A 71,229-nucleotide genomic window follows, 5' to 3' on the forward strand; every position below is an offset into this window, starting at 1 on the left:
TGTGGGGATTTGTGGTCAGTGTTACGACTCGCTGAAAGCTCAGGTATGGGCAGCATTTTTTAGCAATAAAGTATTTTCAAATTAGGGCATGTACATGTTTTTTCTTTTAGTTTTTAATGCTTATTTATTTTTGAGAGAGAGATACAGACAGAGCGCAAGCGGGGAAGGGGCAGAGAGAAAGGGAGACACAGAATCCAGGCTCTGAGCTGTCAGCCCAGAGCCGGATGCGGGGCTCAAACTCACGAACTATGAGCTCATGGCATGAGCCAAAGTCCGATGCTTACCTGACTGAGCTACCCAGGTGCCCCTGGCTTTTTTTACATGAGCTGCCCACAAGAGTCAGACAGATTTCACAGACACAGAAAGAGGGGTCCTTACCAGGGGCTGGGGGCAGGGAGAAAGGGGAAGGTGGAGTTTAATGGGTAAGAGTTTCCATTTTGCAAGGTGATGACTTTGGGAGATGGATGGTATGTGATTGTTTCACAAAATGTGCGGGTCGCCTGGGGGGCTCAGTCGATTAAGCGACTGACTTCGGCTCAGGTCATGATCTCACAGTTCATGGGTTCGAGCCCCGCGTCGGGCTCTGAGCTGACAGCTCAATGCCTGGAGCCTGCTTGTTATTCTGTCTTCCTCTCTCTATGCCCCTCCCCTGCTCATGCTCTGTCTCTCAGAAATAAATAAACGTTAAAAAATTAAAGAAAAAAAAGACAAAATATGAAGGTGCTTAATGCTGCAGAATTGTACATTAAAAATGGTCAAAATAGGGGCGCCTGTGTGGCTCAGTCGGTTAAGCGTCCGGCTTCGGCTCAGGTCATGATCTCACAGTTCATGGGTTCGAGCCCCGCGTCAGGCTCTGTGCTGACAGCTAGCTCAGAGCCTGGAGCCTGTTTCGGATTCTGTGTCTCCCTCTCTCTCTGATCCTCCCCTGCTCATGCTGTCTCTCTTTCTCTCAGAAATAAATAAAACATTAAAAAATTTTTTTAAAATTATACAATATCTGGGGGCGCCTGGGTGGCTTAGTCGGTTAAGCGTCCGACTTTCGCTTAGGTCATGATCTCGCGGTTTGTGGGTTCGAGCCCCGCGTCGGGCTCTGTGCTGACTGCCAGCTCGGAGCCTGGAGCCTGTTTCAGTCTGTGACTCCCTCTCTCTCTGACCCTCCCCTGCTCACGGTGTCTCTCTCTCTCTCTCCTAGAAATAAATAAAAACATTAAAAAAAATTATACAATATCTGATAAACTGTACAAACAGTTGTTCATTCGGGGGCCAGGGAAGGCTTCCCTGACAAGGTGACTTCTGAGCAAATTCTGAAGGAGAGGAGAGGGTGGGCTATGAGAGTATCTGAGGGAAGGACATTCCAGGTAGAAGAACAGCCAGTGTAAAGGCCCTGAGGTGAGAGAAGACCTGGACTATGCAAGGATAATGAGGAGGCTAAGTGTTCTGGAGTGAGCTAGGAAGAGAGAGTAGGAGATAAGCTCAGAGAGGGGGGTTGGAGGTCATGCAAGGTCATTTGGTTTTTACTCAAAGTGAGATGGGACCCATGGGGGAGTTGTAAGCAGAGGAGGGGTGTGACCTAACAAGTTATATTAGATCACTCCGGCACTGGTATTGACAACAGACATCTGGTTGTAATAATAATCAAAATAGCTAAAAATTTTGAGCATTTACTATGTATCATTAAGTCACTGGATCATGTGTGGTTTATCTATATGATGGAATACTACATGGCAATGAGAAAGAATGAAATCTGGCCATGTGTAGCAACATGGATGGACCTTGAGGGTGTTATGCTGAGCGAAATAAGTCAGGCAGAGAAGGACAAATATCATATGTTTGCACGTATAGGAGGATTAGGAGGAACTTGACGGAGGAACAGGGGGGAGAAGAAGGGCGGAAATGGTGGGGGAAGGGAGAGAGGCAAACCATGAGAGACTCTTGAATGCTGACAAAAACTGAGGACTGATGGATGTGGGGGGGAGGGGGGATGGGCATGGAGGAGGACACTTGTGGGGATGAGCACTGAGTGTTATGTGGAAACTAATTTGACAATAAACTATTTGTTTAAAAAAAAAAAAGTCACTGGATCATGGAAGCAGTACTATTGTACACATTGTATAGAAGAAGAGACTGAGGCTCAGAGAGGTTGAGTCACTTGTCCAGAGTAACAGAGCTGGGAAGTGGAGGTGCAGGGATTCAAAGTGACTCCAGAGCCTTAGTTCTCAACCGTGGCACTTTGGTGCCCCATCAGGGAGCTGGCAATCTCAGTCCCGCTTGGGTTGATGGAGGTGAGGTGGGAATCAGGCTCTGGGAGGACCCAGGAACCAGCACTGCCCGGTCTGGCAGCTCTACCCAGGAGATCTGAAATACCAGCTGAACTCAGAGGAGCCAGACTCAGCCTATACCTTGAGGATGTGGTACCTCCAGTACTGGGTGCCCTGGTGACAGCATGGGGCACACCCAGAGGTATGATGACTGGGAACCTAAGGATCTCCTGGAAGACAACACCCGTGCCTGGCATCCAGGCCCCGTGCCCCAGGCGGGGCGGTCTCTCTGGGCTCACCACTCCCTCAGTCTCTCACTGCATGAGCTCCATTCAGAAAAGGGTGGGGACAAGGTCTGACCACGGGAAGGCTTATTGCCCTGGGCATCACCCTCAGTTTCCCAGTCTTCAATCCCAGGATTGCATTAACGGCAGTCACTCTGCATCCTCTCAAATGATACTCCTCGCTGCCCCCCAGCAATGTGTCGGGAGTCCTAGGTCCTAGGTCCGTGCCATAGCACAAAGCCGGATGCGGGGCTCAAACTTAAGAACTGTGAGATCATGACCTGATCCAAGATCAAGAGTCTGGTGGTTAAGGTGGCTTAACCAACTGTGCCACCCAGGTGCCCCAAATTAACTTGTTTAAAAAATTCAAGTTAGTTAACATACAGTGTAGCCTTGGCTTCAGAAGTAGAACCCAGTAATTCATCTCTTACATATGACATCCAGTGCTCATCCCAGAAAGTGCCCTCCTTTAATGCCCATCACCCATTTAACCATTTAACCCATCTCCCCACACAGTCCCCTCCAAAAACCCTCAGTTTGTTCTCTGTATTTAAGAGTCTCTTATGGTCTGCCTCCCTCTCTGTTTTTTTCTTACTTTTCCTTTCCTTCTCCTATGTTCATTTGTTGTGGTTCTCAAATTCCACATGTGAGGGAAATCATATGGTATCTGTCTTTCTCTGACTTATTTCATTTAGCATAATACACTCTAGTTCCATCCATGTTGTTGACGATGGCAAGATTTCGGTCTTTTTCATTGCTGAGTAGTATTCCATTATATATATATGTATACTACATCTTCTTTATCCATTCATCAGTTGATGGATGTTTGGGGTGTTTCCATAGTTTGGCTATTGTTTAAAGTGCTGCTATAAATATTGGGGGGGGCACATGCCCCCTAATGAATTAAATTTTTAAAGTTTATTTATTTTGAGAAAGAGAGAGAGCACGCATGTGCACAAGCAGGGGAGGGGCAGAGAGGGAGAATCCCAAGCAAGTCCCGCACTGTCAGTGCAGAGTCTGACACAGGGCTCGAACCCATGGACCAAGCTGTGAGATCATGACCTGAGCCGAAGTTGGATGCTTAACCTACTGAGCCACCCAGGTACCCCATGAACTAAATTTTTTAAGTTGTGGTAAAATACACATAAGATTTACCATTTTAACTATTTTAAATTGTATACAGTTCAGTGTATGCATGAATACATGAATACATTAAGTACATGCACAGTATTGTACAACCACACCAGGAGCTAGTTCCAGAACTTTCTCATCACCCTAAAAGGAAAACCCTGTGGCTTTAAGGCCGTCACCCCCCACCTCACGCCTCCCTCAGTTTCTGATAAAGATAGATCTGCTTTCTGTGTCTATGGATTTGCCTCTTCTGGACATTTCATATCAATAGAATCATAGGCAATATGTGACCTTTTATGTCTGGCTTATTTCATGAATTTAATTTTATGCAATTAAAAATATCACCCTAAGAGGCTCACAGTACCATAGTGCATTGTAATGTGTAAATGGGCCAAAGAGGACTTGTAGCAAACTTCCAGTAGCATGAATTGGGTTTTGGCAGAAAAACATGTTCGGTGAGCACATACTATGTGTTAGGGTCTAAGTTCTTTGCACACATAACTGTCTGAAACCTCACAGCATCCCTGGAGATGGGGAGAGAGCATTTTACAGATGAGGAAAGAGGCCCCAAGAGCTTAACTAACCCTCTAGCTGTCATATAGAAAGTGCTGGGGCTGGGACTCAAACCCAAGCCCTCTGGCTCTGGCACCCAGTCGTTAACCACTGGGCCATGATGCACTGGCCTTTCCCTTAGCCTCTCAGCCTAACTCTAAACTCTCACTGCCCCAGCTCCCCACTCATGCCCTGTGCCCCTCACTAATCTCTCACTAGCTCCCCCTGTCCCTCACTAGTCCCTCAGCCCCTCACTAGCTCTCCCTGCCCCTCACTAGTCCCTCAGCCCCTCACTGGCTCCCCCTGCCCCTCACTAGTCCCTCAGCACCACTGTCTTTCCTGTTCTGTCTCTCAGTGAGACTTCACATCTCCATGTGTCTGTCTGTCTGTCTGTCTGTCCTCAGTCTCTGGGCCCCCGCATTTCCCTGGATCCTCCCACCTCTCCACCCGCCTCTGCGCGGGTTTTTACCCTCCAGCCTCAGCTGTCACAGTTCCAGCCTTGTGCCTCCTGCCCTGACAGAGACACATGCCGCTCTCCAGCGCGAGGGCCCCGCTACCTCACACCCAACACGCGCAGCCACTGACGGGCCACAGTGGGCGCTGGGGGGAGGCCCCCAGAAGGACAACCGAGGGCACGACGCCTGAACATTACCCTGTCACTCTGAGTCACTGTGTTGATTTCTGTCTTATTGTCATCTGTCCCTCCACCTAGCATGTTGGCTCTGTGAGAGCGAGGTGTCCAGTTACCTGTCCTCTCCCTGGCTGCCTCCCCTGTGCCTAGAATAGGGCCTGGTCCACAAGCATCCAATAAATGTTTGTTGAATGAATGAATGAATGAATGAATGTTTACCACGTGCCTTGTGTTGTCACGAGAGCAGGTTTCTCCTTCTCTTACCATCTTGTCACAGAACGAGTCTCCTTCAGGGTCTGTCTGATTCTTCACTTCCTTTAGCCTTGGCCTCAGGGTCTCTGGGTCTCTCTTGTGGCCACTGTGCATTCACTGAGCACTTACTGTGTGCCAAGCTGTGCTTGTTGGGTCTCATCTCCATCCTCATGCTGACCGCACAGGGTAGGTACCCACACCTTCCAGAGGGGGAAGCCTGATGCTTGCCTAGGTGTCTTTGACTCGATAGATAATGACAAAGCTGAGGTTTGAGACTTAGTCTGCCTGACTCTCAAAATTAGTGCTTTATTTTGATGTCTGAACACCTCCTAGAATGTTCCCTCAGAGCCTCTAGACTCTCAGGAGTTCCTGTTGACCCACCTGCCCTCTTGCTGTGTTATTAACAGTGCAAATTAGCATCCTAAAGGCTCTGCGAAGTCCTGCAAGAAAGGAACTTGCTTGCCTTTGTTCAATCCAGTCTCTCCCTAGCTTATTTTTCCAAAGAATCTATTTTTCTCCAGAATTTACAGTTCTCTTCTGCCTCTCACCCTCTCTGTCTCTTTTTCTTTTGCTTCTCACTGTCTGCTATCTCTCTCCATATCTCTGTGTCTCTGTATCTCAGAAACGTAGAGAGGGAAGCGGTTGAATAGCACGTTCTGCAACGAGACCAGATTGGACACCGGATTCTATTCCTAGATGGCTGTGTGAGCTTGGGCAAGGCCTTAACGTCTCTGGGTTTCACTCTCCCTGTCTATGGGGATGACAGCAACACCTACCTCAGAGGGTGAGGATAAAGTCAGTTACTCTGTACACAGCACTTCACAGCTCCCTAGCAGTAACTCCTGGGGCTGAAGTGAGGCTCCAGGCTCAGGGCTAGATCACACAGGACAGTGGGAGCCAGGGCCTCGCTCAGGTCAGGAAAAGTCCACAGTGGCACCTCTCCGAGGTCAGGAAAGTACAGGCTTCACCTCTAAAGTCACGGCCTCAGGATTATTAGTCCCCTCCTCCTGGGTTAGAGTTGAGTGGGGTGAAGCTGGGTTTGGCAGTTTTGACTTTCAGATTCAGATAAATCATTGACCTTGCCTCCCCCTCCTGCGGATGGGGTGACTCAGCCACTTCACCTCCCAGATCAGGATGTTTGTTGCTGGCAGGTGGCTTGTTTAGCTTTGTAAGCAAACTGCTGGTTCCCCATTTTAAAGGAGAGAGAAAGAGGGGCTCCTGGGTGGCTCAGTCAGTTAAGTGTCCGACTTTGGCTCAGGTCATGATCTCAGGGTTCGTGAGTTCAAGCCCCGCGTTGGGCTCTGTGCTGACAGCTCAGAGCCTGGAGCCTGCTTCCCATTCTGTGTGTGTCTCTCTCTCTCCCCCTCCACCCCTCACAAAAATAAATCAACATTACAAAAATTTTAAAGGAGAGAGAAAGAAAGGGCCTGATAGCCAGGCAGAGACACAGAGAGAGGTGAGGATAGAAAAAATTTTGAAAAAATAATGGCTGAAAAAAGTTCCAGATTTGGCAAAAATGATGAAAAACACAGATCTAAGAATCTTAACTAAACTCAAGTGCACACGCACACGCACACACACACACACACACAACTTATTATTAAAAAAAAAATACTACACCAAGACACATCATAATCAAATTTCTCAGAACTACTGTTAAAAATAAAGTCTTGAGGCGCCTGGGTGGCTCAGTCAGTTAAGCATCTGACCTTGATCTTAGGGCCATGAGTTCAAACCCCTGCATACGGCTCCATGTTGGGCCTGGAGCCTTCTTAAAAAGAAAAGAAAAGAAAATCTTAAAGCAGACAGAGAAGAAAGACACCTGATGTACACAGCAATAAAGCAGGTATCATATTTCTCATCAGACACAGTACAGCTAAGAAAACAGTGGAGCCACATCTTAAACTACCGACATGACAAATCTCTAAATCTAGAATTCTCCATCCAGCAAAACATCTTCTATAAACAAAGACAAGATGCAGACGTTTTCAGATACACCAACGTTAGGGAATTCCTCACCAACAGACCTGTTCCCCAAGAAATGTGAAAGGGAGTTCCCCCAGGCAGAAGGGAAATGATATCAAATGGAAATAGAGATTTACACAAAAGAATGAAGAACCCTGGAAACGGTAATTGTAGGGGCAATATGTAGGATCCCTCCAATTATTTAAATCTTTTAAAAAGATAATCAAATGGTTAAATAAGATAGTTACGATGTAGTGTGAGGCTTATAGCATATGTAAAAATAATCTATGTGAAAACAGTAGCCCAGAGCTCCAGAATATTTAATGGGCAAGTTCTTATACAATATGTGAAGTGACATGTCACCTGAAGGCAGACTACAACAAGGTAAGGATGTACACCGTGAACACTAAAGCAACCATAAAGATAAACAGTTGAAGCCAGTAAGCCAATGAAGGAGATTAAAGGGATTTGTAACAAAAAAAAAAAAAAACCCAAAACCAAAAACCAGTAAGTTTAAGATGTATGTTGTCAATCACAAAAATAAGCTAGGAGACAGTACAGAATTATGAAAACTATGTGATCCCAAAGAAGGCTGAAAAAGAAGAAAAAGGGAATGAAGAACAAACAGATACCAGACTGAACACCGAGAAACATGTCTAATCATATTCAATGCCAACTGTTGAAATATCCAAATGAAAAGGTCTAGGAGTGGAGGCAAACAAAAGCAAGACCTATCAATATGCTGCCCACAAGAAATATACTTGAGATGCAAAGACACAAGTAAATTAAAAGGAAAGGATGGTGGGGTGGGGGAAGGCACCATACTAAATGCTAATCAGAAGAGATCTCAAAAGGAGCTAATATTAATATCGGGAAAATTCAAATTTCTTAAAATTTTTTTAATGTTTATTTACTTTTGAGACAGAGAGAGACAGAGCATGAGCAAGGGAGGGGCAGAGAGAAAGGGAGACACAGAATCTGAAGCAGGCTCTGAGCTGTCAGCACACAGCCTGACACAGGGCTCGAACCCACAAACCGTGAGATCATGACCTGAGCTGAAGTCAGAACCCTAACCAACTGAGCCACTCAGGCACCCCCAGAAAAATAAAATTTCTGAGAAAAGACTCTTACCAGGGATAGAGAAAGGTATTGCATGATGATAAAAGTCAATTTGTCAAGAAGACATGACCATCACAAAGGTGTATGTTTGAAAACTGAGCTTCAAAATACATTCGGCGAAAACAAATAGAACTGCAAGGGGACGCAGGCAAATCCCAGTCATACTCAGGGATGGGATTACCCCACTTTTAATAACTGATAGAACAAAGGGGGTGGAAAGTCACTAAGGATATAGTGGCAGGGAACAGCACTACCTACCACTTTGACCTGAGTGACATTTATTGCACACGGAACCCTGCAAGGGGAGATACACATTGCTTCCATGTCGTGGCTGTTGTAAATGATGCTGCAATCAATAACGTGTTTGTGTATGTGTGTGTGCGTACGTGGGTGCGGGCAGATATCTTTTTGAGTCAGTGTTTTCTTTAGATAAATACCCAAATACCCAGAATTGCAATTGCTGGACCCTATGGTTTGTTTATTTGTTTATCTATTTATTTATTTGAGAGAGAGAGAGAGAGAGCAGGGGCGAGGGGCAGAGGGAGAGAGAGAATCTCAAGCAAGCTCCACGCCCAGATCAGAGCCCGACACCGGGCTCCATCCCATGACCCTGGGGTCACGACCTGAGACGAAATCAAGAGTTGGATGCTCAACCAACTTAGCCAACTGGGCACCCCGGTATTTCCATTTCTAATATTTGGAGGGACCCACATACTATTTTCCACAGTGGCTGCACCAGCTTACATTGCAGCCAATAGTGCATGAGGGTTCCCTTTTCTCCACATCTTTGCCAACACTTGTTGTTTCTTGTCTTTTTAATAACAGCTTCTAGGGGCGCCTGGGTGGCTTAGTCGGTTGGGCGTCCGACTTTCGCTTAGGTCATGATCTCGCGGTTCGTGGGTTCGGGCCCCGCGTCGGGCTCTGTGCTGACTGCCAGCTCAGAGCCTGGAGCCTGTTTCAGTCTGTGACTCCCTCTCTCTCTGACCCTCCCCTGCTCACGCTGTCTCTCTCTCTCTCTCTCTCCTAGAAATAAATAAAACATTAAAAAAAAAAAACAGCTTCTAACAGGTGTGAGGTGATGTCTCATTGTGGGTTTGATTGGCATTTCCTGACGGTGAATGATGTTGAACGCATTTTCATGTACTTGGTCTCCTTATCATTGGTCAAGTGATTACATCGTTGGCCTATTTATATAGTCCAGGATAATCTCCCCATTTGAAAGCCCTTCATTTAATCCCATCTCCAAAATCTCTTCTACCATATTAGGTAACAAACACAGGTTATGGAGATTAAGACGAGGACCTATTTGAGAGGCCACTATTCCGCTTACCCCAGACTTCAAAATAATGAATACCGAGTGGAAAGAAGGTAGGCAAAAAAGAGTATATACCATACGAGTCCACTTAACAGATAATTTAGAAAGTCCAAGCTAATCTCTAGAGGCAAATGGCAGATCAGTGGTTGCCTGGGAAGGAGATTAAAAATGGGGAAGGGTGGGGCGCCTGGGTGGCTCAGTTAGGTAAGCGTCCAGACTCTTGAACTTGACTCAGATTATGATCTCATAGTTGGTGGGTTTGAGCCCCACATTGGGCTCTGCACTGTGTCAGCATGGAGCCTGCTTGGGATTCTCTCTCTCTCTCTCTCTCTCTCTCTCTCCCCCCCCCCATCCCACTCATGCTTTCTATCTCTCAAAAATAAATAAACTTAAAAAATTTTTAATAAAAATTTTTTAAAATATTTTATTTATTATTGAGAGAGAGATAGAGACAGCATGAGCAGGGAGGGTCAGAGAGAGAGGGAGACACAGAATCTGAAGCAGGCTCCAGGCTCTGAGCTGTCAGCACAGAGCCCGATATGGGGCTCGAACCCACAAACCTCGAGATCATAACCTGAGCTGAAGTCGGACGCCTAACCGACTGAGCCACCCAGGCGCCCCAATAAAAATTTTTTAAAATGGGGAAGGGAGGCATTATAGAAAATCACGAGGAAACTTTTGGGGTGAGGGCTATGTTCATCATCTTGTTTGTGTGGATGATTTCACAGCTGTACAACATTTCAGAATTGATCAAATTGTACTTTACGTGTAGTTCACTGGAGTCACTTATACCTCAGTAAAGCTGTCAAAAAATATAAACACATCTTTATATGTAAAAAACAATTTTGGGGACGCCTGGAGGGCTCAGTCGGTTGATTGTCTGACTCTTGATTTCGGCTCAGGTCACAAATCTCACGGTTTGTGGTGTTACAGAACCAGGCTGGATCGCTGGCAGAAAAACCAAGCGGCACTTGGAGATCTTGGTGGATTGGAGTTTTATTTTATACCGGCGGCGGGCTCAGAGGAGATCCTTCTCCAGAGAGCTAAGCCCCAAGCACAAGCATGGGGGAAATGTATTGTCTGTTACTTCCACATTCTGCATCAGGGCAAGCAGGGCAGGAAGAAGAACCCGGAAGAGGAGTCTCTAGGCTAGGCACTAGAGCCTATGTCAGTCCCGTGGGCCATCTTCGGGTGCATAACTTTGCTTATTTTCCCAACAGTGGGTTCGAGCCCCGCATTGGGCTCTGTGCTGACAGCGTGGAGCCTGCTTGGGATTCTCTCTCTCTCTCTCTCTCTCTCTCTCTCTCCTCCCCTCCCCCACTCGTGTTCTTTCTCTCTCAAAATACATAAATAAACATTAAACAAACAAACAAAAACCCCAACTCTTCCACAGCTGCAGCTCTGCCTGCACGCCTGCAGATCCTGTCCCGTATTTCTGTATCTCTGCCTCTCTCTTGCTCCTCTCTTCTCTGGCAGTTTATTTTGTCCCTTCCCTTTCTTTGCCTCCCTCCCTACATTATATTCCTTGTCTATTTCTTGGCTTCTCCCTGTCTTGCCTCTGACTCTCAGCATATCTTCTTTTCATTATAAGTCTTTGTAATCTGGCGTGTATTTCGCACTTACAGCACACCTTAATGGGGACCTTGACTTTCCTTCAGAAATACTTAATCTGTGTGGAGAGTCCCTGAAATTCGTAACTGAAAAACTAGAGTCACATACCCAAGTTGCTCCAAATGTACTTTGAAGTTTTCTAATCACTGAAGTGACTATCAGTTTCTAATTAAAATTAAGTTTCACAGTTTCTGCTAGCCATATTTCGAGTGCTTAATAGTTGCATGTGGCAAGTGGCTACGCTATCGAATGATGCAGCTCTAACCGCTGTGTGTCTTTTGGTAAAACTGTCCATCTCTCTGTGCCTCATTCTCCCCATTTATAAAATGGGGGTGACAACCGTACCTACCGTAAAGGGTGAGGATTGAGTGAGTTAGTCTGTGTAAAGCACTTCATGGCTCCTCAGTGATCCCCGAGGCTGGAATGAGGCCATAGCTCAGGGATCCTTGGGGGTGGACTGAGGCCATAGCTCAGGGCCAGGTCACATGACAGAGCAGGAGCCAGGAGCTGCTTCAGGAAAGTCCATGATGGCACCTCCCCCAGGTCAGTGAAGTGAAGGTTTCACCCCTGAATTCAAGATATCGGGACTATCAGTCCTTTTCTCCTGGGTCAGAAAGGTATGAGTCGACCTCTGGGGTCAGAGTCCTGGGTCCCAGAAAGCATTTGCCCAACGTTGCAAGATAGATGTTGCCTCATGTCCCCCCACTCCCTTTTGAGGGAGACACACAGGGTGAGGTGGAAATCCAGGCCCAGGGCACGATGGGTGGAGGTGGCTACATTCATTCACATCCTGGGCAAATCGGGACTGAGCCTGCTGGAGCCCGGGAAGGTTGATGGAGACACATGAGCCCAGGGACATCAATCAAAATGCACCCAGTCTCCGGATTCCTGGAGCTCAGAGTCTAAAGGCAGAAACAGAGACACCAAGACAGAGAGAGATAGCAAGAGATAAAGAAATAGTCACCCAAGACTGTCCAAAAGGGTCAGAGAAACGTCCCGAACTGTGAAGGCAGAGCCAGAGGTGGGGACAGAAGTGCCAGGCACTGCTCAGAGCAGAGAGCCAGGGGAGGGGGAGGAAACCTGAGCGCCACACACCCCCAGGCTCGCATGCAGACTCGAGCAGGCGAGCAGGCGTCGGGAGCGCGTCAAGGTGACCGTGCGTTCCCGCTCATACGCTCAAAACAAATAAAACCTGCGAGCACCGGGCTCTGGGTGCTCATGTGGACTTTGGAATCTCTACCACCTGGATGCTGCCAACATGTATAGCGTTGCCGGAGCCAGGAGAATGGATCTTCCCCTACTCCCTACTCGAAAAAGCGCACTCTCTTTCAAGTTCCCACTCCTGGGCGGGATGAGGGGGGAGGCGGGGAGTGAATGCGGTTACATAAGTGGGTGGGGAGGACGCTCGGATAAAAGGCCCAGCCCAATCGAGGCTGCAGTTGGAAGGGAGGCAGTTGGACTGAGCCATGGAGCTCAGCCTCGTTCTCTTCTTTGCTGTCTTGATGGGACTCTTGCTTCTGCTGGCCAGGGCCCATCCTAAGGCCCACGGCCGCCTCCCGCCAGGCCCCCATCCTCTGCCCTTCTTGGGGAATATTCTGCAGATGGACAGAAGAGGCTTACTCAAATCCTTCCTCCAGGTGAGTGAAATGCAGACGGATGGGGTCTGAGGGTGGCCCCCTGCCTCTGGACTTGGGGATCGCTCTCTAATAGGGGTGAAGGCATCCTTTCAGCCTCGCGGGTGGAGTGTATGAAGGTTGGTAAAGAAAGTGAATGGATGGGAAGCATGGTGGGTGGTGTTCAATGATCAGACTGCTCCTTTGAAGCGTGTGGGCACTGGCCGCGGAGTGGGTGGTTGGGCATTCGGAGGCATCTGGGCACAAGCCATGGGTGTAGAATTTCACACTCTTCTGCCACCGTCTGTATAGTCTCTGGGTGCCTGCCCGGCCCTGGAAGAGAGAAAAAGGGGCAGTGTCACCAGTCATACATTTCTCCTCTGCCAACAAAAGAGAGCAGAGATTGGCCTGGGTGGATGCCAGGAGGAAGAGGGAGACGGGAGGAGGAGGGAGATGGGAGGAGGCGCAAGACTGGAGTGTTTACCAGGCTGTGTAACATTGCTTTCCCTCCATAATTTCACATGGGATTATCCATCTATTTGTGAATAATGTAATCTACATCCATGCACCCACTTCCCAGACAGAAGAACTGGGTCATTGGGGCACCTGGGGGCTCAGTCAGTTAATCATCCGACTTCAACTCAGGTCATGATCTCACGGTTCGTGGGTTCGAGCCCCATGTGGGGCTCTGTGCTGACAGCTAGATCAGAGCCTGGAGACTGTTTCAGATTCTGTGTCTCCTTCTCTCTCTGACCCTCCCCTGCTCATACTGTCTCGCTCTCTCAGAAATAAATAACAAACATTAAAAAAAGTTTTTTTTAATAAAAAAGAGAAAGAAGAACTGGATCACCAACAGTAACTGCCAGCTTACATACTCCAAGGCCACTACACTCCTGAATCTTTGGTTTGTCATCCCTTTGCTTTTAAGAGAAAATATTCCCACATGCAGAGGGATGGTTATCGCAGGCCCCGAGTAATTTTCACTTCACTGCATCGCAAGGGCAACATGCTTTCCTGTAAACTCCTGGACTTGATTTCTTTGCTCGGAATTATGTGGCTAGGATTTATCTGTATCACTGTGGGAATTCTTCAGGTCTGGCTTACCACACCCCTGCAGGGGAGGTGAGATGCTGTCCTCATCTTAGAGGTATGGACTGTGAGGCTCAGCCTGGGGAAGACTTGTCGGCAGTCACAATTCTGGGACTTTGTAGAGGGAAAGCTAAGGTCCAGCACGGAGGTGTCTTCATCTCAATACCCTCCTATGCCAAAGGTACCTAACGATTTGGGGATCACAAAATCCTTTGAGAATTTAGTTAAGTGGTGGCCTCTCTCCCCTCCAAATGTCCACAAACATTTGTGCATAAAATTTTGAGAGTTCCAGACATCCTAAAGCTCTTCCATGGAACTTCCAGGATCCTTTAGGGGAACCATGATCCTCCATGTTCATTGCATTTTTGGAGACAGGGAGGGAGAGCAAGGACCAGGGGGTGTCACGATGGGACAGGTCAGAGAGGGTGGCTCTGCTTCTCCTCCATTCCTAGTATGCTCCCAGATCTTTCCAGAGTCAGCAGATGCGTTCTGGATTCAACTCTTGCTCATTGAGTCTCCATTTCCTCTTTTGTTAAAATGAGATGGTGGTAAGAGTGTGTGTCCCATAGCATTGTTGAGGACTGGGTGACATATTCCGTAGAGCCTAATGTATAGTAAGTGCTCATTAAGTGGCAGCTACTTTGATCCATTCATTCAACAGTCATTTATAGGGCACCCTCTGTGTGCCTGGGAATATTCTAGGCATTGATGATGTGGCTTTGGACAGGGCATACATGTTAAGCAAATAAGGAAATACTAGGTAGACAAGAGCTATGATTAAAAGAAAGCCGGGTACTATTTTAGAAAGCGGTGGAGCTACTTTAGAGTGAATGAGGGGAGAAGCTCAGTCTCGCTTTGTCTCTGAGCAGGGACCCTGCAAGATGCAGGAGGAAAGCGCCACAGAGAGGCAAGTGTCAGTGCAAGAACGCTGAAGCAGGAGCAAGCTCAGCATGTTTGGGGGACAGCGTGGAGGCTGGATCCGAGGGAGGGAAGGGGCGAGGGGGAGGGCTAGCAGAGGGGTGACGCAGCCACCTCATGCAGGGGGGTGTGGATCGTGGTGGAGACCTCAGATCTTACTCTCCATGCAGTGGGGGGCACTGGAGGGTTTGGAGCCAGTTAGGGGTATTTTTAAAAAATTTTTAAATGTTTTATTTATTTCTGAGAGAGAGAGAGAGAGAGAGAGAGAGGGAGAGAGACAGCATGAGCCGGGGAGGGTCAGAGAGAGAGGGAAACACAGAATCTGAAGCGGGCTCCAGGGTCTGAGTTACCTGTCAGCACAGAGCCTGATGTGGGGCTCGAACCCACGAACCTGGGTGGTCAACCGATTGTAGGGGGATGGGTATGGCAGTAGGGAGACCAGTAAGGAGGCTTTGCAGTCTACTTCACCCATTTTATGATTTTAAGTCAACTTTTAGTGAGGTTTAACATGATCCCTAAAAGTGCACAAATCATAAACATTCAGCTCAATGGATCCTCTCAAATGAACATACTCATGTAATTGACATCATATAGATAAGTAACAACAGATCTTGTCCCCAGAGATCGCCTTCCTGTCTCGTTCCAGTCATCACCCTCCCACTATCTTGACTTCATATAAGTAGAGTTAGGACATATGGACACTTTTATGTCTGGTTGATTTCACTCCACACTATGCCTGTGAGTTTCATTCGAGTCTTGTCTGTAGAGTCGGTCCTTTCTCATTGCTGTGTAGTTATTCCATGGCATGACTTCAGTGAATCTGCTTTGTTTGTATTTTGGTGAACCGCCATACACATTGTGGTTGGACGTGCATCTGGGAGCGAAGTTAATGAGTCACTGAATATGTATGTGTCGAGCTTCAGTAAATACCACGGAGCAGTTTTGCAAATGCCGGTACTGATGTCATGATCATCCCCGAAGCCATCGTTTTCCCTTCTTGTCTACCAGGTGGTTCGGGTAGTTCCCTGGGGAAACTCAGGAGGCAGACAGCAGGTTAGCGTTGGGTCACAGGAAGGATGACCCTTCAGTTTCAGTGCTGGTGAGATCTGGCTCAACTCAAGGGTCTGGGCAGGAGTAGGAGATATTTAACCATCTGTACTGCTTAGGGCACCATCGTGTGGACTCTGGCTGGGTCATGGGTTAATCCTTTAGTTGCTGGGTCCTGGGACAGGGAAAGGCAGCCTGGAGTGGAGGATCTTGGGGGCAGCAGCTAATTACCAGTCTATACATAAGTGTTTTATGGTTTAACAACTGGGATGGCCACATAGGTGCGTAGGCTAACAGCAACCTTGGACGTGGATATGCTTCACAGCTTCGAGAGAAATATGGGGATGTCTTCATGGTGTACCTGGGGCCAAAGCCCGTGGTCATGCTGTGTGGGACAGAGGCCATACGGGAGGCCCTGGTGGACCAAGCTGAGGTCTTCGCCGGCCGGGGGACAATCTCCAGTGTAGAGCGAGTCTTCCAAGGATACGGTAAGGACCTTGGGGAATGACGGAAGATGGGAATTGAGGAGGGTGAGTCTGAGAAGGGGGGAGGAGGGGCACAGAGGGGCCCGGAGTCCCCTTCCAACCCTCTCGGCAATCCATGCCTTCCCTACACCCCCAGGTGTGATCTTTGCCAACGGGGAACGCTGGAAACTTCTTCGGCGATTCTCTCTGTCCACCATGAGAAACTTCGGGATGGGGAAGCGGAGTATAGAGGAACGGATTCAGGAGGAGTCTCAGTGTCTGGTGGAGGAGCTGCGGAAAACCCAGGGTGAGTCCCGGGGAATGGGTATGCTGGGTGCATGGCAGCAGAAAGACAGAGCGGTGTCCGTGGGCAGAGGAAGAGAGGCAGAGATAGACAACGACCCTGAGAGACCACCCAACAGAGGGACAGAGAGACGTGGGTGGGAATGGAGCAGAGGGAGCCAGAAGAGATGTGGGGTGTATAGTGCCGAGAATAACCCAAGGACATAAACTTAGTTAGGTATTAGCATGCTGTTTACTTGGGTTCAGGGAAACCAACTCATGGATTAATTGTATCTGTCAGGGGCAAAAACAGGATTTCTATAAAAGAAGGCAAAGAGAGAAAGGGAAAACGACAGACACTGAAAATTACCAACTGGGTTTTCTTTCTTCTTGGGTGAACTATTGATGAGCTGGCCGTGAGCAAGGAGGGCAGCGGGGACGTTCTGCCCTCAGGCAGGGGGATGGGCTGTCAAAGAAGCACGTCAAGGGGCGCCTGGGTGGCTCAGTCGGTTAAGCATCTGACTCTTGATTTCAGCTCAGGCCGTGACCTCACGGTTCGTGAGTCTGAGCCCTGTGTCTGGCTCTGTGCTGGCAGTGCAGATTCTCTCTCTCCCCCTCTCTCTGCCTCTCCCCTGCTAGTTCCCTCTCTTTCTCTCTCAAAATAAATAAATAGACTAAAAAAAAAAGAGAGAGAGAAGCACGTCTACTTATTTTTGGTTTCTCCATAAAAGGGTGTTCATGAGACATAAAGATGATAGGTCCTTTCGTAAGGGATTTCGAGATGTAAATGTACAGGCTGGGAGGGAGAGGCAGAGACATAGGGAACAACAGAAGACTGGGGGCAGTGGACCAAGAAGACAGGAGGAAACAAAGCAACTCAGATGGAGAGCGACAGGGAAAGGGAAAGAGACAGAGAGACCAAGACAGAGAGAGAGACTGGAAGAGACCGGGGGAAGCAGAAAGAAACCAAGGCAGAGAGAAACGAAGGTAGAGAAAATGAGACAGACAGACAGGCTCAGGAAAGGGTCTGCACAGGAACGAGAGAAGATGGACAGGTGAGACCTGCAGAGAGAGGCTGATGCCATGACACTTCCGGGTGGCGCAACAGTGTCTACCCCTCCCACCCCCATCCCACCCCCAACCAGGGAGGCCAGGATGTATACAGACATCAACTCTCAAGTGCAGAACAATTCCCTGGAGACCAAAGAGCCCTGGAGGTGGAGAGGAGAGATCAATGGATAAGGGACAGGGAGCAGAGACCTTTTAAACTTGCACTTGTGATTGACTGAGCCTGTCTACCCTGGGACTTAACTACCTGCTCCCGGGGTCAGAGCTGAGGCCCGAGACGGGCCAACCACAAAGCCTCCATAGCCTGGCTACCTTGGAGACAATAACTGAACTGCACTTACCCCCCATGGTTGTGGTGGGAATTTAGTAAAATAATACATGAAGTGCTTAGAACAGGACCTGGCTGGCCCATCATCCAGGCTAGTGAATGTCAGCGCTTCCTGTACCTGCTTCTTTGTCATCACTGAGTGAGGGAGGGCAGTCACGTGGAGATGGGTCAGCAGTGAAATGCTCCCAAGGCCTTTGAGTCTGTGTCCCATGACCTGTGCCTCCTCCTCCTAGGAGCCTTCCGGGACCCCACCATCTTCTTCCACTCCATGACTGCCAACATCATCTGCTCCATTGTCTTTGGAAAACGCTTTAGCTACAAAGATCCAAAGTTCCAGCGGTTGCTGGACTTGTTCTACCAGACCTTCACACTCATCAGCTCCTTCTCCAGCCAGGTCAGGGAGCTGGGGCCAGAGGCTGAGTGTGAGGTGGATATCTAGGGCATGGGGAAAGGGGTGATCTGCTTTGGGGGCCCAGAAATACCGCTTCAGGCTGGAAAGGGGGCACAGACACTGGGGGGAAGGGGAGGGGACAGCAACACTGAGCCCTGGAGGGCGGGAGGGACGGAGACAGGGATGGAGAGCCTAGGGCGAGGAGGCAGAGATGGGGAGTCAGAGAATCAGCAAGAGAGATCAAGACACCAGCGTTTGGAAGAGAAGCGAGGAGGACAGGGAGAAACCAACAAGGAAGGGCAGAGATCAGAGACTCTGAGAGGCAGAGTCGAAAAGACAGTCAAAGAGGTGACAGGGAGAGAATATGAATCCGACTGTCAGGCTCTCTATTCTTCTGTCCCTGATTCCTCTGAATCTTCACCTCTGTCTTTGGCAAAGCCCCTCACTTGAAGAAATTCAAGGATACATGAAAATAAGGGACCACATTTCTTCATTTTCCCCATTTCCACACCCTCTTTCAGTCTTCTTTTAAAACAAAATAGTACAGTTTCTCTTTCTCAGTGAATCTGGAAATACCCCTATTATATATTAAAGTTAAAAAAATTAAACTGCAGAACAGTATGCCTCGTTATGGTTCTTCCCCAGGAGTGTATGTCAGATTCATGCGTAGGACTGTCGCAAGTACAAATTCCCGTGACCTTCTGCTAGACAGTCTGATCCAAAGACTTGAGATGGGGCCCAGAGTGAGTAGTTGCAAAAGGTCCAGCAAGTGATTTCACTTTTCTCTCCCACAGAGAACCACAGAGAGAAGAGTCTGGGAGGAGATTCACCAGAGAGTAATCAATGGTTATTTCTAACCATTAAGAGAGAAATTTACACTGCACTCTCTATTTCCACCCTTTTATTTTTTTGCAATTATTTGCAACAAGTTTAAGTACTACCTCAATCCTCAGACAATCTCGTAGAAATATGTTCTAAGATAGGGGCGCCTGGGTGGCTTAGTCGGTTAGGCGTCCGACTTTCGCTTAGGTCATGATCTCGCGGTTCGTGGGTTCGAGCCCCGCGTCGGGCTCTGTGCTGACTGCCAGCTCAGAGCCTGGAGCCTGTTTCAGTCTGTGACTCCCTCTCTCTCTGACCCTCCCCTGCTCACGCTGTCTCTCTCTCTCTCTCCTAGAAATAAATAAAACATTAAAAAAAAAGTTTAAAAAAAAATGTTCTAAGATAAATAGACCTAAGTGGGCAGTAGGCTCATTTCGCGTGAGCATCACGGTATCAGTGTTTGGTGCTCAAGGGGGGCGTGAGGGGTGGAAGGTCAGAGAGTTCTGAGCAAAACAGATTGACTGGCTGAAGTAGGCAAGAGAGCGCAGAGAGCTTCTGCTGACTCTGTCGGTAGACCAGGCGACTCTTGATCTCGGGGTCGTGAGTTTGAGCCCCACGTTGGGTGTAGAGATGGCTTAAAAAAAGAAGCTGCATGGAGACAGTGAGAGGAGACACGCAGAGCTAAGGAGAGGCAGAAAGGAGAGAGGTGTGCCAGCAACCAAAGCAGGATGTGAGGATGAGGGAGGAAGATGCAGGAGGGAGAAAATGGGAGAATAACAGATCCAAGGAGTGAGTGAGAGACAGAGACAGAGGGAGGCAGAGACAAAAGCAGAGACAGAGAGAGATGAGCTTCCCCCCTACCAGGGTGTTAGGGCCCAGGAAGGGACCCCTCCCTGTGGCGCACTAGCTCAGCCCCAGGAAGACGTCACAGTCCCTTCTCTCCTGCAGATGTTCGAGCTTTTCCACAGCTTCTTGAAGTACTTCCCAGGCACACACAGGCAAATCTACAAAAACGCGCAGGAAATCATAAGCTTCATTGAGGATGCCGTGGAGAAGCACCGTCAGACCCTGGACCCCAGCAACCCCCAGGACTTCATCGATGCCTTCCTGATCCGCCTGGACAAGGTGGGGCTTGGGGGAGGGGAACAGGAAGGGTGGGGAGGGAGGAAAAGATGGAGGGGTGGATGAGAAGAAGGGTGGGGAGGGGCGCCTGGGTGGCTTAGTCGGTTAAGCGTCCGACTTTCGCTTAGGGCATGATCTCGCGGTTCGTGGGTTCGAGCCCCGCGTCGGGCTCTGTGCTGACTGCCGGCTCGGAGCCTGGAGCCTATTTCAGATTCTGTGTCTCCCTCTCTCTCTGACCCTCCCCTGCCCATGCTGTCTCTCTCTCTCCTCGAAATAAATAAAAATATAAAAAAAAGAAGGGTAGGGAAAGGGGAAAGGAGCGGGGAAGAGGGGAGGGAGACTGGGAAAGGGAGCAGAGATGCAGGAAATGACTGAGGCGAAGAGATTAAAGGAGAACGTTGGGAGGAGAGAGGGAGAAAGAGATACAGGAAACGCAGCAACAGGTGAGGAGACACAACCGAGGTAGAACGAGGCTGTGGGAGTGAAAGGGGGACGAACACAGCAGAGATGGGAAATGGATTGAAACCGAGTCTGAGCACAGAGAGACAGAGAGAGAGAGATCTAGGCAGAAGGCACAGAAAAATCAACTGCCCCAGGTGGTGTGAGACCCAGAAGCAGGGGAGGGCGCCCCCAGCAAAGCCACGCCCCTCCCCTTACTCGTCCCCTACCGCTCGGATTCAGGAGAAGTCTGACCCCAACAGCGAGTTCCACCATCAGAACCTCATCTGCACAGTGCTCTCCCTCTTCTTCGCCGGGACGGAGACCACCAGCACCACGCTCCGCTATGGCTTCTTGCTCATGCTCAAGTACCCTCACATCACAGGTGGGCGGACAGGGACAGCCGTCAAGGCAGGGGAAAGAGGGGGGAGCTTCTCCTCCCTTTGAGGGCTACAAAAGTGGGGCTGGGGTCCTTCCTGAATGAGAGAGACGGTGTTCACCTCTTTTACCGGGAGCAGTACAGGCCTTGAATGAGTCTCTAACTAAGCCATCCCCGCAGTGGTGGATGGATGAACGAATAGGTGTCAATGTGTTCTTCCACTGTGTCCCTCCCATCCATCCATTTGTCTATCCTTTTATTTATTACCTGTGCACTCAGATTCTTTCATCGATGATGAATTCAAGGACATAGGCTTCCATTCTTTATTTGCATTAATTGATTCAATTATTGATCTTTTGACACAGTGACTAATTGAATGAACTATCTGTCATTGATTCATTGGCTCATTTGTTCGTGCATTCATCTCTCTGCCCTATGAACTAGATTTCATTCCTTAATTCTTCCATCGGCCTTTCAATCCACCCTCCATCCATTTATTATTCATTTAATTCAGTTAATTCATCATGGATTTATTTATCTATTATTCAATACCTCCACCTATTTATTCCTTTTTTATAACTATTTAATTTTATCTATTTTTAGACCTATTGTATACCTTTCTTATACCTATTAATTCACGAATTTCTTTATTTACTTATTCCTCTATAGATCTAGCCATCCACTCATTCATGCAATTGACTTATTGGTTAATCAGGTTCATTTATTTGTCTCTGGGCCATTTGTTAATTAATGATCCATTAATTCATATATTGATTGATAAACAAATACATACATCCATTCACTAATGTTCTTCCATTCATCAGTCTTTCCATTCATAAGTTGACTGGCTTATGTATTCATTTATCCAGTTGTTTGTGGGTTAATCTACTGATCTATTTCATGGTTATATTCCTTAGGACCTAGCACAGTGTCTCATCTATAATACACACACAGTAAATATTAGTTTTTTAAATTTTTTAATGTTTATTTATTTTTGAGAGAGAGAGAGAGAGAGAACAGGGAAGGAACTGAGTGGGTGGGGGTGGGACAGAGGATCCAAAGCAGGTTCTGTGCTGACCGATGTGGGGCTCAAATTCATGAACCATGACATCAGGATCTGAGCCAAAGTCAGACATTTAACCACTTAACTGACAAGCCACCCAGGTTCCCCTCTATTCTTTCTAGAGGGCGAGTTTTGACAGGTTTATATCTTGAGTTCTTAGTCTGAAATTCTGTGCAAAATTGTGGTGTGTGTGTGTGTGTGTGTGTGTGTGTGTGTGTGTGTGTGTACCTGTGCCTGTGGGGAGAGAATTCATAACATTCATTAGATTTCAAAGGGTGAGAATTATTGCTTCCCCCCTCCTCCAGGCTGGTTGCCCTGAGGGGTGTCAATGACCCATCCCTTTATTATAGGTTTTTCCTGGCTTATTAGCCCACACAAAACAGTGTCTCTGCTGAAATGCCTCTTTAAAATGAGGTTCTTTGCCCCCACTCTTCTGTGCAGAGAGAGTCCACAAGGAGATTGACCAAGTGATTGGCCCACACCGCCTTCCATGCCTTGATGACCGAGCCAAAATGCCATACACTGACGCAGTCATCCATGAGATTCAGAGATTCAGCGACCTCCTTCCCATTGGCTTGGTCCACATGGTCACCAAAGACACTCACTTCAGAGGGTACTTCCTGCCCAAGGTGAGGCCAGCTGGGCTCCCACATTTCTCCTGTGTGGGCATGCCGGGTTCTCTTAATCTCTGTACTTGACCTGTTTTTTGTTTTATCACTAGGGTCCTCTTGGTTTTTTGTTTGTTTGTTTATCTTGTTTTGTTTTTAAGGGTGGGCTGAGGAATGGAATGGCAGTGTCTTTTGACCTTGCGACTCTCCCTCAGGGCACTGAAGTATTTCCCATCCTGCACTCTGCTCTCAATGACCCTCATTACTTTGAAAAACCAGAAACCTTCAACCCTGACCACTTTCTGGATGCCAGTGGGGCACTGAAGAAGAATGAAGCTTTTATCCCCTTCTCCATGGGTAAGCCAGGCCTGCACTCTCTTACTCAGACACTAGAGTGACAGGCCACTCTCTCTTTGAGACAATCTAGGAGAGATCTTTGTTCATTGAGCTGCTAGTATGTGCCAATTGCTTTACCTTTAACCCACTTCATCTTCACTGCAACCTTAGACCGGGCTTAAGAAGTAAGACCACATCCCAAAGGCACATCTCGGTAAACTGAACCTTGGGAAAGTATTTAACCTCTCTACACCTTGGTATAAGATAGCTGGTGAGCACTACTCTGAGCTCAGTGCTCTACCGGGGGCTGAAGATAATGCACTGGGTAAGTCACATAGAGACATGATTCCTGCCCCGGGGTTTTTAGGGTCCAGCAGGGGAGATGGGCATTTATCATTTGACCACAAAAATGGTACCTAGTTAAACTTAATTAATGCTTGCAATGTGCTTAGAACTGCTTGGCACAAAGTCAGTGCTCATGGATGTGATGATGATTACTATCATCAATCATAACTGTGATAAATGCTCTGAAAGGGACTTTGGGGACACAAAATAGGAAATACTGACTACTCTTGGTGGTTCGGTGAGGAAAAGCTTTCCTGGAAGCACTGGCTTCTAAGCTAAGACCTCATGGGTGAATATCAATCAGCCCCTAAGAAGAGTGTTCCAGGCATAGGGAACAGCATGGTCAAAGCCTGAAGGTGGAGACAGCATGGCGTATTTGAGAAACTAGACAAACCCAGAGAGCGTGGAGTGTGGATTATAAAAGGGGAGAAAGGCGAAGAGCTCAGCTGGAGGGCCTTGAAAGCTGGGGGGTGTTTGGAATTATCTTGCTGATTCTGGGGAGCCAGGGAGGGTCTTGACATCCTCTGACCTGTCTCTTGCCCCGTTCTCTACTATGTGGCCCCGTCCAGAGAAAACCCCAATGTCCAGGGTCCTCATCCTTTGGGAGAAAGGAGGACCCCAGAATCAAGGCCTTAGTCTTGAGTTCCATCTGTGATCTCAGTGACCTACATCCCCTGGCTCTGCCCAGTGCTTCCCTTATTTCTTAAAAAAAATTTTTTAAATTTTTTATTTATTTCTGAGAGAGAGAGAGACAGCGTGAGCAGGGGAGGGTCAGAGAGAGAGGGAGACACAGAATCTGAAGCAGGCTCCAGGCTCTGAGCTAGCTGTCAGCACAGAGCCTGACATGGGGCTCGAACCCACGAACCGCAAGATCATGACCTGAGCTGAAGTCGGACACTTAACCGACTTGAGCCACCCAGGCGCCCCAGGCTTCCCTTATTTCATCTTAAGTGAGAGTTGGGGGACGTGTGGGATGGTGGGGTGCGACTGATGATCTCATTCACTAGTCCTGTTTAAGGTTAGAGAGAGAGGCAGAGATGTAGAGAAGGAAGGACAGAGAGAGAGATGAAGAAAGAATGAGTGAGAAACAGAGGGACAAAGAGAGACAGAGGGAAATCGTGTCAGGGGACATAGTGACAGAGACAGAATGCGCAAGGAGACAATAGAGCGAGGAAGAGGAAACAGAGAGAGAACAGGAGAGTTTCAGAGTCAGATCCAAATGGACAGAGACAGGGAGTTTAAGATTGAAGAAAGTGGACAAAAGAGGAAGGAGACAGAGCAGCAAAGTCTGATGGGAGGTACAGTCAGAGCAAAAGGCTGAGGCAAGATTGCCATGGTTGGAAAGAAGACAAACCAAGCCAAAAAGGTGTTAGAGCAAAGGAATAGCAAAGGGTATCCCAGTGGATTAGAAGAGAGGATGGGAGGGAGACAGTAGGAGTCAGGCGTTCTGGAAAGAACTGGGTCACAGGACCAGTTACAAGAGAACAAGCCTAGAGCTCTGCCCTGAGTATTTCTAAGTCCATGTTTCCTAACTTCTGATGTGCCAAAAAGATGTGGACATTTCCCCCAGAGGCCTCCATGTAGGCCCAATGTCTAAGACCCAGTGTCTAGGAAATATCTGAATGGCCTTGCCCTGGTGGTCAGCTTGCAGATCAAGAGCCATTGAGGTGGGGCACCTGGGCTGGGCGGTTCGGTCAGTTAAGGGTCAGACTCCGGCTCGGGTCACGGTCTCACCCTTGGTGAGTTCGAGCCCCGCGTCAGGCTCTGTGCTGACAGCTCAGAGCCTGGAGCCCGCTTCAGATTCTCTCTGCCCTTCTCCTGCTCCCACTCTGTGACTCTCTCCCTCTCTAAAATAAGTAAACATTCAAAAAAAAATTTTTTTTAAAGAAAAAGAGGCACTGAGGTAAAGGAGGCTTTCAGTGTCTCTTCCTGGGGTTTCCACTCCCTTTGTCCCTATTTCTCTTCAGGCTGGCGCTTCATGACCTACTGGCGGGCCCTACACCTCCGACAAGCTGGGGGAAGCCACACTCCCCTCCCACAGGGACCAGGCCCATTCGCCATTCTTTTAAGTTTATTTATTTCTTTTAATAGAAAGAACACGCACGAGCTTGGTCGTGAGCAGGGGAGGCAGAGAGAGAGGGAGAGAGAAAATCCGAAGCAGGCTCCGTGCTATCAGTGCAGAGATCAACACCTGAGCTGAAATCAAGTCAGACACTTAACCAACTGAGCCACCCAGGCGCCCCGCCCCATTCACAATTTTACATGTAGTTTGTTTTTTTTCCCCAAATTTTGAAGCCCATGGCTCTCAGACTGAGATAAAGTGACAACCCAGATATAGACAAACACACAGTGCCAAAAACACCCTCATGCTCCCCACTGCACACACTCCCCCTGCATACTCCCCCCACACCCCCTATGCACTCCGTGCCCCCCACTCTTCCCCACACTCTCCCCCGCAACATTCCCCTCACACAGTCCCCTCTGCCCTCTCCCCACACACACTCCCCACACACACTCCCCACAAAATTCCCCTCCACACTCCCCCCACACTCACCCCTCCACAACCCCCACACTCACTCCCACATACTCACCCCACACCCCATACACACTCCCCTCCACACCCCCACACACTCACCCCACACACTCACCCCACACACACTCCTTTCCACACCCCCACACACACTCCCCCCTGCACACTCACCCCACACCCCACACACTCCCCACATAACTCCCCTCCACACACCCCCACACTCACCCCACACACTCACCCCACACATTCCCCCCCACACTCACCCCACACACTCACCCCACACATTCCCCCCCACACCTCCCACACACGCCCCTACACTCCCCTCACACACACACTCCCCCCACCCCCACACTCTTCACCACACACCCCAGAAACAAACACAAAGAATGACCGCACCTGTAGTATCCTTAGTACAGACCAGGTGCTAGTCTGAGAATTTTTACAAATATTAATTTCTTTAACCTCACAATAGTCCTATGAGATAAGTACCATCCTCCTCACATTAGAAATGAAGGACAATAAAAGTGTCAGAAATGTGCACAATCTGTGCATGTGGAGGCAGACACACACACACACACAATCACACACACACATCCAACCAGAGGTGGGTGTTTATTCTCCAAGGGGCCACTGAACCCTCTGGAAATCTAACAGAAGCTACAAACTCTCTCCTGGAAAAACGCGCAAGGCACTTCCACCCAAATGTTTGCCTCTGGTTTCAGAGGGCTCGGGATCCCCTAAAAGACAACCCGGGATTGCAGGTTAAAGGCCAGTCCCATACAAATCTGTGGCGATGGATACACATGTCTGGGCTTTGGGATGGGACAGGGCAAGGGACGTGGTTTGCACTGCGCCCACACTGGTGATCTTCTGTGCCCACAGGGAAGCGCATTTGTCTGGGTGAAGGCATTGCCCGCATGGAATTATTCCTCTTCTTCACCGCCATCCTCCAGAACTTCTCTGTGGCCAGCCCTGTGGCCCCTGAGGACATCGACCTCACACCCCAGGCGAACGGCATAGGAAAAGTGGCCCCCGTTTACGAGATCAGCTTTCTGTCCCGCCCAAGGGACTGAGGAAAGGGCCTCAAAGGATTCCAGGATCATGAAGTATCCCCGCCTCTGCAGAAGTCAGTTCCTGGACTCGCTCTGGGTCTTCCTGCTGCTGAGAGACCCACCGCAAGCCAGTGTCTATCTCCTCCTTGGTTGCTGCCTCATCTCATACCATCACTCTGCAGTTCTTCCATAGACTTGGGGAAGTGTTTTCCTTTCCTTTCTTAACAGAGTTCCCAGTGTGGGGTATATAAGAAGCTGGGTGCTAAGACAGGAGCCTTGACTCAGATGCTCTTTGCATTTCTGCCTCCCAGGCCACGGCTTCCCCCAGTGACCTCTCCCTTCCTCAGAACATCCACAACCTCCATGCAGCAGCTGTTTGTGCACCATGATCTGTGCACACGTGATCTCACTGGAATCCTTCCAAAGCCCCATGGGGTGGGTACGACCCTGGATCATGCCCGTTTTTACAGATGCGTAAACAAAGGCTAGACAATGGCATCCGTTGTCCGAAGTCACATCATATGGCTAGGAGTAGAGGAGCAAGATTCACACTCTGTCTCCCTGGCTCTCGAACTCAGATTCTTCCCCCAGCCACGCCTCTCCCCCAATATATTTTAAAATTACTGTGACATTCATAGAACGTAAAACTAAGCGTTTTAATTTTTTAATGTTTATTTATTTTTGAGAGAGAGAAAGAGAGACAGAATGCGACCAGGGGAAGGGCAGAGATAAAAGGAGACAGAGAATCTGAAGCAGGCTCAGAGCCTGACTCGGGGCTTGAACTCGCAGATCGCGAGATCATGACCTGAGTGGAAGTCGGGTGCTTAGCCAACTGAGCCACCCAGACGCCCCCAGAACTAAGCAGTTTAAAGTGTATGATTTGGTGGCAGTGGCTTATTCACAATGTTGTACAACCACCACCACTATCTAGTTGCAAACATTTTCATCACTCAAGAAGAAAATTCCGTACCCATTAGCAGTCACGCCCCCCATACCCCCTTCCCCTCATCCCCTGGCAACCACCAATCTGCTTTTGGTCTTTATGTATTTGCCTATTCTGTGTATTTCATGTAAATGGAGTCATACAATATATGCTCTTTTGTGTCCAGTTTTTTTCACTTGGCATAATATTTTGGGGTTTCATCCACATTGTGGACCATTGCTGTACACTGCCATCCTCATTCTTTTTTTTAATAGACAGATTTTTTATAGGAAATAATGTTTTGGTTTTTTTTTACAAATAGTTTATTGTCAAGTTGGTTTCCATATAACACTCAGTGCTCATCCCCACAGGTGCCCTCCTCCATGCCCATCTCCCCCCTCCTCCCTACACCCATCAGTCCTCAGTTTGTTCTCAGCATTCAAGTCTCTCGTGGTTTGCCTCTCTCCCCCTCCCCCACTATTTCCCCCCTTCTTCTCCCACCGTCCTCCGTTAAGTTCCTCCTAATCCTCCTATACGTGCAAACATATGGTATCTGTCCTTCTCTGCCTGACTTATTTCGCTCAGCATAACACCCTCAAAGTCCATCCATGTTGCTACACATGGCCAGATTTCATTTTTTCTCATTGCCATGTAGTATTCCATTGTATAGATAAACCACATCTTCTTGATCCATTCGTCCATTGATGGACACTCAGGCTCTTTCCATGTTTTGGCTATTGTGGAGAGTGCTGCTATGAACATTGGGGTCCATGTGCCCCTATGCCTCAGCACTCCTGTATCCCTTGGGTAAATTCCTAGCAGTGCTATTGCTGGGTCCTAAGGGAGTTCTATTGTTAACTTTTTGAGGAACCTCCACACTGTTTTCCAGAGGGGCTGCACCAGTTTACATTCCCACCAACAGTGTCGGAGGGTGCCCGTTTCTCCACATCCTCGCCAGCATCTAGAGTCTTCTGATTTGCTCATTTTAGCTACTCTGACTGGCGTGAGGTGGTATCTCAGTGTGGTTTTGATTTGTATTTCCCTGATGAGGAGGGATGCTGAGCATCGTTTCATGTGTCTGTTGGCCATCTGGATGTCCTCTTTGGAGAAGTGTCTCTTCATATCTTCTGCCCATTTCTTCACTGGGTTGTTTGTTTTTCGGGTGTGGAATTTGGTGAGTTCTTTATAGATTTTGGATATTAACCCTTTATCTGATATGTCATTTGCAGCTATCTTTTCCCATTCCATCAGTTGCCTATTAGTTTTCTTGATTGTTTCCTTTGCTGTACAGAAGCTTTTAATCTTGATGAGGTCCCAGCAGTTTATTTTTGCTCTTAATTCTATTGCTTTTGGGGATGTGTCAAGCAAGAAATTGCTGCGGTGGAGGTCTAGAAGGTTGTTTCCTGCTTTCTCCTCTAGGGTTTTGATAGTTTCCTGTCTCACGTTCAGGTCCTTTATCCATTTTGAGTTTTTGTGTATGGTGTGAGAAAATGATCTAGTTTCATTCTTCTGCATGTTGCTGTCCAGTTCTCCCAGCACCGTCTCTTAAAGAGGCTGTCTTTTTTCTATTGGATACTCTTTCCTGCTTTGTCAAAGATAAGTTGGCAGTATACTTTTGGGTCCACTTCTGAGTTCTCAATTCTGTTCCATTGGTCTATGTGTCTGTTTTTGTGCCAATACCATACTGTCTTGATGATGACAGCTTTGTAGTAGAGGCTAAAGTCTGGGATGGTGATAACTCCCGTTTTGGTTTTATTATTAAGTATTACTTTGGCTATTCAGGGTCTTTTGTGGTTCCATACAAATTTGAGGATAGTTTGTTCTAGTTTTGAGAAATATGCTCGTGCAATTTTGATTAGGATTGCATTGAATGTGTAGATTGCTTTGGGTATTAAGTTGCCATCCTCATTTTTACTGAATTTCCCTCCTTCCGTCCCTCTGTGTAAGGGCCTCCTCGACCCACGGCCCCCTGAGGTGCATGATTCCACACTGGTGCCTTGGATTCCCTGGTATTCCCTTTCACATCCCCCGAGACTGAAACAAACATCCAAATCCTGACATCTCCTGGTCAGATGGTGATCCATGCCATTTTACATGAGACCCATTTATTGGTCACTATCCCAGGTCACTAGGGATATTTCTGGAAAGTGAGAACCTCTTTACCTCAAAGCTATGTCCGAGAAGGCAAAATACTTGCTGAGGAATGAATGAATGGTTAAGTCAAGCAACCCCAAACCTACCCAACATGGAGCTAGCCTTCCCCATCAGACCTTATCTTTTTCTTCATTTCTTACTCTCTTCTGATGCTCAGGGCAAATCGTTTCTTCCAGTGAACTCAGGATGCCTCAATTCAGTCTTCTAGCTATTTCCAATCCCTCATGATGCAATGCCACCCTCTAAGAAAATCAGTCAAGAGCCATTCTTGCAGCACACCATCCTACACCAGGCTCTGCTAGCTGGCACCACCACCCTTCCTTCAAGAAGGTACTCCAGGTTCACGTGCATTGCCTGCTAAGATGCCTCCGGCCAGCCAGGGGCCAATGGGAAGCCAGCTTTGGGATCCAATTGAGAGGTTAAACTTCCTGGCCTCTGCAGCACCCGCCATCTTTGGGGTTCCTGTTGCCACTGGAGAGTTACCAAGAGCTGTGCTAAATTAGATTTATGGCACATCCACCCCCAATGATCACAGAAAACAAAAGGTGACACGCAACAAAGTAGCCTTCCTTTTAAGAGGGACCGCAGGATGGAAGGAAGACACAGCCAGGACCATGGCAGTCACAGTCCTCTTGCTGCTCACTGTCCTTATTGGCCTTTTACTGCTCCTGAGTCACCCGACGTCTTGGAGCCAACTCCCTCCCAGACCTTGGCCTCTGCCCTTCCTGGGGAACATTTTACAAATAGGCCACAAAGGCTATGGGATGCAGAAAGCAGGTGAAAAGCAGGAGGTGGGTGGACAAGAAACAGCTCACAGGCAGCAAGGCACTTGAGGGTGAAACTGTGGATGGGACTTTGCAAGGCCAGCTTGGGGACTGACTTCTTCTAGCTGGGATCTGGCCCAACATTCCCATGAGAGAAGCTTCTGGAATTCTTATAAGAAGGAATGCAGGGAAGGTAAACCAGAGGGAGAAATTCTGATAAGACGTGAGGCTTTGAGCTGTGGTTCTGCAGGGGTGGGGAGGGAAAGGTACTAGAGCTCACATGTAAGGAGTCTCTGTAATTTTTAAAATTCAAACCTGGGAGGGTTCTTGTAAGAGCTGACAGAAGAGGACATTTGGGACAAGGGTACATGAGAGAGGCTTGGAGGAGGTCACAATGTCCAAGTGTTCGTGTTTCCCTGATAAGGATGCGGGGGGTTGGGAGGGAGTGGTAGAGGTTAGGTTAGGCTGGCATGTGGAACAGAGAGACCCAGAGACAGAGAGAGGCAGAAACAAGTTCAAGGAAAGGGAGAAGGAGACAGAGACAGAAAAAAAAGAAACAGAATGAGGAGAACAGGGAAGGAGAGAGAGAGAGGTGGAGAAAGCAGACAGAGAAAGCAAGACAGAAGGAAGTCCCAGGAAACTGACAGAGATCGATCCAGAAGCAGAAACTGTAAGGAAGACTTGGAAAGAAAAAACAAAAGAGAGAAATAGTCAGGGGAAACAAAGACTGACAGTGAGGCCAAGGAGAAGGACACAAAGCAGATGGGACACAGAGAGAGAACAGAGAAGCAGGGGCTGAGCCTCAAACAAAGACTCAGACACAAGACCAGACAAAGACACAGGTGCACCAAGAAAGTCACACCAAGACAGTGCCCAAGAAAACCATGAGACACAAAGTGCAAAATGCCCAGAAGAGGTGCGATAAGAGGCCGAGTGAAAGCCAGGCTAGCCAAGAGAAAGAGAAAGAAACCAACTGAGCTAATATGGCATCAGCCAGGTCAGAGCCTTCCAGAAGGACAATGCAGTCCTCCATCCATCACCCACCCCCTTCACCTCGCGACCTATCTGGATCCCACTTTCCTCTTTCACTCCACCATGGCCAACATCATCTGTACCATCATCTTTGGCCAGCACTTTAATTGCCAGGACCCCAGATTCCCAAGGCTGCTACATTTAATGAATGATCTCTCCACTTCTGCCAGCTCTTTCTACAACCAGTTGAGGCCAAAGTTTCCATGGTGGGCCAGGAATTGGGGTGGGTGGACCCTGGGAAGGCATCAGATGCTTTTTGTACTAACACTGAGACAAGAAGTCATCAAAATCGGTTTTCTGTGCACACACTTACCGGCTAAACGCTCCCAGGTAAGGCAATGAGTCCAACTGCCCAGAGAGAACAGATTCTGGGAGCTCCTTGCTTCTTCCCTGGAGATGTTTGAACTCCTCTCTGGCATCCTGAAACCCTTTTCTGGTATCCACACTCAAGTGTACAACGAAATTCAAGACATGGAACATTTTGTCACTGAGAACATTGAAAGGCACCAGTAAATGCTGGACCCCAGTGCCCCACGGGACTTCCTTGATTCCTTCCTGGTCCACATGGACAAGGCAAGGGCAAGCTGGATGGGGGGCGAGTGGGAAAAGAGTGACGGGCATATTACTGACATTCAGCTAATATGTTTAGATACAATATATGCGTTGTTTAAAAGTTGAAATACTTCCCTATGTGTTGAAAAGAAAGCCACTAGTCCACCCTCTTTTGCACCCCTTATTCCTTCCTCAGCTTCCCCAGGCTTTCCTGGAATTCCTGTTAGGAGGTAGCAACATTCTCCCATTCTGATTGGTTGGAAGTTTTGTCTGTTCTTTTTTTTTTTTTTTTAATATTTATTTAATTTTGAGAGAGAGAGACAGAGCAGGAGTGGAGGAGGAGCAGAGAGAGAGGGAGACACAGAATCTGAAGCAGACTCCAGGCTCCCAGTTGTCAGCACAGAGCCCGATGTGGGGGCTCGAACCCACTAACCGCGAGATCATGGCCTGAGTGGAAGTTAGCCGCTTAACCAACTGAGCCGCCCAGGCGCCCTGAGCCATGTCTGTTCTGAATGGTCTGAGGCCCAGGTCTATTCTGATTGGCCAGATGCCCATGTCTAGTCTGATTGGTCAAGGGTCCATGTCTGTTCTGATTGGTCAGCGGCCAACGTCTGTTCTGATTGGTCTGACAAGTACGGTTGTTAAACATCTTCAATATCACTCTTGGATGGGCAGCTGCAAGGAAAGCAAAGACGCCCAAAGACAGAAGATAAAAACCAAAAATATCAATCCCTAACATGTATTGAGTACTTACATACATAGTACCGAAATAACCCCAGATGATGAACTACAGGGTAGAGAGGTTAAGCTCCATATCCAAAGACACCCAATCAGGGAATGGTAGGGCTTGGGTTTGAACCTAAGCAGTTTGGTTCCAGAGCCCACCCTTTTGCTACACTATTGACCTTGAATAGAGAAAAAAGGAAATAAGAAAAAAAGAAAAACTGGCACAGAGTAACATGAGAGTGGGCGAAAAGCAAAGAAGACCCAGAAACTGGGTATCTTTGCAAGGTGAGATGTTAAGTATTGAGCATCGCCATCCCCCGGAGTGCTCTGATCCTGAGAGTGAGTTCCACTATAAGAACCTCGTCTACACAGAGGTCTCACAGTTGTTCGCTAGCACATAGAGCTCCAGGACCACTCTCTTTTTCGGGATTCTACTCCTTCTTAGGAACCCCGATGTTTAGGCTCATGGTGATTGAGGACCATAAAGGATGGAGGGTCTTGCAGCCATGCTGGAAGGTGGTCACATGATGGGTGAAGACTTACAACTTCTGGCCTGATGAGCCCGAAAAATGAAAGATTCACCCCTTAGGGGATTGGTAACTTATAATAAAGCTTTGCTGCTAACAAGGCACTTTGAAGTTGACAGGATAATTTAGTTTACAAAATATTTTTCATTCAGTTAACCAACCTATGGTTTGAAAGGGACTTTCATACTTATAAAGTACATAAAGTGATTGTAAAATGCTTTATGGTTTATGAAGCATGCCCCAGTCACAAAGGGTACAACTGACAAAGCATTTTGCAGTCTACAAAAGCACATGGCTCTTAACAGAACACCTTGAGATTGACACTTTGAGCTTGGCAAAGAACTTGACTCTTTGGAGTATATTGTTGATTTACTACTAATTAAAAAGCCCCTCGATTGGCTCTCATACTGGTGGTCTCCAGATTAGACTTGAAGAAACTCTCATCTAATCAAATTCCCCTATTTCACAGGTAATCAATTTCAGGGTCAGAGTGGGGAAGTGGCTTATCTAAAATTACATAACAAGTCACTGGGACAGAAGGATATGACACCAGTTTCAGTCACAATCCATTTTTAGTTAAAAAAAAAAGTGGCCTTAAGTTTGAATGAATTTCCACCCACCCATCATTACCCAAGTAATCCCCACTAATAGAGTGGCAACATCAGGCAAGACTTCCCTGCAACGAAGCCATTGACGTTCTTTCTCAATGCTTTCATTGAGAAGGAACGATAACATAACACCTTAAAGAAAAGTTTGCAAGACCCTCCCCCCCACACCTAAACCAACCCCTTCCTTCAGTAGAAAAGTCCAGTTCAGCCCTCACTTGTGTGACTCCAAAATATCTCCCTTAAGTCTCTCTTCTTATCCACCAAAACCAGTAAGATCGAAGCAAAGTTTCACCTTCTGGACCAAATGGCTATGTGTGCTACCCATGCTCTTTTCTTTTTTCTTCTTTCAAGGTAAAATTCACATAACATAAAAGTAACCACTATTTTATTTTTTATTTTAATTTTTTTAATGTTTATTTTTGAGAGAGAGAGAGCGCGTGCAAGTGGGGGAGGAGCAGAGAGAGACATACACACAGAATCGGAAGCAGGCTCTGGGCTCTGACTCTGACACAGGGTTCACAATGAGATCATGACCTGAGCCAAAGTCAGCCGCTTAACCAACGGAGCCACCCAAGGGCCCCGGATTAACCACCATTTTAAAAGTGTATAATTCAATGGCATTTAGTACAATCACAGTGTCATGCAGCCATTGTCTCTGTTTAGTTCCCAACCTTTTCATCACCCCCCAAAAAAACTCTGTACTTTTTTTTTTTAGCTTCTTTATTTTGAGATAAAGAGAAAAAGAGAACAGGCATGCCTGTGTGTGCGCACATGAATAAGAGAGGGTCAGAGAGACAGGGAGAGAGAGAGAATCCCAAGCAGGCTCCATGCTCAGCACTGAGCCTGGCTCAGGACTCGATCTCATGACTTTGAGATCATGACCAGAGCAGAAATTAAGAGTTGGATTCTTAACTGACTGAGCCACCAGGGGCCCCAGAAACTATACTTTTGATGGCTGAGTAATGTTCTGCTGTCTGGAAATACCACATTTCGTTTATCCCTCATCAAGTGATGGGCACCTGGATTGTTTTCTCCTTTCGGCTCTTGTGAATGCTGCCACCGTGGACATTGCATCCAGCGTGGCCCTGCGTTTGTTTTACTCTTCATCAGGAATGGAAAGCAGATGTTCTTCATTCTCTGCCTTCCAACCTGAAGCTCTGTGAAGACACAGGCAGTACTGAAGATTGAATGAGGCCATAGTGATGGAGGGGCTAGAACAGAGCTTGGCACCAAATGAGTATTATTGAAGTGACTGACATGTAAATAAATCCTCACCTTCAAGTTAAGCTCCCAGGGGGCAAAGTCACTGGCCTAAGGGCAGAGCCAGACACACAGGAGCCTGATGACTCCCAAGGGTGCCGTGGGGAGGGATGGCCTGCCTGTCCCATCAGCCCTGTGCTTCTGTTTTCCTCCTGTCCCAAGCTGAAGGGCCACCAAGGTAGCTAATCCCTATGTCTGAAATGATGGATGTGGGGATGGGGGGAATCCCAGTTAGCCAAAGTAACCCCCTTCCCTGTTCCATCCTCTCTGCCTCAACCTCAGGCAGGTACTTGGTCCCAGTGCTCAGGACAAGGGAGGCTGGGGGTCTGAGGTGGGTGAGGGAGTTACTGCCTCTCAGACTATGGTCATTAGACCCTCAACTTCACAGCTGAGGGATGGGTCGTAGTTAACACGTGGAGCTAACCAATGTTCCTTCCCTTCCCTATTGGGGTGCCAGACAGCAAGATTCAGGCTCAACTGGAGCAGATGGCCAGAAGGAAAGCTTGGGAAGCTATACTCTAACCTTAGGAGGAAAACAAGGCATTGGGCTTTCCTCCAAGGGCTCTGGCCCATGGCTATGCTGTATGGGATTGAGGTTGCTCAGGAGTGGCTGACGGAACAGTCCAGGGATCCTCCAGAGGGACAAGGTTAGGCTCCTGGCAGCAGTCTCACGGGGAAGCAGAGAATGGAGGGTGGAACACAGAGAGAGCCAGGTGAGAAACCCTTGCCTTTTAGGACTTTGCTTTGGAAGTCTGTCAGTGTCACTTCCTCTGCATTCTAGTCACTTCTTCTACATTCTATTGGCCACTGCATCTATGAATTCCACCCAGGTTCAAGGGGAGGAGAAGGAGAGGACATTGGATAGCCAACAAATCACATACTTCACAAAACAGGTTACCCTCAACAAACATGCAGCTATTTACAAATTACTTTGTTATCTAGTGTGCTAAGTACTTTATGATGTGAAAATGCTGGGGTTCAGAGCGAACAGCCAAGAAAGAATTCTTGAGATGTCTTTGGTGCAAAAGAGTGGTTTTATTAAAGCACAGGGACAGGATCCATGGAAAGAAAGAGCTGCACTGGGGTTTGTGAGGGGTGGCAATTATGTACCTTCAAGTTGGGAGGGGGGTAGGGACAGCACAAGCCTCCAAGGTATTTTGGAAACAAGGTTTCCAGGACTCTGAGGGAGCTAGTTATAGTCAGGAAAAGGTCATTTATGCCTTTTTAGTAAAAACTCAGTGATGAGACCATTTAGATGTTATCAGTGGGCCATACGCTTGGAGAATGATTGCTAATATATGCCTTCGGAGGTAGATATAAAGGAGGTTTTCAAAGGGATTTCCATATGGCTAAAGTAGACTCAGAGGATCCTGGGGTGGCAGGTGTGTGGTCTGGATAATGTTAAGCTAAGATTGCCCTTTACCCTTAGCAAAGTGTCAATATCGAGGCAGCTGAGATCCTAGATGAAGGTCACCGCCTATCTCAAGGACTTGTCAATGGGCTGTAAATTATAAGTTAATTTTTTTTCTGTTGCCTTTGTTTCCCACTTCATTTTACACTGTATAAGAGACTTTGCTTCTTGTCAACAATTTATTATGAAGCATATAGCAATGTATTTATCTTTCCAAATTATTGACTGTTTTGCAGTATAAGAGCACTTTATAATTAATTACCAAACAATTTGAGGTGGACAGATCATTTTGCACTTAAAAATATTCTTTTGCCTCCAACAAAACCCTTTGAGGTTTGCGGAGTATTCTCTAGTATACAGAACGCTTTGTGTTTATAGAACATTTTGTAGTCTTTAAAATAGTATGACATTTACAAAACACTTTAACATTTACAAAGATTCCAAGTGGCACAAGTGATAAGGGTATTTGTAAACACTGTGTGTGGTTTGCACAGCATTTTGTAACAAAAAACATTTTTCTCTTTACAAAAGACCTCAGCAGAGTGGCGGGGTGAGTTGTTATGGAGTGATTTTCCATTTACAGAGTTCATATTTATTAACTCCTTTGTAACATTCACAAAGAAGTTGCCATTCACAAAGGGCTTTCCTCCTACCTATAGAACAGGTCTGAACAGAACAGCACTTGAAGGCTTAAATGTTTCCAAAGCCCTTGGGGAGTAGTTTATAAGCCTTCCACTTTCATGTGATAAATGTTCGATTGGTACCTACCCAGGGCAGGCGGTGTGCTAAGGAGGAAGTTAAGCAGCAAACCAGAGAGATGTCCCTGCCCTAGTGGAACTGCCATCAAGTGGGGGAGAAAAAAAATAAACAAAATCATGGCAGACAGCGATAAGCACTATGAAGAGACAGCAGCACTGGCAAACTTAGGAAACAAATAGGAAGAGGCAGGGAGCTTAGTTAGAACAAAAGTTTTCAGTCACAGAGCACTGCAAAATACTTCCCCAACAAACTGGCAGTCCACAAAGTGCTTTCCTGTTTACAAAGCACTTTTGATGTCATCTTAACACTTGACTCTTTATTTTTTTAATGTTTATTTATTTTTGAAAGAGAGAGAGACAGACTAAGAGCAGGAGAGGGGCAGAGAGAGAGAGACACGCACACAGAATCTGAAACAGGTTCCAGGGTCGGAGCAGTCAGCACAGAGACCCATGTGAGGCTCAAACTCCCGAACCATGAGATCATGACCTGAGCCAAAATCAGACACTTAACCACTGAGCCACCCAGATGTCCCTTGACTCTTTTTTTAAGTTTGTTTATTTTGAGAGAGAGAGAAAGAGAGAGAAGGAGGAGGAGGAGGAGGAGGAGGAGGGGAAGGGGACAGGGACGGGAGGGGCGAGAGAATCTGAAGCAGGCTCTGTGCCATCAGCATGGAGCCTGATGTGGAGTTTGAACCCAGGAACAGCCAGATCACAAACTGAGCCAAAACCAAGGGTCAGATGCTCAACTGAGCCACTAGGTACCCTCACACTTGACTCTTAAAATAGCTTTGGGAGATGAATAAATATCATAAACTAGTCTTGATTCTGGAAGACGTTATCTAGAGACCAACCCTACACCTCAGACACTAGGATCTAAGAGAGGAGGTGGTTATCCAATATCTCAAAGGAGATCAGTGGGGTGAGAAAAACTTGGAATCCAGGATTCCAGACTCCTCAAGACTTCCCCACTCGATCACAATGCATGTTTACAAAAATGGGCTGGAATTAAAAATCAAAGTCATGTCCATATAAGACTCTTATTCATATGACACTTGATGGTCTCACTAAATAGTGGATGTCTGAGACTTGGCTTTTGATCCTATTGGTTATAGTATGGAATGGAAATGACTCCCTGCTCAGTACCAAGTTCTCCAGACTCATCAGTCCTTCCAAGGCTTTCTCAGAAGGCTGATCCTCGTGAGTGATGTTCCTTGAGACTTACTTCATCCAAGAGAAGCACAAGAAGAGGCTTACAAAGTGATTGGCCAGATCACCCACAAGCACTTGACCACCTAGAAAAAAATCTCTGAACTAAAGCTGCTCCTCGTGAGATCCAAAGACCCTGTAACCTTGTTGAAATGCTTTGCCCTCCCCAGAAATCTCAATTTTAGTAGTAATTCACCCCCAAGACAAGACTAGCTAGAGCCAGGAAAACTTGGAATGAGGGTTCTAATGAGAGTACTTTTGTTCACCAAGGTGCACTGAGGGTTTTCTGCCAGGCTGTCTTTGGGAAGGAGACTTGTGTAACTCTCCTAAGATGACTCAGCCCCAGGATATACTCTACCCCCGAGCTTAGTCCTTCATGACTTTACTGCTGTGAGAAGTGAAACATCTTCTCTCTTAGCCTAGATGAGGAAGGGACATTGAAGGAGGATCCCGTCTTTATCCCTGTCTCTCAGGGTAAGCAGACCACATCTACCCTCCACATTTAGGGTCTTGGGTTGGAGACTGACTTTTCCTACTGGACCAGGGAGCAGCAGAGGACCCATGCTCCCTATTTATTCAATCTCCCTATGGGAAACAAATGGACAAATTTTAAATATAAGAAAATGAGATGAGGGACGCTTGGGTGTCTCAGTCAGTTAAGTGTCTGACTTCAGCTCAGGTCATGATCTCACGGTCTATGAGTTCGAGCCCTGCAACAGGCTCTGTGCTGACAGCTTGGAGCGTGGAGTCTGCTTCTGATTCTGTGTCTCCCTCTCTCTCTGCCCCTTCCACCCCTCTCAAAAATAAACATTAAAAAAATTAAATAATAATAATGAAACTATAGTCCTAAGTATAGTGCTTTGTTGACTTGTGTGAGTTGTTCTGGTGAATTAGTAAACTACTGAGATGGCTGTAGGAAGCCCCGAATTTGTAGCCAGCTAGGCAGAAGTGTGGGTGGCTTGGGGATACCTGAAATTTGCAGGTATTATCTGAAGTGGGGACAGTCCTGTGGATAGAGTCCTTCAACCTGTAGAATATGATGCTAACACCAGGCAATCAGAATGGAATTGAATCACTGGACACCTCACTGGTGTCAGTGACTGTATGACGAGACAGACACAGGAACGAAGGGGGTGTGTGAGGGAAAGAATCAGGGAAAGAGGAAGAAGAGGAAGAGGGGCAAGGAAAGGAAGGGCAAGCTAGAAGGAGGGGGAATAGTGGGTAATAGAGTGACAAAGAAACACAGGAAGATGGTGAATGAATGAGTGAGTGAGTGAATGAATGAATGAATGAATGAAGTGACCTTTTATATGCCAGGCAATGTAACAAGTATGTTCATATGGTTTGCTAATGCATGTGATATATATAATGCATAATGTATATTTATTATGTATATATATGTGTTATGCATGTGTATAATGTAGATTTTATATACATATGTCATAAAATCTGTTTGTTAAGACCTGACTCCAACTGAAAGCTGGGAGTCCTTCATTCTGGGGCCCAAACTGATAGGGAAGCGGCTACCTCTCCTGCTCCTCTCCTGCAGATGACAGCAGCATAAGAAGCTATGAAACCTGGATCAGCAAAGTTAAAGCATCTGTTTGGATCCCATTGCTTAAAGCACATAGTCACATAGTCACATAGTCAAGCCCAACATCAGAGGGGCTGGGCTATATATTCTGCCCACAATGGGAGATGGCAAAGAACGTGGTGTATCTTCCTATAAGAGAGGAGAGAAAATTTGGGAACAATTCAGTCTCTCTCAGGGAGTAAAGCTCTTCCCATACACAGCCACGATATAGCCAGAGGGCAGACATGTGATCCAATCTATATTCATCAAGCAGTCATTCCTTGGAGTTTGAGTAGAGTCACTAGCAAGGAAGGATAGAGTGTTTGGAGGTCAGCCTTATCCCAGCAGCATCAGTGGCCATGGAGTCTAGGACTCATTTATGTCATTCCAAGTCAGTTTTCTCTGTTTAAGAATCAGAGTCATGCTTATGACGTGTATCAAGTGCTTCTACCACTTCTTCCCTCTAGAGTGACTCTTCTCCAAGGGCTCATGCTTTCTACCAGTTCTGCCCTGTACATTACTTAGAGTATCTATTCTTCCTAAGCCATCCAGTTGTTAATACTTCTTAATTTTTTAATGTTTATTTATTTTTTAGAGAGAGAGAGAGTGAGCAGGGGAGGGGCAGAGAGAGAGAATCTGAAGCAGGTTCCAGGTTCTGAGCAGTCAACACAGAGCCCGACGCGGGGCTCGAACTCATGGACCATGAGATCATGACCTGGCCAAGTCGGATGCTTAACCAACTGAGCCACCAAGCACCCCCAGTTGTTAATATTTTTTAATCCACACATTCAAACATTCATGTAAGCCTTCAGCAGCATGAGTTCTGACAGAGCCCATCCTTGTAGACCACTTGCCCGCAGGTCTTTCTTGTTACAATGGTTTTGGGAGCCCTGAAAGATTCAGTACTTAGGAGAGAGTCCAGAAGATACTTGGAAAAGTATTCTGGAAAGGAAGCCATCAGAATCTCAGCACCTGCTTTTTTTTTTTTTATTTTTTTAATGTTTTATTTATTTCTAGGAGAGAGAGAGACAGCGTGAGCAGGGGAGGGTCAGAGAGAGAGGAAGTGACAGACTCTGAAACAGGCTCCAGGCTCCGAGCCGGCAGTCAGCACAGAGCCCAACGCGGGGCTTGAACCCATGAACCGCGAGATCATGACCTAAGCGAAAGTCAGATGCCCAACCGACTAAGCCACCCAGGCGCCCCTCAGCACCTGTTTTTGAGAAAAGAGCTGGTTGATTTCTTCTGCACTAGTTTCCATGATTTATATCATGTGACGCTGTTCCCTTGTCCAGAGATTCTACATCTGCACCAAAAGAAGGCAGCTTTCTAGAGGCTGGATGGGTGGTTAATGAGATTGTCCAAAATTTGGCCAAAAGGACATTTTGAAATTATTCCCCATCCCTAGTGTCTTCCAAAGGGATGTTTTACGCAGTCATATCATTTTTGCTATATTACCTCACCACCTTGGCCACAATTGTTTGGACTAAAGACTGTCTTCAAAAAGACAATCTTCTGGGCACCTGGGTGGCTCAGTCAGTTAAGCATCGACTTTAGCTCAGGTCATGATCTCACGGTTCGTGGGTTTAAGCCCCGTGTCGGGCTCTGTGCTGACAGCTAGCTCAGAGTCTGGAGCCTGCTTCAGATTCCGTGTCTCCCTCTTTCTGACCCTCCTCTGTGCTCTCTCTCTCTCTCTCTCAGAAATAAATGAAACATTAAAAAAAATATTTAAAGACAATCTTCTGATCATGTGACAGGACAAGGAATCGATCCATGGGTTAGATCAATCAAATTCACTTTTCTGACACTATGAATTCAAAGTCACTTTGCTTGAGTAAGTCGCAATGCCAGGGAAAGCCAGAGACACATTCAAGCCATACTTCATGGGTTTGCAAAAGCCTTTTAGAAGTTGATCATAAGTAGGTATGTTGAGGGAAGCAAAGCAGGAAGCTCTGAGTCCCCACGGAGATACTGAGAGATATAACCTTAATTCCCATAATGGGCTCCTTGAAAGTACTTTCTGTATTTTTACTTGCATTTCTTTAACTGTGTTAATCTAAAGGGAGATTATCCTAGCAGGGCTTGGTTTAATCACCAGCTCAATCAGACCCTTCATCCACCGGCTCAAATAGAAGCAAGTGGGGAATCAGACCATCAAGAGAAGGGGCATCATCCCTCCTCATCAGGGAAATACAAATCAAAACCACACTGAGATACCACCTCACGCCAGTCAGAGTGGCTAAAATGAGCAAATCAGAGGACTCTAGATGCTGGCGAGGATGTGGAGAAACGGGCACCCTCCTACACTGTTGGTGGGAATGTAAACTGGTGCAGCCCCTCTGGAAAACAGTGTGGAGGTTCCTCAAAAAGTTAACAATAGAACTCCCTTAGGACCCAGCAATAGCACTGCTAGGAATTTACCCAAGGGATACAGGAGTGCTGAGGCATAGGGGCACATGGACCCCAATGTTCATAGCAGCACTCTCCACAATAGCCAAAACATGGAAAGAGCCTAAGTGTCCATCAACGGACGAATGGATCAAGAAGATGTGGTTTATCTATACCATGGAATACTACATGGCAATGAGAAAGAATGAAATCTGGCCATGTGTAGCAACATGGATGGACCTTGAGGGTGTTATGCTGAGCGAACTAAGTCAGGCAGAGAAGGACAAATATCATATGTTTGCACGTATAGGAGGATTAGGAGGAACTTAATGGAGGACCATGGGGGAGAAGAAGGGGAAAAATGGTGGGGGAAAGGGAGAGAGGCAAACCATGAGAGACTCTTGAATGCTGAGAACAAACTGAGGACTCATGAGTGTGGGAGGGAGGGGGGAGATGGGCATGGAGGAGGGCACTTGTGGGGATGAGCACTGGGTGTTATATGGAAACCAACTTGACAATAAACTATTTGTAAAAAAAAAAAAAAAGAAGAAGAAGAAGAAAGAAAGTAAATAGTAAAAGGCGAAAGATTTATATGATCTGAAGAGAAGCCAGAATATTGAAAATAAATAGATCCTAAATTAAAAAAAAGAGAAAGAGAGAGAGAAGGGGCATCAGACTCTCTCCCTGATTGGAGGAATGTCAAAGCGTTTACGGGTGTGTCTAAAAAACCATCACCAGGATGTTGAAAAGGCTTGGGAAAGAATAGGAATTGGAAGTTTGTGGGCCGCTGTTTGCTGTTCTGAGTGGTTGCCTTTCTGGCATGTGGCTGCTTCTCCCACCCGAGAAGCAATGGAGACTCACACAAACCTCTCCCAAGCATCTGACGCTGCAGAGGAAAGAATGATATGGAAAGAGAAGGAAGAGCGCCTGAGAAAGAGGGAGAAACAAACGTACAAAAGTTGCTGAGGGGCGCCTGGATGGCTTAGTCGGTTAAGCGTCCGACTTTCGCTTAGGTCATGATCTCGCGGTTCGTGGGTTCGAGCCCCGCGTCGGGCTCTGTGCTGACTGCCAGCTCGGAGCCTGGAGCCTGTTTCAGAGTCTGTGTCTCCCTCTCTCTCTGACCCTGCTCTGCTCATGCTGTCTCTCTCCTAGAAATAAATAAAACATTTAAAAAAAAAAAAAGTTGCTGAGGTGGCAGCATCACAGACAGCCAGGAGGAAGGAGAGATTCATATTGACATCATTTTTCAATTGCTCCTCTTAAGAAGTATGTATTTTGTTCTCACGGGGGGTGGAAGTGCAATGGGTAGCTTTGGCTGTGCCCTCCCAGCTTCCCCTTCTTCAGGTAGCAGCACCTGTATTTAGCTCTGGGTGTCTCCACGCCCCCACTAGATGAAATTTACTTGAGGGTCAATCAGGTTCCCCCATGCAAGTTTTCTTGACCACATGACCCAAGTCAAGTCCATCAGGTACTTGCTTCTCTCTAGATTTTTAATTTTGAGTGGTTCAGTGCCGCAAGCAATGAGGACCCAGACTCCCTACTGTGGCTCCCCGACCTAGCTGTCAGTCACCCCCCCCCACTCCACCCCAGTCCCACTGGCCTCTCCTGAACCCCAGAAGCCCTTTCAGGCTGAGGGATGCTGCTCTTCCCTTTGCCTGCAATTCTCTTTCCTCTTTATTTCTCATCTGGCTTCACTTTCATCCTCCAGACCTCTGTATAAATGCTCTCTTTAGAAGACTGAACCAATTTATTTAAAGTAATGCCCTCTAAGGGGCGCCTGGGTGGCTCAGTTGGTTAAGCATCTGACTTCAGTTCAGGTTGTGATCTCACTCACACTCCATGAGTGTGAGCCCCATGTCGGGCTCTGTGCTGACAGCTCAGAGCCTGGAGTCTGCTTCAGATTCTGTCTCCCTCTCTCTCTGCTCCTACCTCACTCACACTCTGTCTCTGTCTCTCTCTCTCTCTAAAAATAAACATTAAAGACATTTAAAAAAATAAAGCAGCCCTCTAATTAAATCACTTTTAATTTTCTTACTCTGTTTTCTTTTTTTTTTTTAATTTTATTTATTTTTTGAGAGAGAGAGTGCACAAGCACAAGCAGCAGAGGGGCAGAGAGAGGGAGACAGAGGATCTGAAGCAGAGCCCAGTGCAAGGCTCGAACTCAAAAGCTGTGAGATCATGACCTGAGCCAAAAATCAAGAGTTGATCACTTAACTGACTGAGCTACCCAGACGCCCCACTGTGTTTTATTTTCCTGGACCCACTCACTAGCCAACACCTTGTGTGTGTGTTAACTTGTTTATTGTCTACTTCCTCTGTGCTACGATGTCACTCTCTATAGTATCTGTACTGCCTGGAACACTGCCTGGCCCATACGAAGATCATGTGGTCTTTTTCCCCTTTGACCTGTTAATGTAATAGCTTACATTAATACATTTCCTAATACTGAAACATCTTCTGCTTTTTAGACTTAGGAGAATTGAAGCTCAGATATCTAGAAGGGACTTTTCCAAAGTCACGTAATCAGTCTGTTATGTTTCCGTAGGTCCTTACCTTTTCCGTTGGGATTGCAGCAAGAAGGTTCCACATAGATTAAAAAGAACTTGTTTCCTCAAAGTTATTCAGGAGGAACACTCGTAGAAAAAGATTATGACTTAATCATGAAGAGGAAGGCAATACTTTCTCTCTTTCTCTCTCTCTCTCTCAGTCTCTCTCCCTCTCTCTCTCTCTCACCCCCTCTCTTCCCTCTTCTCCCCACCCAAGATGCTCCCTTACCACTCTGGGACTTGTGGAGGGGCCCACAGAGCACTGAACCAAACAGCTGAAGAAATTCCACAATCATCCAGAAAGGGAAAGATAGAGTCCAAGAAAGGGGGCAGGGGGAAGGGAGAAGGGGAGACGGATAGGAGAAAGAGAGAATAACAGAAAGAGAATTAGAAACAAAGAGGCAAAAGTGCAAGTGGGACACAGGACCCTGAGCTGGGGGGTGCCAGGGCAGGAGGAAAGGGGGCCGAGGCGTACCCACTTAATGTGCATGGGGTTCCTTTTGGGGTGATGACAATATTTTGGAACTAGACAGAGGTGATTACACAACGAGACTATACTAAATGCCACTGAATTGTTACTTGAAAATGGTTGATTTTATGTTATCTGCATTTCACTGCAATAAAACAAAAACAAAAACAAGCTGCCTCAGTTTATTTATTTATTTATTTTAAAAATTTATTTCTGAGAGACAGAGTGAGCAGGGGAGGGTCAGAGAGAGAGGGAGACACAGAATCTGAAACAGGCTCCAGGCTCCAAGCTGTCAGCACAGAGCCCGACGCAAGGCTTGAGCCCACAAACTGTGAGATCATGACCTGAACCGAAGTCAGACACTTACCTGACTGAGCCACCCAGGTGCCCTACAAGCTGCCTAGGTTTAAATCCCAGTTTTACCATTTCCTAGTTGTGTGACTTTGGGCGAGCTACTCAACCTCTTTGTGACATGAGGATAAAAATAAAACCTACCTGATAACGTTGCTCTGATATAAAATGAGAAAAATGGGGGCACCTCGGTGGTTCAGTTGGTTAAGCATCGACTTTGGCTCAGGTCATGATCTCACGGTTCATGAGTTTGAGCCCCGCGTCGGGCTCTGTGCTGACAGCTCAGAACCTGGAGCCTGATTTGGATTCTGTGTCTTCCTCTCTCTCTCTGCCCCTCCCTCGCTCACACTGTCTCTCAAAAATGAATAAACATTTTTTTAAAATTTTTTTTTAATGCTTTATTTCTAGGAGAGAGAGAGAGAGACAGCGTGAGCAGGGGAGGGTCAGAGAGAGAGGGAGTCACAGACTGAAACAGGCTCCAGGCTCCGAGCTGGCAGTCAGCACAGAGCCCGACGCGGGACTCGAACCCACGAACCGCGAGATCATGACCCAAGCGAAAGTCGGACGCTTAACCGACTAAGCCACCCAGGCGCCCCAAAAATGAATAAACATTTTAAAAAATTAAAAGTGAGAAAAATGCACAGCTTATAGCAGGGCGTGGCACTTAGCAGGTCTGTTAACTCTTGCTGATTTTGACTCCTCTCTCCATGTTGCAGGATTGGATTGATCAATAGCATCTGGAAGTCAAATTTCAGAGAAAGCGACAGAAGGCCAAACTGAGCTGACAGAGGGAAGAAAAAGAGCAAATCAGAAAGATACAGGGTCTATCGGTTAGGATTAGGCTCAACTGGATAAATGAAGAATGGCATGAACATGGCAAAAGTTTATTTCTCTCTCTGTAAGGTGACACCGGAGGTGGACAGTCTAGGGCTCAGATGACAGTTCCATGTGTCCAGGGCACCATGAAATCAAGGACCTAGGTGCTTCTTCCTGCCTGGCCACTTTCAACAAATGCTTCAGTTCCTATGTTGTTGTTTTTTATCTGCCTATTTTCACATCCCTGCCTGGTTCCAGGTCAGAATTAGCAAGAAGTGAAGACGAACAAGACTTGTGAATCGGAAGTCAAGGAGCAGCCATTGTTTTTGAAGCCTGCCGCAAGTCAGAGGCACTGGGAGACAGATTCAGAGTTGGTGAAGGGTTTCGATTTGTCCTCGGTCTTATTTTTCTACATCCGGCTCTCCTCCCCAGCTGTTGGTCCTGCTGATCAAAAGTGGCACCAAATCATCACCAGCCATTTCACTGCGAACTCACAGAAGCGGTTGCCCAAAGGGCCAATACACTTCCAGAGAAATTCCTCCCCTTTCATGGTTTTTCTCTAACAGCGGATGTGCCTAGGATCCAGATTGCTGACTCACTCATCTCTCAGGGCTGTTTAATGAGATTTCTCTGGTTCTTTGATTCCCTATTCAGACCTTTATCTTTCTAGCTAGTCCTGCCATTTTGTAAGGTCTGATTTCTATAATAAATTCCTTATCCTGTAGTATTACAGTCACTTGCGTGGGCTCACCAATGAATCCTTCAGCCTCAGCCAAACCTTCGGATCAATGTAGCCCCAGGCAGCAATCTCACAAGAGATACAGAATTAAGTTTCCACCTGTATCATAGCTACCCAATTTACCTAGTCTCTGTTGTATCATATTTGCTATGGCTTTACAGTTTGCATGGCTCAGAACATGCAACAACAGAACAGCACAGAAGGCATATCCTTGGCAAGCTCACCCGGGTTCACCTGAATCCACTTGGGACATCACAGTCCAGGCCAAGGAAACTTGGCGGCATCTGAGGAGCTTCCGAGGTCTTAAAAGCTCCTGAAATGGTACCAGGTCTCAGAATCTCTCTCCAGTTTCCTCCCATGGTTCCCTCTGTATGAAGCGGATGTGACGCATAACAGCATGAAAGACACAGAACAGACAGCCAGAAGGTGGTAGGCATGTCCTGAATGTACTTCATAGCACAGCCACAACAATGGGTGCTCTCCCAAGGGAACATACGGTTAACTTCTATACACTTAGGTGATTGTCTTCATGCAGTTCATGCCTATTGCTGGTTGGGTTCTTTGGGAACCAGACTCTGACATGAGGTTTGGTCTGCAGGATAGTTATTAGGGAGGGTGTTGGGTGATGTGTAGAAGGGACACCAGGAAGCATGAGTGGGTGGAGGGTGAAGTTAAGCTCTGTAGCTGATCCAGCACCAGCCTCAGCTAACTCCGTGGGCACTCTGGAGCAAATATGGCCCATCAGAATTGTCCCGCCTCTCCATCAGTCACTGAAGTGGGCTGCAGCGGGAAAGGCATGACCTTGGGTGAGGTACACATCCCCCACCTCTAATTTTTATAGAAAGTTTGATTCAACATGTAACATCTTCCAGCAAACAGGCAATGTACAGAAAGGGATGGTGTACATGGCTGCTACAGAAACAAACACAATGCTGGAAAAGAAGGAAAAATAAGTGGGATTTACTGATGCTATTTTCCTGCACTCAACACTAGACAAGCAGTTGGCATTAGCTCCGCAGTAAAGGAAATCAAAGCTGGCACTGAAATAACAACATATGGACTAATATCAACATTGGTGAAATTTACTCGTCGACCCACCCGACAGAAGGTAACTGACAACAAGTGCTATTCTACACGTCCATTCGTTAAATATACAATTTTATTTTTCTGTTTTTCTTTCTTTTCTTCTTCTTCTTCTTTTTTTTTAATGTTTTATTTATTTCTAGGAGAGAGAGAGAGAGACAGCGTGAGCAGGGGAGGGTCAGAGAGAGAGGGAGTCACAGACTCTGAAACAGGCTCTAGGCTCTGAGCTGACAGTCAGCACAGAGCCCGACGTGGGGCTCGAACCCACGAACCGCGAGATCATGACCTAAGCCAAAGTTGGACGCTCAACCGACTAAGCCACCCACGCGCCCCCTTCTTTATTTTTTAAGCGTTAATACAAAGCCGACATCTTTTCTATCCCAATGAGCATGCCCTTTTGCTAAATAGGTCTCCTTTTTGTTGAGTGAAGGTGGACCCTGAGCAGAGCTGGAGGCTGGTGACACTCCCAGCCACTGGGGTTGCAATTCTGCCTTGAGGGAGGGTGGGGGCTACAAAGCTCGTCCACCACCATGGGTCACAGGAATCCCCATATTTAGGGGTAAATATTTTTTTATTAAAAAAGTTTTCAATTTATGTTTATTTATTTTTGAGAGAGAGAAAGATCAGAGTGCAAGTGGGGGCGGGGCAGAGAGAGACACACAGAACCTGAGGCAGGCTCCAGGCCCTGAGCTGTGAGCACAGAGCCAACATGGGGCTTGAACTCACGGACTGAGATATCATGACCTGAACTGAAGTCGGACGCTTAACCCACTGAGCCACCCAGGTGCCCCTATTTTTTTTTTTTTTTTTAGTTTTTTAATGTTTATTCTTTCTTGAGAGACAGAGCCTGAGTGGGAGAGGAGCAGAGAGAGAGGGAGACACAGAATCCGAAGCAGGATCCAGGCTCTGAGCTGTCAGCACAGAGCTCCACACAGGGCTCGAACCTGTGAACTGCGAGATCATGACCTGAGCCGAAGTCGGATGCTTAACTGGCTAAGCCACCCAGGCACCCCCAGCGGGTAAATGTTATTATGGAACATGTTTCCTCTTCATTGGCTTAAATGTTTTTGATCCTTAATGAGTCTTTAGCTTTCTTTTTATGCAACTGAAGGGCTCAATGAAGCATCTTTCCCTAAAGAAAAAGGACTAAAATATGTCTTAATGCTAATTAGAGTGAGAAAACTTTGGGCTTCCTTAAAATAGCAGTTTGGTTCTCTTCTCTAGCCCTTTGGGTTTAAAAATGGTCAGGTCCTTGAAAATGGATGTTCAAACAAAAACTTTCACATGAATGGTCGTAGCAACACTATTCACAGCAGCCAAGAGGTGGACACAACCCAAATAGCCATCAGCAATAAAATGTGTTCTGTTCATACAATGGAATATTATTCAGCCATAAAAAGGAACAAAATTCTGATTCGTGCTCCAACACTGAAACATTTCGAAAGCCTTGAAAACATGTTAATTAGAAGAAGCCAGTCTGGGTGACTCAGGTGGTTAAGCGTCCGACTTCAGCTCAAGTCATGATCTCACCGTTCATGACTTTGAGCCCAGTGTCAGGCTCTGTGCTCACAGCTCAGAGCCTGGAGCCTGCTTCAGATTCTGTGTCTCCCTCTCTCTCTCTGCCCCTCTCCCACTCACTCTTGTTCTCAGACTCTCTCTCAAAAATAAACAAACATTAAAAAAAAAAAACCTGATTGGGGTGCCTGGGTGGCTCAGTCGGTTAAGCATCGGACTTCGGCTCAGGTCATGATCCCACGGTTGGTGGGTTCGAGCCCCGGGTCGAGCTCTGTGCTAACAGCCAGCTCAGAGCCTGGAGCCTGTTTCAGACTCTGTGTCTTCTTCTCTCTCTGACCCTCCCCTGCTCATGCTGTCTCTCTCTCTCTCAGAAGTAAATAAAAAGCATTAAAAACTAAAAAAAAAAAAACTGATTACAGTTAAAAAAAAAAAACTTATTGGGTCCTGCGATAGTCACATCACCCCGAGTCCTTCCCCACTCCCTTCCTGGCTCCGCAAGGCTTCCCCCCGGTACCCAAAGCCCCTTTCACTTGGGGGAAGCAGACCCCAGAGGAAGAAGTCGGCATAGGCCTTCTGGAACCTCACCGCACCGCGGAGACGGTGGTGGTTCCTCGCCCGGCAGCCCCAGCCCATCCGCTGCAGCCACCGGACCCTACGGTTACAGCCCCTCCTCCCGCAGGGGGCGCACGAGCCGCAGGGTGACCCGCTGGGCGACAGGCCGGCCCCGCCCAGGTCCTCCGGCCTGAGCTGCGGTCACGCCCACCCCGCCGCCGAGGACTCTGCGCTTCTCCCGGCTCCTCCCGCCGGGGCCAGAGCTGCGGATGGGTGGGGAAGGGGTCTCGGCCAAGGCTGGCGCTTGTTTTGTTTCCAAAGGAAACAGTGTCAACAGCAGGAGCCAGAACTCAGATTATGAAATCAGAGGTCCGGGCCTTGTCGGGAATAGGCGAGGGGGGCGGGTGGGAGGAATTGTAGGGGAGAGGGGGAGAGAGCAGGGAGGGGAAGCAAGAGGAGGAGGGGGAGGAGAAAAAGAGAGGGTCAGCCACCTTCCCCCCTGCCCTGCTCTAGAGCCCCAACTCACGCCTCCGCACTGCTCACCTGCCTCTACTGTTAAGTTATCCAGTAGTATTTACTGTGGAGTAGCCTCTCAGGGGGTGGGGACACAGCAGGGACTGAGACATCAGGCGTCCTGCCCTCACAGAGCACTTGGGAGAGACAAACGTGCCCCCAAGAGCCACAGTCCAGAGGGGTCAGGGCTGGGCTGGGAGACACAGGCAGGGGGTGAGGACCCAGATGGTAAACCCTCAGGGGGTTTGGACAACCAGCCTCTCTGTCCCTCCCTGCCCTCCTGTCCCCGCTGCCTCGCCCCTCCTGTCGCCCTCCTTCATCTCTTTACTCCCCCAGATGTCTCATAGGTATCTGTCTAGCTGAGTGGGAGGTTCACTCCCATCGTCCCCTCGCAGGCCTGTCTCAGGCGGGAAATGTGAGGCTGGTAGAGCTGGGGGCTGGGGTGTGTCTCCCCAAGCATGTGTCAACAGGAGCCAGGCCCTGGGGGGTGGCTGCTTGCCCAGGGAGCCGCCGTCGTCCCCACTGGGAACACAGTGAGGGGAACACTGGGCCGCCTGGGCCACTGCTGTGTCCCCAGCACCCAGCACTGAAATATTCTGGTGAAATCTAACAAAGGAAGTTTTCCTCCTAAAAGTATTCCCAGCCGGGTCTTCTTTACTCTGTTAATTCACCATAACTTGGGATCTGATTCTTAACCTTTTTTTTAAAATTTAATGTTTATTTAGTTTTGAGAGAGAAAGAGAGAGACAGAGTGCAAGCAGAAGAGGGTCAGAGAGAGAGAGAGGAGACACAGAATCCAAAGCAGGTTTTAGGCTCTGAGCTGTCAGCACAGAGCTCGACACGGGGCTTGAACTCACAAACTGTGAGATCATGACCTGAGCTGAGGTCAGACGCTTAACCAACTGAGCCACCCAGGTGCCCCTCTGGTTCTTAACCTTTGCTTTCTTAGATTCTGTATTTGTGCGTCACTTTGAATCATCCAGGGCTGTGACTTTGAGCAAGTTTCTTAAGCTTTTTGTCTCCCTATCCCCATCCACAATCCTCTCCTCCAAGGGGGGATTAGCTGAGTTCATACCTTGGGGAAGGGAGATAGAGCCTCTAGTGGTCCAGGGGGAGAATTACATAGGAGTTTGTTGTCCTTACCAATCAACAAAAGTTTGGTGAGCCCGTACTACACACTAATGTAGGCATGGGGGCTGTATAGCAAAGAACATGAAAATCAAAGTCCCTCCCCTCGTGAAGGCTGCACTTTCTAGCAAGTGCAGCCAACTAAAAGCAAGCAGCATACCGAATAAATACGATGACTTCAGCCAGTGATAAACACCACGAGGAAAATTAAGCAAAGGAAACATACTGGATACTGACTGATGGGGGCTGCTGTAGATTGGGTGGTCAGGGAGGGCCTCTTTGAGGAGGTGACTTCTGAGAGTCGGCCATGGGAAGCTGTGGAGAGAAGCATTCCCGTCAGAGGGCACGGCAAGGGCAAAAGCCTTAAGGCAAGTGCCAGCCTGAAGAGCTTCGAGGGCCATCAATGACTCTTCCTGTCCAAATGACATGTCTGAGGACAGGGATTCTCGTTGACTTATTCATTGCTGTTGCAATTGTTTGCTTTGGTCCTTGTGGACCCCCATCCTTCAGAACAGCACCCAACATGTGGTAAGGTTCATAATAACCATGTGTGGAATAAATTAGAGCTGTACCTTCCAGGGATCCAAAATATTTGAACTCAGTTTCTCCAGGTGGGCATGATGGAACGCCATGATGCATGATCATTTGGGGGCATTCAGAGGCTCCTTCCATCAATTTTTGGACTCCGGATTAAGAACTCTCACTTCGGCCAATTTCAGGGCCACAACTTTAAGGGTCGCCTGCTCTCTCTCTCTCTCTCTCTCTCTCTCTCTCTCGGGAGTGGAGGGCTTAAAATGGCAGATTGGAGCCAGACGGCCTGGGTGTTGATTCCTGGTTCCTCGCTGGTGACCTTGACTTAACCTTCTGCATGCCTCAGTCTCCCCCTCCGTGAAATGGAGATCACAGTTGCCCTTACCATGTGGGGTTGCTGCGGGACCAGGTGCGTGTGCAGAGTGCGCACACCGTTCCCGGACATAGTCAGTGCTCTGTAAGTGTCAGCTGCTGCCCCTGTCACTGAAACATGTGGTTGGGATCACAAGGGATCAGGTCTGTCAGGGCCCGACATGCAAAACGTATGTGTGCTGGCTGTTCACAGGGCTTGGCCCGGTCGCAGGCCCTCTGATGGGATTACCTGTCTGGTCCCTGCTCTCACTGTTTCTGTCTCCAGCAGGTATCTGTCTCCTTTCTCTGGACTTTTGTGGCTCTTCTTTGTGTTTCTGTGTCCCTCTCCCTCACCTTCTACCTGAGGCTCTATTTCTTGCTTCTCTAGATCTGTCCATGTTACCAGGTTTCTCTCTTTGTCTACACATCTCTGAGCAAGTGTCCCTTAACTCTATCTCTTCCCTCCTCTGTCTGTGTCTTTCCCTCCTGAGCTCTGTGTCTTATGTCTTCCTCTGATTCCTTCTCCCTGTGGCTCTGGGTCCCAGCTGACCCCTCCTTCCTGTCCTCTCCACCACTCTCTCTTCATCTCCCTCTGATGCTCTCTCTCTCTCTGTCCCTTGCCACCCTTTCTCTCTCTTGCTTTCTGTCACCTCGAGATTACTTTATTTGCTCGCTTCTTACTTACACATGTTCTTTGCCCAGATCCCTCCCCTTCTGGCTCCTGCTGAGTAAGGAAGGGGGTGGGGGGAAGGGCCTGATTATGTAATTGTTATGAATATGGCCAGTGGGGGATGAGGAGGAGACCAGGAAGACCAGGAAGGAACATTTTCTTTCTCCTAACCCTTCTTAGCTCTCTCTCTCTCTCTCTCTTTTTTTTCAGTCCACCAACCTGGCCTCATAGATGCTCTCCCAGCTCGTTCCTCCTGCAGAGATCTGATAACTGCCTCCATCACTTGTAGACAGAAGAAGCAGTTCAGGCCAGAGGCTGAGGACAAAAGGCTGCAGTCATGGGGAGCTCCCTGGAGGAGACAGGCAGGCACTCGGCTCTCCTTCAGCCCCTAGAAAAATTGCAAAACAATACAAACAAGGTGTTAACGGAAACATTGGGGAATCATCCAATTCAGCTGACCTGGGGCCTCTGAGGACAGAAGGAAGGATGCAAGGCTTTCAGCCCAACCCACTGACTTTGGGCTCCAGCAAAGAAGACAGTGCTTTACTTTCTCCCCTCCTTCTGGGGACTCTTGGTCACCCTGATGCTCCTGAAAATTCTATAGGTCACTTCCCCACCCACCAGAGAAAAAAAATAAGCAGCTACCCCCCCAACACCCCCATTTCAGCAACAGGGACCCCCTCCCCCCGCTCACAGTCTCCCTCGTTCTTACCCCCTCTCTAATACATACCAGCCTGTCCCACCCCCAAACCTTCCCAGGAGCCCCAGGCAAGTCACTGGTGGGAGATAGTTCCTGGAGGGGCAAACTGACATGAGAATAATCCTAACTCTGCCCCTGAGAGCCCTATAACCTGGGTGAGCCTCAGTCTGTCCATGTGTAAAATGGGAATGATGCACCAAGACAAGAAGATCCATGAGAGTGTGACAGTCGGGAATCTAGCACAGCGCTGGCGTGTAGAAGAGGCTCAGGAATGGGCAGCCTCCACCTCTTCTCCCTGCTGGTCCAGCACCCACTGGCAGTCCGTGCTGGCTCTGCACTCAGCCCTGCTCAGCCTCCCTGCCCTCACCAGTGGCCCCAGTTACAGTAAATTCCTCCCTGAGGACAGATTTCAAAGGGCTGAGGAGCCCGGGTTAGAGAATTGGTTGTCGAGTGATAGTAATGGCACCTTGCTGATGGCTTTCAATCCATCCAGTCCGCACAAACCTCCAGGTTTGCCAGGGAAGGTACTGTTCTGGGTATTCTCATTTTATGGGAATGGAAACTGAGGGTCAAAGAAATTAGGTGTCTTGTTCAAGGTCACACTCACCAAGAAAGGAGCAGAGGCAGGGCTCAAACCTGGTTCTCCCTGACCCTAGAACACTCTGTGACCTTGGACGTGTTTTCAGAGGACAAGATCGGAGGGTGCGGACATGAGTGAGGAAGGGCTGAAGGGATGAAGACACAGCACTCAATGGTGAGCTCAGAGGAGACTAGAAATTACATAACCTCCACAGCCGTGTCAAGCTCCCACGGGGGATCCAACCCTCAGGAACTTTAATCCAATGGTATTCAGGTTACTGAAGAGGCTGAGTCCCAGAATCTCTGATTCCAGGGCCCAGGGCCAAGGACAGTTCCTTCTTCCTGGTGACATGGATGGACACCTGAGAGTCTTCACCTCTTCCTGTCTGCCACATGTCAGTCCTGGTGGTCTTTGCCACCTGAAAGCATGTGAACAAAAGCAGCAAGTTGCCCAAAGTATTCATCTCTGCCTCGTCTGGAAACCTGCTTGGGACCCCACTCACTAACCCAGGCCTTCACAACCATGAGTGCATCTAGAAGCCAAGGAACACCCAGGATTACCAGCAATCACCGGAAGCTAGGAAGACATAAGGAATAATGATTCCCTAGAGGCTTCAGAGAGAACATGCTCTGCTGACACCTCGATTTTGTTTCTAGCCCGCAGAACTGTGAGAGAGTACATTTCTGTTGTGTTAAGCCGCCTAGTTTGTAGTACTTGGTTAAAGCCACCCTAAGAAATGAATATGGGGATTGTGGGGTCAGCCCTGAGAACTGTAAACCACATGGAAGGGGTCCTATTGAGTCTGGGGTGAGTTGGTCTCCTTGGGAAGGTCTGGGCTTGTGTTCCTGGGTTCAAGCTAGGGCCCCTGGCTGACTGTTTATACGAAAGGTCATTAAAGTGCCTCTTGCCAGGGAAATCTTAACCCAGGGTCCATAACTAGGTTTAGAGAGTTTGTGTGAAATCCCTGAAATAATGTGCAAGAGCCCCTTAGCAGAAATATCTCTGCATTCCAGTTTAGCCATAGAGAGTCACATTCAGTGAAACACCGTCTTTTTTCAAAATTAATTCAAAGTATGTTAAAACTTTTATTTGTCTTTCTATCAGGACAGTAAGAAGAGCTCATGATGAAAAGGAAACGACAAAAGAGCATTGTGGCAGAGACTGGCTAAGCATTCGCCAACCCTGTTTCTTTCTCCTGGGCACATGAGGTTACCTTTCCCAGTATCCCTTGCAGCTAGGTTAGGAGCAGGAACATCAGCACAAGTCTCATGTGAGAAATAATTGTGTTTATATATATATATATATATATATATATATATTTGTGTTAATATAATGAGATTTGGGGCTTGTTAGAGCAGTTAGCTGAATAACTTGTGGAATCAAGCACATAGCCCTTGGGGTCTTATTAAAATCTCCTTTCTGGGCACCTGGGTGGTTCAGTCAGTTGACCATCTGACTTCAGCTCAGGTCATGATCTCACAGTTCGTGGTTTCGAGCCCCGCATCAGGCCCCGCACAGTCAGCCTGTCAGCACGGAGTCCACTTTGGGATCCCCTGTCTCCCTCTCTCTACCCTCCCCCACTTACGCTCTCCCAAAAATAAGTATTTTTTAAAAATCTAGTTTCTTCTCTTCCTCTTTGATCAGCTCTCTGCAATTCTCTGAAGACACTGCCTCACCTCACGCCATTCGCTCACCACCATCTCTTCCCTCACCACTCTGTCCTTCATCAACCACTCCCCTCACTTGGCCTTCATGCACACATTACACGTTCCACTCGGACTGGTGTTTCCACCAGAGTAGCCCCTTTAGAATTATAAATTGTCTTATGCTCTCACTGTTTTTTTGAGTCGAAGCATTCATAAATCTACCCCTATTAACATTGCCTCTTACGGTCTGCCTCTTTCCTCAGTTTTTCAAGTGGAATTGGCTGTGGTCACTTATACCATTTCTTTTGTTTTCATTACATATGCACATTTGAGTGTGGTGGAGGGCGCGTTCACCAGAAAGTAACCAGAAAAAAATAAATAAATAACAGGGGCTTAAGTAAGATAATGCAATTCTCTTATATACTGGAGACTTTCAGAGGTTGTCAATATAAGGTTCTCCACAGGGTCTGGTTCTTCTCTCTTGTTCTATGATGTGTGTTTTCCCTTCCCAGAGAGAGAGAGACAGAAGTTTCAAAGCAGGCTCTGCGCTGACAGGCTGACAGCAGCGGGCCTGATATGGGGCTCAAACTCATGAACTGCGAGATCATGACCCAAGCCAAAGAAGGACCCTCAACCACTGAGCCACCCAGGTGCCCCTCTGGCTCGCAGGACTTCTGAGAGAAGTGTGTTATACTTATCCCTGTTTCCCTCTGGCTGCCGGAAACTTTTCTCTTTGTCTTTGGTTTCCTGAAGTTTGAATATGATGCACTTACATGTGGGTTTTTTGGTATTTACTCAGTTGGCGTTCTTTGAAATTCTTGGGCCTGTGTTTTCGTGTCTGTTGCTACTTTTGGGAAAAAAAAACTTGGCCATTCTTTCTTGTAATATCTTCACTGTCTCATATGTCTCTCTTCTTCGTCTTCTTCTGGCATTGCAGTCATGCACATAGTACACCATTTGGTTGAAGGAGGGATGGGGGCGGGGGGAGGAGAAAGAAGAGAGAAAAGACAAAATTAGAGAAGCAGTGAAATGAAAATGAAGGAAGAAAGAAGGAAGATAGAGAGGAGGAGTCTTCAAAAAAGGGAAGAGAGGGGAGGAGGATAGAGAGAGAAAGACATGAGAAGAGAGAGGGAGAATGGAGGGAGGGGAAAAGTGAAGGGAGACAGGAAGGAAGAGAAGAAATGAGTGAAATGAAGGATAACTCTCAAAATGATAAGGACATAATTCTCAAAGTGGATGTACATGTGACAAAAATCATTTAATCCATTAATGAGGGAACCAGAAGTAAACAAAGCTGGTTCAAAAGACAAATGAAAATACTAGGATTTTTTATAGGAGAAAAAAGAATTTCTGAGTTAAACACAAAATGACTACTGTCTGGTTTTACAGCATTATTACTTTTTTAAATTTTGGGGAAGGGTCACAGTCTCTTTCAAACAGAAAATATAGTCATCATGACTTAGCAGTTTGGCAGAATTGTAAAAAGCTTAGACCCTGGTTAATTGTGTAAACAAAGCAACAATCCATTTTTGGGATGAGATTATCTTTAAATGGACCTGTTAGAAAATATGCCTAGCTTGACATGAAAAAGTCCTATAATCTTTTTTCTTTATTAGAATACTTTTGAATAATTTTTCTTAGCAAAAGAAAAGAAATTCAGAAGCCCCATTTACTTTCCTTCCCATTCTCCAATAGAAAAATGATCCCTGGGCCACAGTCACCATCTAGACTTTGGTTCATAAGACTTTACAAGTTTATTTTGGTTTGGACTGAGAACTACAGGTATGCACCAGCCGTACCTTCCTGCCCCTGATGAAAACATCCAGGAGGAGGTAAGAAGTCATTCTGCCCCCTCCCCACAGCTCCTCGCTTTTCTAAAGCTCATCTCCACTCCCAACTGGAAGAACCCACAAATCACCAAAAGCTGAAAATCATAGAATTCTGGAATCCTCAAAAATTAGAACAGATTCTGAGAACCACAGAATCTTAGAAAAATTGCCAGCTTGGGGCGCCTGGATGGCTCAGTTGGTTAAGCATCCAACTTCAGCTTGGGTCATGATCTCGCGGTTTGTGGGTTCGAGCCCTACGCCAGGCTCTGTGCTGACAGCTTGGACAGCCTGTTTGGGATTCTGTGTCTCCCTTTCTCTGTCCCTCTTCCACTTATGCCCTGTCTCTCTCTCTCTCAAAAATAAATAAACATTGAAAAATAAAAAATAAAAAATTGCCAACCTGAATAAGTTGTTTAGCTCAGTCTTGGAATCATCTCTTTTTTTTTTTTAATTTTTTAATGTTTTATTTATTTCTAGGAGAGAAAGAGACAGCATGAGCAGGGGAGGGTCAGAGAGAGAGGGAGTCACAGACTCTGAAATAGGCTCCAGGCTCTGAGCTGGCAGTCAGCACAGAGCCCGACGGGGGCTTGAACCCACAAACCGCGAGATCATGACCTAAGCGAAAGTCAGACGATTAACCGACTAAGCCACCCAGGCGCCCCTGGAATCATCTCTTAAAACACCTCCCATAATGGATCTTCTTAGATGATGCAAGAAGATCCCCCAGACACTATCTTGCCTCAAACAAAATAAAAAATTTCAGTTCTAGGTATCCTCCCTTCTACCACAGCCAAAAGAGAAGCCAGTAGATTTCTCCAGGTTTCCATGTTTTTTCTCCACTCAACTTTTTCTGGCCCTGGCTCCTTGACCAGTGGTGCTCTAATTTTCATTTTAACTAATATTTATTAAGTGCTTGCTGTGTGCCATAACTCACTGAATAGTCCCCCGAACCCGAAAAGATCAATACAATCATTTGTCCCATTTTCCAGATGAAAAAACTGAGGCACAGATACTGTCCAAGGAGTATTCGGAGAATCTTAGAACCATGCCATTTTACAGCCATCTAATGCTGCTAAAAGCCTCACATCGAGTGAGCTCTTTATTCTGTGGCAAATTTCAAAAATCCTAGGAAGGAGGTACTATTGTTATCATATCCCAAATACAGAAGAGGAAGGCTCCAAGAGGGAGAGGCCTAGTTTCCTAGGGGTTTCATGTCTGTCAGTCTCCAGACTCATAGGGTGCTGCCTCCTGTATGCCATTGTCCACGTGCCTTGCCTTGTAAGCTGCTCATTTGGAGTAGAAGGTATCCTTCTTGTTAGGCACACAACCCAGTGCCTGGCACAAAGATGACAATAAATAAATAATGACATCCCTGGTAGCATCACAGCATTTCTTGGTCCCAGGAGGGGCATGTGGCTAGGCATAAAATGATTCAGGCTCCATTGCATGCACACACCTGTGAAATCCAAATCATTGTTTCTCCATTTCACTTTGCTCTGGCCGTGTCTGTGTCTTTGTTTCTTTGACTCTGTCTCCCTGTGCACCTCCACCTCTGAGACAATGGTTTTTTAGTAATGATTGAGGGAGGAGGAGAGGGAAGGAGGGGGTGCCAGCTCTCTGGGTTCCTCTAGTTTCTTCTTTCTTGGCCATGTGTCTCTTTCTCAGTCTCTAGCTCTGTCTCCTGAAGCTTTGTATTTTTTTTTCCTGATTGTCTCTCCCTCTGTTTCTTTGAATTTTTTTTCATCTCTGTGTCTTCGTTGATACCTATAGTTGACTCATTCTCTCTCTCTCTCTCTCTGTTCTATTTTGATCTCACTCTGGTTCTACTTCTCTGCACCTTTCTTTTCTTCTTTGTTTCTCTCCAGTCTTGGTCTCTATCTTCATCACATAACACCTGGCACAATCTGCCTCTCCATGTGTTTCTCTGCAGTTACTTTTCCTCTTTAACTTGCTTGCACCATTTAGTTCAATTGCCTCTCCTCCTGGCTTCTTGCCTAGAGTGGGATAGTGAGGGGGGCTGTTCTAAGGACACTTTCTCTTTTCCTGTCTGAATGGGAAGACCTGACTCAACCACCACCATCACAAACAATTAATTAAGAGACTAATCCTGAATGGGTGTAAGTGTGTGTGTGTGTGTGTGTGTGTGTGTGTGTGTGTGTGAGGGAGGAGATCATAATGGAAGGGAGAAACCAAAGCTAGGAGGGTCATAGGAGGCAGCCTAAAGCTAGCTCTTACCCCACAAAAAACATCCTGGTAGCCCATCGAAGATCCAGACGGTGGTGCACTGGGAATTTCTCAATTTTCCCAGAATCTCCACCACTTCTCTTGCACACAGCATGCCTCAGCCCAGCCAGCCAGGTCTTTTTCCAAAACCTGCAGCTTCACTAAGGGATTTATTTTCCAAGTCTGAGAATCTGGACACATGAGAAGGGCATTTGATTTTGCATAATAACATGTATAGCTAGGATATAATACCCAGGAATTTTGTTTCAGAACAGTAAAGAAGATTTACAGATATTTGGTACAAAAAGTGCTGAAAATTGTTTACTTAGATAAACAGAGAGCAATCAATGGGTCATGTTTCTAGAGGTGGGGCTCAGAGGTGGTCTCTATATCTTAGACTTCGAAAATGAATGTGCACACACAGACACACACCAGCAAAGTCCTGATAAATCAACACAAATAATCTTTGATTATTACCATTTAATATCACTTTGAGTGGAAACAAGAGAACTTGTTGAATAAAGCTCTTTCAACTGAATTACTTCTTTTACCATTCCAAATCTTCAAGTTACTATATTTTTTTAAATGATGAATTAAGATCTGGCAAAGAGAAAAGAGTCATCCTTGTTCTCTATCAAGACTTTCTGAAACAGTGTGGTTACCCTACTTTTGACAGATGGGGAAACTGAGGCCAAGAAAATTAGGCGATTCACCCAGCGAAGAAAAGGTAGAGCTGAAATTTGAACCCAGATTATCTGATTCCTAAATGTAATAGCCTAAAAATGATGTTCAACTGCCTCCCATACCTTACCAGGACATGTTGAACTAGAGGTTGAGCTGAGGGACTGGAAATATAAAGAAAGAGGAATGGCCCCATTGGATTTCCCTGGGTGAATTCAATCCACCTCTATTCAGGTGGGAGATTATAGGTTATATAACCACCCCCCCCCTCCAGATAAGCAATATCCTCTCTAATGGCATCTCTACCCGGAAAGCTTGAATCTCAGGGTGTTCAGATTTCTGCACAGCTGATTTTCCAGAACATATTTAAGAAAGATCTGGTGCCCTGGACACAATCCCTCAACCTGGCACCATGGAGCTGGGAGGGGCTTTCACCATCTTTCTGGCACTCTCCTTGTCTTGTCTGCTTATCCTCATTGCCTGGAAAAGGAACAACAAAGGGGGGAAGTTGCCCCCTGGTCCCACACCAATACCTTTCCTGGGGAACCTGTTGCAAGTCCGTACTGATGCCACTTTTCAGTCTTTCATGAAGGTAAGTCTGACTACTCCTCTTACAGAGCCGAAAGCAACGAATTCTATAGAGACATGTATAACCTTCTAATGTCCAAAACACAGACTCTTGGAAACATAGATTTCATAAACCTTAGAATACTAAAATTGCAGAATCTTAAACCCTTGGAAATACAGACTCCTGACACACTGCAACTTAAGACTCTCACAATTTCAGGACCTTGGAATCCCAGCACCTTCCACCCTTAAACACAAGAACTCATGCTCTCTGATGATCTTAGAACTTTGACACTCAGTATCATGAAATCTTAAGGTTCTAGAAATTAAGCATTGCAGAGAGAGAAGTGTAGATCTTGGAGTTCAGCTCATCCAGGTCCACCATTTTACAGATGAGGAAGCTAAGGCTTGTGGAGGTGTTGGGGGTTGGGAGTCTTGCCCAGGATCACAGGAGCCAAGGCATCTGTGCCTTTTTCTCAATAGTCCTTCCAAGCCCAAGACTCCTCCTTATATGTTATTCCCACATTTGTACTCCCTTGAAATTTCCACCCCTAAAGTCCTTGATTGGTCTATATTTGGTGCTCCAGTCAGCTTCCTCTTTTTATATCTTCCTTCGCTCCTAGCTCAAGGAGAAGTATGGCCCAATTTTCACTGTGTACATGGGTCCACGGCCAGTAGTTGTTTTATGTGGACATGAGGCAGTAAAGGAGGCCCTGGTAGACCGAGCTGATGAGTTCAGTGGCCGCGGAGAACTGGCTTCAATAGAGCGGAACTTCCAAGGTTATGGTAAGTAACAACAACAACAAGATGATTATACACTCCCTATGTCCCCGGTTCTTTGATAAGTGCTCTACATGAATTATTGCATTGACTCCTTTGAGAGAACTATTAATGTCTTACTAATTTTGCAAATGAGGAAGTTGAGGGTGAGAAAGATCACACAGTAAGTGGTAGAACTATTTTGTTTTGAACCCAAACCATCTGATTCTTGAGTATCAGCTCCATTACTTGTTTTTAATGTGTATCCATTGAAGCCTTTATAGCCAACCTTCTTATTTCTCTATACATATACACACACACACACATAGGTCTCTGCTGCCTCCATTTAAGAAGATATCTTTTTAGTGTTATTTATACATCCATCTCTAACTGTCCACACCCTTCAATTCCAAGCTACCTCTTGCTATTCTTTCCATACTTCCTTCTATCTATCCATCCATATACATGTCCTTCCCTTTATCCACTTTTCCATTGATCTATACGTCCACCAAAAAATCCATTTATTAATTAGCTTTTCTTATTATTTATTTATTAATTTTTTTAGATAGAGTCCACAAGCAAGGGAGAGGGGCAGAGGAAGACAGGGAGAGAGTTTTAAGCAAGTTCCATGCTCAGCATGGAGCCCAACGAGGGCTTGATCTCAAGACCCTGGGATCAAATCCTGGGCTGAAATCAAGTAAGATGTTCAACCAACTGAGCCACCCAGGTGCCTATAACAAATATCTTTCTATCCAATTTATCTAGACATCTATGAATTAACTTTCCATTTACCCCTCTATCCATCATTCATCCATCCATTCATTAATCATTCCATCACTCATTCATCTATTAACCTTTCCATCCATACATCTTCCCAAACCCTTGTCCATTTTTCTCAAACTATCTATTTATTAACTCTTTACTCATCCACTAAGCCTTTCATCCACCCATCAGTCATTCTAGTCAAAAACTCTTCCTTCCATTCATTAATCCACTGAAATAATTCATTAAGTTTCCAATCATTAATTCATCAATCCATGCACATCTAGTAATTTCTAAATGTTTCTTGGTACAAGAGAATTCTTTTTGTGTATATGCATGTTGACATACAGGTGTGAGCTTCTGTGTATTGTATGCATATGTCTAGAGAATCCAAGTGGTGTGTAGAAAGTATTCCCCCATTCCAGGTACTGTATATGGCATTCTATCTGTACCTCCCTCCCCCTCCACATTTCTATGCATCCATCCAGTTATTTATCCAGTTCTAAGTCTTTATCCTGTAAGAAACTCTCCTTGATTTCCCTCAGTCATTCCCGGCTGATTTCCTTTCCCTCCATCTCAAACCTAGATTGTTTTTGAGGTCCTGTAGGGAGGGAACCAGTCTCTCCATCAAGCCTAGGAAGTTGGGAGGGGCTTCCTGGAGAGCAGAGTCTAGAGCTTTCATAATTGGTCCCAATCCTTGTGTATCACAGATTTGGACACAGGAAGGGGAAGGGAGGCAGGAGGCTGACATGGAGATTCTGACAGGTGTAGCTCTGGCGAATGGAGAACGATGGAGGATTCTCCGACGCTTCTCCCTGACCATTCTTCGGGACTTTGGAATGGGAAAGCGGAGCATTGAGGAGCGGATCCAGGAGGAGGCTGGCTTCTTACTGGAGGAATTACGGAAGACCAAGGGTATGGGGGCCACACGGGGCAGGGCTACAAGGTGACTGAATGGTTATAGAGAGCTCAGTCGTGGGAAGATGGGCCTTGGTGGGAGGAAGCTCTAGAATGGGAAAGGATGGAAAAGACTAAAGGTTTACTCAGATTTCCAGCCAAGTTCCATGTTAAAAGTTAATAGGAAAGACCCTTAGAGACCACTTGTGCAGAAGCTTTAATCAATGGATCTCAAGGATCTTATGAGCTCCTGAAATCATGTGCAGACTTTTACAATGTGTGAATTAGCGCCTTTTTCAAATCTAATTACATGTGTGTATACATATAACGCATACATACAATTGTCATAAAAAACACATAACATAAATTTTTACCATCCTAACCATTCGAAGTGTACTCCTCAGTGTTGAGTATGTTTACATTGTTGTGAAACAGATCTTTAGAACTTTTTCATCTTGCAGATCTGAAACTCTAAGCCCATTTGATTATATTTTTTAAGGAGTCTGATTCCTGCCCCAAAATAAGGTCTGCAACCAATGGGATTTGGAGAAAAAATAAAAAAAGACGTGGCAGCTAAGAACTACAGAGATGAATAGATAAGAGATAGAGAGATAAATTTCTCTGAATCAGATATTTATCATCTGGTCTCATGGATGCTACACAGTCTACATAAAGGCTTTGAACATTCATATACTCCCAGAAATTATTTGCAAAATTGTGTATTTGTGAATATGAGCATTGTGTTCGAGAAATTTTCCCCCAATCCAGCATCTTGTTTTATTTTTGTATTTTTTAAAATTATTTTTTAATGTTTATTTATTTTTGGGAGAGACAGAATATGACAGAATATGAGCGGGACAGAATCAGAAGCAGGCTCCAAGCTCCGAGCTGTCAGTACAGAGCCTGATGGGGGGCTCAAATCCACGAACGGCAACGGCGAGATCATGACCTGAGCGGAAGTCAGATGCTTACCTGACTGAGCCAGCCAGGCAACCCCAGCATCCTGTTTTTATGATGCAGCTAAGGCCAAGGGAAGAATTTTCTTAATAGCTCAAATGGAGTCATTGATAGAGATACACAGAATTCAGCCATCCTTTTTTTTTTTCCTAATGTGTCCCATACCACAACTTCTTTCCCAAATCTGTGACTCTACACAAACACAATTAAATACTAATGCCAAAAAGTGATGATTAAACTCCACCAGCATTTCCTGAATACTTACCACATGCAAGTACTGTGCTAAAAATTTCACATGGATAATTATATTGAAGCCTCAGGTTTAGTGGTTACTAAACCAATTTGTAGACTGGGAAATCTAGACTAAAACACACACATGGAAAAAAAAAGTAACCAACACGTTCTATGAAGCAGTGGAGTCAGGACTCATATCCGTGACTGAATGATTTCCCATCCGATGCTCCAAATCACTGCCTCTAACATAGACAATTTCTATCACCCAGGTTCCCCCATCGAACCCACCTTCTTCCTGAGCCGCACTGTCTCCAATGTCATCAGTTCTGTCGTCTTTGGAAGCCGCTTTGACTATGAAGACAAGCAGTTCCTGAAGCTGCTGCAGATGATCAACGAGAGTTTCATTGAGATGAGCACACCCTGGGCCCAGGTGCCCATCAGCCACCTCCCTGCCCACCCCCAGTCTCAGTTAACTAAGCACCTGCCTATACCTTGCTTAATCCTCCCCACAGCCCTGGGAGGCAAGTATCCAATATGCCCTGAGTCCCCAAGAAGCAAATGGACTAACCCAGTCCTCAGACCCAGTGCTGGATGTTGAACCTGACTATCTGACTCCAGACTTACCCTGTGCTGACCCCCAGATGTCCATTGCTGACGACACCCCTTTGCCTATTCCTCACAGCTATATGACATGTATTCTGGAATCATGCAATACTTGCCAGGAAGACACAATCGCATCTACTACTTGATAGAGGAGCTCAAGGACTTCATTGCCTCAAGGGTCAAGATCAACGAAGTATCTCTTGACCCACAAAACCCTCGGGACTTCATTGACTGCTTCCTCATCAAGATGCACCAGGTACCTCTTCCTTTTTCTCCAGTCCTTACCTCTCATCATCTGATTCTTTAGCACCTGCAACTTTAACCTATAAACATGTTGTGGACAAAAGAGCAAGCATTGCTTCACGTGGTTGACTTTTATTTACAGATGAAATATAGAAACTATAAAAGCATACACAAATTCTTACACTTTTAAAATAAACTTTGAATCTAAAAATTTTAGGAGGAGCAAAGAAATTTAAAACCTTATCTCTTTTCAATCATTTATGATTACAACTGCCAGAGACTTACAAATACGGAAAACTATAGTGAGTCTTTATAGTCTTAGAATTTGAGAAGCTTAGACTTTTAAGTCTTTAAGTGTAAGAGTTTAAACTTAGGAGTCTTTGATATGCAGTAAATTAACCTCTGTATCACAGAGTCTTAGAATTTTAGAAACTTATATATATATATTTTATTATACAAGCCTTAGCACTTGGAAGTTTACAATTATATAGCTTAATGTCCTAGAACTTTCAAATCTCCACTTTTTTCTCTTCCCATTCTCCTCACTATACACTGGCCTCCTCCTTGCTATTCCTCTAACACACCAGGTGCCCTCCTGCCCCAGGACTTTTGCTTTGGCTATTTCCTCTCCCAGATACCCCTTTGGTTTACCCATCCATTGTGTTTTCACAAAAGGAGAAAATAAGAAGATAAAGATAGAAGAGGGTGATTCAATTTCCTATCCTTCTTGTTTTCAGGATAAAAATAATCCCCACACGGAATTCAATCTCAAGAACTTGGTCCTCACCACTCTCAACCTCTTCTTTGCTGGTACAGAGACTGTGAGCTCTACACTACGTTATGGATTGCTGTTAATGATGAAGCATCCTGAGGTGGAAGGTGAGGGTCCACCTGAACTGCTTACCTGGTGGCTCCCACTCCCAACAGAGAGGAAGATGTACTCTTGAAACTTTATAACCCCATAGCCTTACACTCTTCACACTTTAGAATCTCAGGACATGGAATCTCGCAATCTCTGGCTTAGAAGGCCATTTAATTGAATCTTCTACTTGGTGCCTGTGTTAGTTTCCTATGGCTGCCATAATAAATTACCAGAAACTATTATCTTACAGTGCTGGAGTTCAGAGGTTCACTCAGGTTTTCACTGGGCCAAACCGAGGTAGAATCAAATTCCTGCTTTTTTCAGCTCCGAAAGCTGTATTCTTTGCATTCTTGGGCTCATGACCCTTTCTCTATCTTCAAAGGCAGCAGCATAGCATCTTCAGATCTCTCTGCCTCAGTTGCCACATCTCCTTCTCCGACTCTGACCCTTCTGCTTCTCTCTACAGACACTTGTGATTATATTTAGGACCAACCTGGTTAATCCAGGATAATCTCTGCATCTCAAGATCCTTAACTTAATGACATCTTCGAAGTCTCTTTTGTCCTATATGGAAACATACATGGGTACCAGAGATTAGGAGGTAGATATTTTTGGTGGCCATTATTTAGTTGACTATAGTGCCAGAATCAAATAGAATCCATCTCCAACAAATTGCAGTCTGGCCTGGTTGGATAACTCTAGCAATGAGGAACTCATTCTTTCCTTAAGGAAAACCCCCTAATTTTGGCCTCTCTCCCTTCTAATGCAGTTCAAAACAAGCCAAAATTTTTTTCCTAATACAGATGATGAGAGAGCCTACCTTGATTCCATTCAAACTTTTCTAGTCTCTCCTCCATTGTACCAGTTGTGTTTTACTAATCTAAATATCAGATAGTTAATGGACATTTGCTATGTTCTAATTACTTGCAGAGGAATTTTATACAAATTTTACAACTCTATGAGTTTGTTGGACCATCACATCCATTTGGAAGAGGAAAAAACAGGCTCAGAAGGTGAAGTCATTTGCCTCAAGGTCCCTCATCTAGGAAGTGCAGGGAGGGGTAACTGCAACAATAGTGTTCTTAATTCCTATTACATAATTACTGTCACTTGCTTCAACCTTATCCTCATTATGTATTGTACTTCTTTCCAAGTCTGTCAAAAGTCAGTGAATGAAACCCCATCTGGAATGGGGACACTGCCCTGCTCGTTCGTGCTTTCAAGATAAAGACCAAACACCCCAGTGGGCACTCAAGGCTCCAGGCTGTGTGCCTCCCAATGGTCTGATGAGTATTTATTAGCCCCACCAATGTGTCAGGTATTAAGAATAAAGAGGCAAAGGGGCGCCTGGGTGGCTTAGTCGGTTGAGCGTCCGACTTTCGCTTAGGTCATGATCTCGCGGTTCGTGGGTTCGAGCCCCACGTCGGGCTCTGTGCTGACTGCCAGCTCAGAGCCTGGAGCCTGTTTCAGTCTGTGACTCCCTCTCTCTCTGACCCTCCCCTGCTCACGCTGTCTCTCTCTCTCCTAGAAATAAAAAAAAAATTAAAAAAAAAGAATAAAGAGGCAAGGCAATCACGTATGGTCTGCTCCCTCAGGGTCCACAGGTATTAAAAATACAAGCTCATAGCCTAGCCTTGGCTTCTAGAAACACCTCTTGTGTCCTTGTCTGCTATGTTTTCTGGCCCTTTCTAGCCAAGATCCATGAAGAGATTGACCAGGTGATTGGACCACACCGAATCCCAAGTGTGGATGACCGAGCCAAGATGCCTTACACAGATGCTGTGATCCATGAGATACAGAGACTGACAGATATCGTACCCATGGGTGTCCCCCATAACGTTATCCGGGACACTCATTTCAGAGGCTACCTTCTGCCCAAGGTGGAGTTGGGTTTGTTGTTACCCTTTCTCCTTCTACCCCACCCCTCTCTCCTCCTGGTTCCCTGCCCCCATCCTCCAAAATTGATTTCTCATAACTTCCTATTTTCATCCCAGGGCACCGACGTGTTCCCTCTACTTGGCTCTGTCCTCAAAGACCCCAAATACTTCCGCTACCCAGATGCCTTCTATCCCCAACACTTCCTGGATGAGCAGGGCCGCTTCAAGAAGAATGAAGCCTTTGTACCTTTTTCCTCTGGTAGGTTTCTATGGTCTGAGTTCACCCCAGGAGCATGCTAGATGTGCCCCCCAACGAGTGGTCTGTATTTGACATTCAGGTCTGAATAGGAAGTTGAATGCTGGGGCGCCTGGGTGGCTTAGTTGGTTAAGCGTCCGACTTTCGTTTAGGTCATGATCTCACGGTTTGTGGGTTTGAGCCCCGCGTCGGGCTCTGTGCTGACTGCCAGCTCAGAGCCTGGAGCCTGTTTCAGTCTGTGACTCCCTCTCTATCTAACCCTCCCCTGCTCACGCTGTCTCTCTCTCTCTCTCTCTCTCTCCTAGAAATGAAAATAAAACATTAAAAAATTAAAAAAAAAAAAAGGAAGTTGAATGCTATTTCCCAGAATCCCAGAATCTTGGAATTATAGGATATTAGAAACAGTGACTCTGATAATTAGAAAGGGAATAGCACAAATAGAGGTCAGCAAATTCTTTCTGTTAAGGATGGAATAGAAAATGTTTTAGTTTTCGCCAGCCATACTCTACCTGTCTGAACTACTCAACTGCCCCCTGTGCTGCAGAAGAGATCATGGAGAGTACAAAAATTCATGCGAAAGTCTGTGATGCTGAAACCTTTGTTTATGGACATAGAAATTTTAATTTCATTCAATTCACATGTCACAAAATGTTGCCTTTCTTTTGATTGTTTCAACCATTTAAAATGTGAAAAGCATTCTTAGTTTTCTTAAAGAACAAATATTCAGCTGAGTGAATTTAAATATGTAATTGGCTTTATTAGGTGATTTGTAGAAATGGAAGGTCTTTATAGGAAGGAGGGTGGGAAAAAAAGGATTGTTTCAGACAAGGTCACCTTCCCCTAGGGGAAAGGCAGGGGTTCTTATTCAGTGAATTACCTCATCTTCCTTTACAGGATGGAGAGTGCACACGTGACAGCTCATCTCATTGGAGTTGGTCAAAAATTTCTTAACTGGTTAAGACTACATTTTTGAGAGGAGATTGAAACTGCCATTAGGAGCCTGGTTTGATGACTTGGCCTAACATAAGTGACTCCATTTTGGGTCTGTGGTTTTCTTTTTAATAGTTTACAGGCAGTACAAAAATAAGCAGCAGGTGGTTTTGCCTAATGAATAGTGGCTTGTGACCCATGACATACTAGCTTAGAGTAGTATTTTAAGTATAAACCACATTGAACCTGGAGTCAGTGCTGTAGTTAGGAAAGAGGATCCCATCCCACCACTTACAAATGGTAGAGTCATGGGCACCTGGGTGGCTCAGTTGGTTGAGCTTCCGATGCTGGATTTTGGCTCCCTGCCACAGGCTCCGTGAGGAGGATGGAGCCTGCTTAAGATTCTCTCTCCCTTCCTCCCTCCCTCCCTCGCCCACCCCCCACCTTTTCCCTGCCAATGCTGGTGCTCTC

At 46.6% G+C, this 71,229-nt stretch overlaps 2 protein-coding genes across 2 annotated transcripts in view; both read left to right on the top strand.

Annotated features, from left to right (window-relative positions):
• The first annotated feature begins 12,584 nt into the window (after positions 1-12,584).
• Positions 12,585-27,718, top strand: LOC120243430 (cytochrome P450 2B11-like). The gene is made up of 9 exons (XM_039249562.1): positions 12,585-12,755; positions 16,111-16,273; positions 16,407-16,556; positions 18,161-18,321; positions 20,086-20,262; positions 20,941-21,082; positions 22,581-22,768; positions 22,963-23,104; positions 26,841-27,718. The coding sequence occupies exons 1-9, from the start codon at positions 12,585-12,587 to the stop codon at positions 27,029-27,031; spliced, it is 1,485 nt and encodes a 494-aa protein (XP_039105493.1). The 3' UTR covers positions 27,032-27,718.
• A 34,505-nt stretch (positions 27,719-62,223) lies between these two features.
• The window catches only part of LOC120242324 (cytochrome P450 2G1), a 9,866-nt gene continuing 860 nt past the window's right edge, over positions 62,224-71,229 (top strand). Inside the window, exons 1-8 of the mRNA XM_039248011.1 lie at positions 62,224-62,403; positions 63,002-63,164; positions 64,665-64,814; positions 66,257-66,417; positions 66,670-66,846; positions 67,571-67,712; positions 69,388-69,575; positions 69,690-69,831. Of these exons, the coding sequence (XP_039103942.1) occupies positions 62,224-62,403; positions 63,002-63,164; positions 64,665-64,814; positions 66,257-66,417; positions 66,670-66,846; positions 67,571-67,712; positions 69,388-69,575; positions 69,690-69,831 (1,303 nt within the window). The remainder of the gene's footprint in view (positions 62,404-63,001; positions 63,165-64,664; positions 64,815-66,256; positions 66,418-66,669; positions 66,847-67,570; positions 67,713-69,387; positions 69,576-69,689; positions 69,832-71,229) is intronic.

This window comes from Hyaena hyaena, unplaced genomic scaffold (genome assembly GCF_003009895.1).
Source record: "Hyaena hyaena isolate Hyena2069 unplaced genomic scaffold, ASM300989v1 scaffold_9, whole genome shotgun sequence".
NCBI lineage: Eukaryota > Metazoa > Chordata > Mammalia > Carnivora > Hyaenidae > Hyaena > Hyaena hyaena.

Excerpts from the sequence above, each read along its gene's own strand:
- LOC120243430 (XM_039249562.1), top strand. The coding sequence starts at position 12,585 with ATGGAGCTCAGCCTCGTTCTCTTCTTTGCTGTCTTGATGGGACTCTTG. Across the intron at positions 18,322-20,085 it reads TCAGCTCCTTCTCCAGCCAG|ATGTTCGAGCTTTTCCACAG; the intron begins GTCAGGGAGCTG and ends TCTCTCCTGCAG. Across the intron at positions 22,769-22,962 it reads GAGGGTACTTCCTGCCCAAG|GGCACTGAAGTATTTCCCAT; the intron begins GTGAGGCCAGCT and ends ACTCTCCCTCAG.